The sequence below is a fragment of the Hemiscyllium ocellatum genome, unplaced genomic scaffold, assembly GCF_020745735.1.
Source record: "Hemiscyllium ocellatum isolate sHemOce1 unplaced genomic scaffold, sHemOce1.pat.X.cur. scaffold_1283_pat_ctg1, whole genome shotgun sequence".
In the NCBI taxonomy this organism is placed as follows: Eukaryota; Metazoa; Chordata; class Chondrichthyes; order Orectolobiformes; family Hemiscylliidae; genus Hemiscyllium; species Hemiscyllium ocellatum.
The window spans coordinates 1,576-73,664 of NW_026867728.1; the positions used below are offsets into that span (position 1 = coordinate 1,576).

Sequence of the window (72,089 nt, forward strand, 5' to 3'; positions counted from 1 at the left end):
TGATTCCATTGGAAGGTTTAAAGCTGTAGTGTGTCTTTGGGAGGATTCCCACAGCCATAGGAAGTGGGAGGGTCAGGAGAATGTGTATCAGGATGTTCTCCACTAAGGACAAGATGCTCCACCATTTAAGAGGATCATGTCTGAGCTTGTAGTTCAACACCACTTTCCTGCACCATCCCGTTACCCCTCAATGCTTTTAATGCCGGGAAATCTATCAATCTCATTCATGAACATACTCAATGGTTAAGCTTCCACAGCTCTCTGATGAGAGAATTCCCAAGATTAACTACTTCAAAACGATAAATTCCCCCTCATCTCAGTTCCAACCACCTATCCCTCATTCTGAGACTGTATTCCCTGGTTCACGACAGTGTATGACTCTCACTCTGTAACAAGGGAATCTTTTTGTTGATATGGAAATCCGATCCGTTCACCACATTCCAGATGGGATCTCACCAAAGATCGATATAATTGCAGTGAGATGTCAGGAATTAAGGGAGGGCCACACCAGGAGTGAAGGAAGGCCTGAACCAGGAGTGAGGGGAGGCCTGCAGCAGGAGTGAAGGAAGGACTGAACCAGGAGTGAGGGAAGGCCTGCAGCAGGAGTGAAAGAAGGACTGAACCAGGAGTGAGTAAGCTACCCTAGATCTCTTCAATGCTTCTAAGGGTTGTACCATTTACTGTATACTTCCCTCTTGCATTAGACCTTATGCATCACCACATGTCTCTCAAAATTAAATTACAGCAGCCATTTCTGTGCCCAAGTTGACAGCCTTTATATGTCCTGCTGTATCCTCTGGCAATCTTCCTCACTATCCAAAGCTCCTTCAATCTTTGTGTCATCTGCAAACTTACTAATCATCCCACCTACAATATTCTCCAAAATATTTATAAATGTTGTGAACTAACAGGGGCCCCAACACTGACTCCTGTGGATCACGAATGGTCACAGATTTCCAGTCAGAAAAACACTCTTCCACCACTACTCTCTGTCTTCTATGACTAAGCCAATTCTGCATCCATCTTACCACCTCTCCGCAGATCCATGTGACTTCAATTTCAGTATCAGCCTGTCATGAAAAACTTTGTCCAAGGCCTTACGAAAGTCCCTGTGGACAATATCTATCACCCTGTCGTTGTCAATCATGAAACTTGCTCAAAAGGCTGAATCAAGTTTCTGTGACATGACCTTCCTGCACAAAACCATGTTGCCTCGTGTTAATAAGAAGATATTTTTTCAAATTGTGGAAAGCCAATCATTAAGAATCTTCTCCAATATTTTCCCTACCACGGACGTAAGGCTCACCAGCCTGTAAGTTCCTGTATTATCCCTGTTGCCCTCAAACAAAGGAACAATGGTGGCTCTTCTCCAGTGCTCTGGGACCTGTCCTAGGACTAAACAGAATCCAAGGATTCTGTACAAGCTCCCAACAATTTGCTTCCTCACCTCAATGAGTCAGAGGAGGCAAATCTCTGTGTCTTTATATTAAAATATCTGTTTCCGTACCCTCCATTTACCAAAGTAAATGGAAAACCATCCTGTACAATGTTTCTAAATGCAGACTTGCTGCAGTGCAATCTTTGAGACTGGCTGCTGCTTTCCATCACTTCCTGATGACATTGGCTTCCTCTTTGAGCATGTGGCACCTTGTAGCCCTGTATAAATCTGCTCACTGACAGCCCCTCCCATTCTTCAACAATTACTGTACCTTACAGCAGTGTCCTTTTGTGGGACTGGAGTCACATGTAGGCCAGACCAGGTATGCAATGGGATGCATTGAAGAAGGAAATAAGGAGGGTACAGGGCTAAAGGGTGGGACCAACAAATCCAGTGAACCTTGAATACTGAGGAATACACAGCATTGGATGAAGGGAAAAGGGAGGCTTATGGCAGATTCTGAGAATTCAAAACAGTAGCAATTTCTGGAGGATTATAAAATGTGCAAGTGGGAAATTAAAGTGGAGATTCGGAGTGCTCAAAGGAAATATGAAAGTATACTGACAGGTAATATAAAGAAGCATCCAAAATATTTAAAGGAATATTCATGGTAAAAAGACAACAAGGACCATGGTTGTAATTGAAACTTGAACCCAGAGGATATATGAACCCAAGCTGTAATTGACAACTTTATGTTGGTGTTCAGACGTGAGAGGGATGATTTTGGTGTAGAAATCGGGGAGATAGTCTGTGATAAGATTAAAGAAATTAACAGAGAGAGGAACTGCTGAGTGGTATGGGCAGCAAAAAGTAGATAAATCTCCAGGGCAGGATGAAATGTATCTCAGGTTGTTGAGTGAGGCAGGGGAGAAAATAGCAGGGGCTTTGGAAATAACTTTCCATTCTTCTCCAGCTGCAGGAGAGGTGCTGGAGGACAGGAGGACAGCCAGTGTGGTACCTCAAGAAGTGAACAAGGGATAAACCAGGAAACGTCAGGCTAGTCAGTCTAAACTCTGTGTCAAAACATGTGGCAGATCAGGTTGGTGAACGGCTAGTGTCCAAAACATTGTCCCTCCTGCTCCTCAGTTGCTGCCTGAGCTGCTGTGCTTTTCCAGTGCCACACTGTTTAACTCTGACTCTCCAGCATGTGCAGATGTGTAGAATTTGATGCATCTTTTTAATGCAAAGGGAGATAGATTTTAAAAGAGATCTTACTGAATGATGGAGCAGGCTCGAGGGGCCAGATAGGTAGCATCTGCGGTGCAGGAGAATTGACGTTTCGAGTATAAGCCCTTCATCAGGAAGGATCTTTCTTCCTAATGGAAGGCTTCTCGAAATGACGACTCTCCTGCATCTCAGATGCTGCCTGACCAGCTGTGCTTTTCCAGCTCCACACTCTTCGACTCTAATCTCCAGCATCCGCAGTCCTCACATTCTCCTCAAGGGGTCAGATAGCCCTCTCCTGCTCCTATTTCTGATGTTCTTGTGTCTTCTTGGATTTCGGCAAAACTTTTGACCAGGTTCCACATGGGAGAACGATAGCAAAGGTGAGAGCTCATGGGATCCAAGGTAATTTGGGGTAAATTGGATGCATAATTTTCTGACTGGCAGGAAACAGAGGGTGATGGTCGAGGGGCATTTTTGTGACTGGAAGTGTGTGTCCTGGAGGATCCCACAGGGGTCACTGTTGGGGCCCTTGCTATTTGTGGTTTGTCATAAATGATTTAGACTTGAATGAAGAAGGGTTGATTAATATGGTCCCAGATGATAAACAAATAGTTGGGGTAATAAATATTGAGGAGGATAGCCTTAGACAACAAGAGGATCTATACGGGCTGGTCAGATAGACTGATCAGTAGCAAACAGTATTCAACATGGATAAGGGTGAGGTGATACACTTGGGCAGGACAGAAAAAAGCAAAGTAAGACATAATGAGCAATAGGACTTAATACAGAGCAGTGAGGTTATGCTGGAACTGTATGAAAAATTGGTTAGGTCACAGCTAGAGAATTATGTGAAGTTCAGGAATCCACATTATGGGAGGGATCTGGAGAGGGTAAAGAGCAGATTTGCCAGGATGTTCCCTGGGCTAGAGAGTTTCAATTCTGAAGAGAATTTGGATAGATTGTTTTCTCCAGAGAGGAGGAGATTGAGAGGAGATCAGTGACCATGGGGCATTAATTTAAGGTACGGGGCAGGGCGATTGTTTTTATTCAATCATGAAACATGCATGTCACTGGCTGGCCAGCATTCATTGCCCATCCCTTGTTGATCTCTTGAGAAGATGGCGATGAGATGCCTTCTTAAACCGTTACAGTCCACGTGCTGGAGGTTGACCCATAATGCCTTTAGGGAGTGAATTCCAGGATTGTGACCGAACACGAGTGAAAGAGTGATGATATATTTCCAAGCCAGGATGGTGAGTGCCTTGGAGGGAATTTGCAGGTGGTGGTGTTCCCATTGATCTGCTGCCACTGAATGTTTAGCTGGATGCGGTCGTGGGTTGGGAAGGTGATGTCTCAGGATCTTTGATGAATGTTAGAGGTTTATCGGAGATGTGAGGGAAACCTTTTCACTCAGAGGATGGCGGCAATCTGGAAGTCATTGCTTTTAAGGGTGACACAGACATGAAACCCTCATAATGTTTAAGACCTGTTTAGGTGTGCACTTGCAATTTCGATGTATAAGGCATTGGGCAACTGCTCGATAATAGAATTGGAAAGGGTAGATGGTTGGTTTTGACCAGCATGGACTCAATGGGCCAAAGAGCCTTTTACTGTGCTCTACATCTCTATTACTCTATGATTAAGACCATTAGGGGTCTTGTGGTACAGTGGTAATGTCCCTCCTTCAAAGCCAGGAGGTCTCCGTGAAGTCCCACTTGATCCAGAGGTGTGTAATAATATCTCTAATCAAGGTGTTTGAAAAATATCTCCAGGAAAGTATTATTCACTTGAAATACCTGGCAATAGGCATCAAAGTGCCACATCTTAGCATGGTGAGGGGATGGTAAGTGGGTTGTGGAAGGGGGAGCATAAAAGGTATGCCTTAGCAAGAGGCACACTTTGAATTTAACTCCCAATAAGTTCCCTCATGTAAACTGTGATCCCCAATATCTCTGAGACACTGTGAACCGTGATTCTTTAAAATCATGGACCGACTGGATGTACATTGTGGAGGAGCAGGATGTGTTTCCCTCTGCAATGGAGGGGATTGGCTCAGAGTGCTGGGTGCAGGGTTTGTAACCTGACCCATGGGACTGTGGGAAAATTGGAAACCCTAGGATAGGGTTGGGAATCATGGAGCTGAAATGATTGAATGAAACGCCCGAAACGTTGATTCTCCTGCTCCTTGGATGCTGCCTGACCTGCTGCGCTTTTCCAGCAACACATTTTCAGCTCTGATCTCCAGCATCTGCAGTCCTCACTTTCTCCTTGGGAATCATGGAATCAGGAAACCCATGGGAAGGCATCTGAGACTTCCCGAGATGGAGAAAGTGGAAAGATCGTTTATGCTCTTCTTTTCTTGAGAACTTCAATCAAATCATCCCACACCTTCCAGTGTAACAGGATACAAACATAATTTGTGATCCCACACCTTGTAATTTAACTCTGTGAGACCTGATGTCATCATTCTGCACCACACTCTTTCTCAGGTCAGAATATCCTTCCCAAGGTGTGGTGCCCAGAACTGCTCATGAATTGAAAAAGAAATAAAATTAAAGATTATCCTTCTCACGTTCAAATTCTTCCACGGCATTGGGTCTGTCATCCTCATAAACTCACAGTATTTCCAAATCTGGCTCCTCCATATCCCTTCCTGTAAATGTAAACTCACCATAGTCCCAGAGGGCATCAGGCTTTTCTCTCATTAGAGAGGAAAAGCTGGGCAAACGTGAGGACTGCAGGTTCTGGAGATCAGAGTCTAGATTAGAGTGATGAAGGGCTTTTGCCTGAAATGTCGATTTTCCTGATCCTCGGATGCTGCCTGACCTGCTGTGCTTTTCCAGCACCATTCTATACTACACTCATTAGAGAGAGATGTGTGGTGGTGGTTTCACCGGACTGGAATAGTAACATCACTGGGGTCTAATTTTCAATCTCCAAGACTGTGAGAATTCCTGTCTAAACCTCTCCAACTCTCCTTCCCCCTCTTAAGTCACTCCTTAAGACATGCGTGTTGGAACACCACCTGTCCAAATAACTCGGAATATGGTTTGATGTCTGATTCTCCTGCAGTTCATTGAACATTTTCCAATGGTAAAGCTGTGATGTGAATCCATGATTCTGTATGATTCTTTGATTCTCGAGTCAGAAAGCGAATGCAGTAAGGCAGTTTCAGAGTGAATCCTGTTTGTATTACAGCTCAGCCTGACTCCTGTACCTATGCCAGCATCGTGTTTGACAGCAACAGAAAAGGTAACCAGCTACATACTTTTTTTCCCACATCGTGGTATTTCTAAACATTTAAAATACATCCTCCTCACTAACAGACTATTCTCTTTCATTTCAAGGTGGCAAGACTCTCCGGGTTGCTGATTCAGAAGAGAGTGAGTCAGGTTTGTCCTTTCCGAATCCTAATCCTAATTCTTTCTCCTATCCCAATCCCTGAAGCCCATTCTCCGATGTGTGGGACAGTGCTAGTTGGGCCTGGGTGATCCATTTCCTTGTTATTTGAGACCCCAACTTTGGGTGGCGCTATTATGGAGATTTGATCACATGACCTTAAAGCCCCATTCCCTCACCAGGATGCTGTTGTCATTGGCCCGTCGGTCTGTTCATCTTCATTAGGATGTTCCTTTACTCCACCAATCAGAAAGCAAACAGTCTCTCCACGATCCCATTGGATGACACTTGACTGTCTCTCAAAAAGCTTGTCTCTCCCAATGTATTTGTGAACGTCATAAAGAGAATGAGGGGGAAATGTACAACTGATGGAGTAAATATTTCCCTTTCCTGTAACTACTCTGATAGTGATGGGACTGATATTTGGGTAAATATGCCCCTTTCCTGTATTTACTTTTAAACTGAATTTATAATTATCATCAGCTCTGATTTCTGTCTCTTTCTAGCGGATGTAACCTATGCAGCTGTGGTGAAGACTCATTAGGAGCGAATAAGAACTGAACCTGTGTAACTGAGGTTGCATTGTTTCTCAGATCAAATTCAAGGAATGTCATGGAACTTACCAGCTCAGAAACTTGGCATTATTATTCTTCAAAAGTGTTTTTTAATTTTAAAAAAAAAATTGTACCTTTTTTTCTTAGTGTATTTTTAAGTGTTTATGGGATACTGCACACTTTTGAAAGCAAGTAACCTGACACTCATTGTAAGTGTTGTTTACACAGCTGCTGGGTCAGACAGCAGCAGAAGAAGGTGCAGACGAACTGGAGACATGGACAAGTGGCGATTCAGCCAGAAACAACTATGTGATTGGTTCCCAGATAATTGAACAATTTGTGGATATGAACATGACAGGGAGAAGCCATCCGACCTCCACTTTCTGAGGAACTGTTCATCATCTGTAGCACAGTGGCACAGTAGGCGGCACGGTGGCACAGTGGTTAGCACTGCTGCCTCACAGCGCCAGAGACTCGGGTTCAATTCCCGACTCAGGCGACAGACTGTGTGGAGTTTGCACGTTCTCCCCGTGTCTGCGTGGGTTTCCTTCGGGTACTCCGGTTTCCTCCCACAGTCCAAAAGATGTGCGGGTCAGGTGAATTGGCCATGCTAAATTGCCCGTAGTGTTAGATAAGGGGTAAATGTAGGGGAATGGGTGGGTTGCGCTTCGGCGGGTCGGTGTGGACTTGTTGGGCCGAAGGGCCTGTTTCCACACTGTAAGTAATCTAATCTAATCTAATCAGCTCTGTTCCCGGCAGGAAAAGCTACTTTAAATCTGAGGATAACCAGCTGATTGTCTTTTCCTTCAGCAGTTGCAGTAAGTTCTGACCTTTAATGAGTAAGTCAGACCTTTTATAAGCCACACACTGTATCTCTAGTAAACCAGTGACAGCATCTGGAGAAGCAGCATTCTGATCAGCACAAGAATCATCTCAGCGGATCCTGCAAACAGGGATTGGCGAAACTGTTTTCTGTGTGTTCCTTCCACTTTAGTTTCTGTCTGTGTGTCTGTGTCTGTGTGTGCACACACACGCGTGTGTGTGTGTGCACGCGCGTGTGTGTGTTTCTGTGTGTGTACAATATGTGCTTGCTTTTAAGGGGACTTGGTTCATGAGCATCTTAGAGTTTTAACTCATGTTGTTATAGCTCAATGGTCCATCATTTTTCTGTGGAATTAGAGTCTATTTATGTGTGATAAATAGTAATCCTTGTGAAATCCAGAAACCTAGTCTGTGCCTTCTGTCATCTTTAGTCTAAAACTCAGGAGAATGTTATGGACTTCTATAAAAACTAACTTTTGTGACAACTCAGGGAATAATGCAACTTGATTTTAAACATGCTACCTCAGTGAGGCAGAACAGTATCCATCCATATGTAATAGACCTCACTTGGAATATTGTGTCCAGTTCTGGTCGCCCTGCTATAGTAAAGATACAGAGAGTTGGGAGAGGGTGCAAAGGAGGTTTACCAGGATGCTGCCTGGACTGGAGAGCTGGCCTTATGAAGAAAGATTGAATAAATTCGGACTTTTCTCTCTGGAGAGGAGGAAGAAGATGAGACCTGATCAAGGTGTACAGAATAATGAGAGGAATAGATAGAGGCAATAGCCAGAGAATTTTCCCCTGGGCAGGATTGACTGGTACGAGGGGTCATAGTTTGAAGATATTAGGAGGAAGGTATAAAGGAGACGTCAGAGGCAGGTTCTTTATGCAGAGAGTTGTGAATGTATGGAATGCATTGCCAGCTGTGATGGTGGAAGCAGAGTCATTGGGGACTTGCCTTAAAGGGTCAGTTTCAAGTACCCTACCACACAGAGTGCACAACAGGGGGGTAACCACAGGATGTCTACACTGGTCTAAACTACTTAACTGAACAAAGAATTCTCAAGTGCTTGTATTAATAGGTGAGCTTAAATATTTTACAAATAAAAACAAACAAACTATCCCAACCACTGAAAGCGGCAATGAATTGATAAGTGCATCCTGGATTATTTGATGTGATGAAATAGCTCTTGCTTGTGGTCCGTGGTTACCCTGGGGAGAGATCTGTTGTTATCCTTGTTTAATAGCTGAACTGTTTTGACACAATACAATGGATATGCTCAGGATGTAGATGACCTCCCCCTCCTCCACTTTTTTTTTAAACAAAAACAGAACATGGTAATGTGAATCCCAGGTGGAATGTTAGATTGGGGTTAGAGGCCTATTAGGCTCCAACCTTGGTTTCTAGCGGTAGAGGTTAGGACTGTTTAAATGACCTGACCATGATGTGGTTAGGAGAAAAACAAAATCTGAGACAAGGTGGTCATGAAGACCAATGTTTCAAAGACGAGTGAATGTGTCGGGGCTTGCAAGAGATCAATCATTGAAATATAAACGAAAGTGAAGCTGGCCTGACTGACAGAGACCAGTTTAAATGTGGGTCATAGAGATGAAGGTGAGGGTACCATGAAGAATCTGACTTGGAGATTCTATCCAATGAGCAGAAAATTGAAGAATTATAACTTGGTTAAATTCCTCAGCGTGCAGAGGAATAAAGCTGGAAGAGGTGTGAGCTGCATGAGAGTTTTGATCACCAGAAACAGTTGCACCTTCCCTTGAGTGGCTATCAGGAGTTGTTTCATCACTTGGATCATTGAATCAGTGCATTTGTCAAAGAGACACCAAACAGAGAGTCTGAATCCTCTGTCTCTGGGGTGTCTGTATCAAATCCTCCCTGTTCTCCTGTTGGTGTGCTATCCGTCCCCCTATTGGAGAAAGATGGAATTGCCACCTGGAAGTTTGCATTAGTTTTGTTTAATCTGTAATTCTCTGGGTTCCCAGACATGGGCCTTGCCATGCCCCCTATTGGAGACATCTGGAATTACCGTCTGGGAGTCTGAGCTCGCCTGCTCTGGGTGTCCCTGTTGGTATACTGTCACTCCCCCTTTTGGAGTCATCAGGAACTGCTGCCTGACAGTCTGAGTGAGTCTGTTCTGAGTGAGTCTTCTGTCCATGGTGTGGGGATACCGTTAAGTATCTGAGTTGGGTGGTATCTCCTCACCATGAGGACAAATGGAAGCACTGTCTCCTAGGTTTTGTTATTCTGTTGCACATTCAGTCTGCGGTTCATTCTGCCTGTGATCCCACTGGATTGGGGGTGGTAAGTGATGTGGAATTCCTGTTTGATACCAAACATGGTCATCACATTTTGCATTACTTGGCTGGTGAAATGGGGTTCCCTGATCTGACTCGATACTGCAGGGTAAACCCCACCTCGTGAACACCTGTTGTGTGAGGATCTGGCCTGTTGTTCTCACTGTGTTTGCCCCAATGGGAAATGCATCGATCCGTTTTGTAAAAGTGTCGATGATGTCATGGATGTAGGTGTATCTGTTTTCACATGGAGGCAGGGCACCTATAGAGTCAACTTGGAGGTTTGTCCAGGGCCCTTCCACTGGACGTGTGTGCCAACACAGTTCTTCAAGTGTTCTGTCACAGCCTCGATTCCCTGGTGCCCATGCCATCATGGAATTAGTAAATAATGTGGTTCCTGTCCTGAGTCAGGACTACATATACTCCTGCCTTTTCGACTAACCCATCATGTACTTGCAGGGAATCTTTCCACATAGCTTAGGCATCTGGATAAATCCCTGCCACAATCTGTTTTAACGGGTCATCACGATGTTGCTCTTGTCGAAGGTCTTCTACGTTAGTCTGACTTACAGTAACTGCATTGGCCTGCTCACCTATAGGTAACTGCCACAATTTTCCAACATGAGCAACATTTTATGGAGAATTCACCTGCTCTGTAGTTACCTTCTGGGATGTCTTGTGGTGGTGTTTAACTTTAATTATACTGTATTGCCTTCCACGGGCAGACTGCAGTCCATACTGTAATAAAGGAGGCTGTTGGTAGTGATTTCCCATTGGGAGAAATTAAACCTTTGCTTCCCAGAGTGGTAAGAATTCAGTGAGGTTGTTGCACACACACATACTGTTGGAAAATATATCTGTGGGTGGAGGAACAGGTTGGAGTGGCTAACTACATAAGCCACAGCTGTTAGTTCCACAGCCTGGGCACTGAGTTGGCTAATTGAAACAATAGCTGTCCCTGAGTGTTGGTCATGTGTATCCCACAGCCGGTGATCCACATGCCATCCTGTCCAGTGGAGGCTCCACCTACATAAATTCCGATGGCTGTGTCTGCTTGGTTATTCTCTTGTCTCATCCCTAACCGTTTTCCCAGCTGTTTGGGTCAGAAAAGTGCCAGTGGGGTGTTTTGTGGCTATGATTTGGCAGTCATGTGGGTCTCCTCCATAATTCAGGCCATCAGCTAGGAAGCTAGGCACCTTGGTACGTTTGACCGTGATGTCCCGACTCTGAAGCAGTGGAGTTCATTGTGTGGCTCGAATCTGTCTCACTGAGCCATCTTTGATTGGGCTGTCCAGCAGGAGCTGGTTTGGTGTATGTTCAGTCAGTATGGTCAGTGGGTTTAAACCAATAATGTAGTCAAAGTATTGGCCTGCCCAAAAGACTGTGTGGTGGTGCCATTCCCACATGGAAAGCCCTTGCTCCACGGGCTGTAGGACCCTGGAGACATAAGCCCCTGGCCCTTGCCTACCGTGTCACTCTTGCAGTGGAACAGCAGCTATCGTCTGGTCTGTGGCTGCAGCTTCGAGGGCGTATGGTAAATCAGGGTTGGGAACTAGTCAGGCAGGAGCTGTTGTGAGGGCGTGTTGTAACTCAGTTACTCCTCTGTGTGTTGAGGTGTCCAATTCCAGGCAGCGTCCTTTATCAGTAACTCTGAGACTGGGGCTGCTTTGATGGTGAACCCATCAATGTGGTTTCTGCACTATCCCACTAACCCAAGGAAGGATCAAAGTGCACGACCATCTCGGGGGAGTGGGAGTCGTTCTATGGTCTCTAATCGCTTTTAGTCTATTTCCCTTTTCCTGTGGGTGATTATCATTCACAAGGATGTGACCCTAGGCTGTAGAATTTGTGTCTTTTTCAGATTAATTTTGCAATCCTAGCCTGTGTAACAGATCGAGTAATTCACCTCGGAGCTGAATGTGCTCCTCCTTTGTTTCTGTTTACACAAGTCGGTCGTGTACATATTGTATGAGGCAAAAGTGAGGCCTGCAGATGCTGGAAACTAGAGTTTAGATCAGAGTGGTGCTGGAAAAGCACAGCAGGTCAGGCAGCATCTGAGGAGTAGGAAAATCGACAATTTGGGCAAAAGCCCTTCATCAGGAATATCTCAGCCAGTAGCCTCCTCCAAATAAGGGTACTGGGCACCTCCATGTCGATTGAATTACTCCCTGCTCCCAATTGTCCCGAGGGTGACATTCCATTGTCCCATTCAAGTCCAGCTTCAGGTGTGTATTGCAGGGTCTGTAGCTGTCAGGTTTGTTTGTAAACCGTCTGTGAGCAGCTGTAGCCTGTCTGGATCCTGCAGCGTGTGGATTAGCACAGTCACTTTAGTCAAGGCTGGGTTTGATTTCCCAGCATGCTTTAATCATTGTCCATCTTTTGCAACGCCATGCTAAGTTTGTTATTTACACCATTTATCGCACCCCTCTTTGTTCTTCCTATCATGATGTGTCACTTCACTCTTCCCAGTGTTAACTTTCATTTGGCTGGCCATTTCACCAGCCTATATGCCCCAGAGCCTGTCAGCACTTTCCTCACTCTTCACTGGGTTTTTGAATTTTGTTTCATCTGCAAACATTGGAGTTTGTCCTGTATCCCTGAGTGCAGATCATTCACAAAGATCAAGAAGAGAATTATATCACCAGTGCTGCACACTTCCCTCCCGTCTGAAATAAAACCACAGACCACAGCGCTCTGCTTCCTGGCCCAAAGCCAATTCCCAAACCACACAGCCAGTAACTTTGAACCTCATCTGCTTCAATTTAAAGAAGATATGTACATCGTACTTCACAGCAGGGGCAAGCCCTATGGCCCATCGAGTTTTATCCACAATTCATTAAGACCATAACTGATCTGGTTCTGGCTCAGTTCTGCTCTCCTCCCTTGTCCCCACTACTCTCGATAAGGCCAAAGGCTGGTAGTCAGACAGCATGTGTTAGCACCGAGGCTACAGGGATGAGAGGGATTGGTGGGAGGGGATGGAGTCATTTGTTGACACAAATAGTGAATGAGTTTCATCCTTTGTGTTTTGAATCCACCCAGGATCACAGCTCTCTCCATGATGTCCATCACTCCTCAGGCAGCTGCTCTCACCACACCCTGAGACCCACACAGTGCTATGTGCCATCGTATACACACTCTTGACCTCTCTCTCCATCAGCATCCGTTCACACTGTCTCAAAGCTGTCCACAGCCCCAGGTTCGACATCATTCTCTGGCTCGTTCAACAGATAACATGAAACTTTTTCTCTTCCTTTCAGGCAATAACACAAGCTGCAACAATTCAGAGTTACCCCCACCCCTCTGGAACCTTCCTCCACCCACTGTCCCACTTGTCTCTCCCCATTGTCCTACCTCCACCTCTTGTTGGACATTTACTATCCCTTCTCCGATGCTGAATGTTCTGTACTCAGCAAAGGTCTCAGTTTTAATCACTTTGCACTCCCACCTCACCAGAGCTCCATCTTCTTCAATAACCTGCGATCGAGACAAGGTGGGTCAGTCACAGAAACCCGTCAAATAACAGTCAGGGAGCTGCAGGGACAGTGAAACGACACGGGGACACACCCAGAGAGTGATACCCTTCTCAAGGCTCATCATCTGAGTCGAATCCTGCAAAGCTAACTCCGTGTCTCTCTCCACAGATGCTGTTAGAGCTGCTGAGTTTCTCCAGCTTTGTCTGATTTTATTTTTTGATTTCCAGCATCCACAGGATGTGGTTTCTGGATTACTCAAACGACAGATGTTCTCTTCAGGTTTTTTGTCTCTTACTCATCCGTGCACAATCATGAGAAATGCCACCCCACAATCACTTCGCCAGCCTGGCTGCTGTGAGGAAGGGGGCAGAGTTGGTCAGGCGGTGGTGCCTGGACACACTGACCATTTCCTGCAGAGTGTCAGCTGTATCTCACCCAAGTGTAAACCAACAACATCCCCGGGGTAAAAGCTGAAGGAACTACAAACCCTGGAAATCCGAAACAAAAACAAATAGTTGGAAAAGCTCTGGCAGCATCTGTGGAGAGAAATCAGAGTGAAGGATTCAGGTCCAGTCAGGCCTTGCTCTGTGGTGGAATTGGCAGCACCGTCAGGCTTGTTCAGTCAGAGCAATGCACAGACTCCTTCCCACTGTGGGACCACTGAACTGATGCTTTGACCAAGCTGAAATTCCCGAGGTTAGGCAGTGAATGTGGAATCTCCATCTCCAAATCCAGAATGTGGCGCAATACTCCCCACTCCCACCTCACCGAAGTTCAGACACGACATGATGTGGGATACGAAGCACAAACAAATCAGCCAAGATCTTCCTGAATGTTGGAGCAGGCTTGAGGGGCTGAATGGTTTACCCCTGCCCCAATTTCTTCTGGTCATGTGTTTCATTCGGGGTAGGACCACACAGACTATCCAAAACATTCATGAGAAATGTGATTGGAGCAGGGAGGATATTGGAAGGTAGGAGAGAGTTGAGGTGAGGCAGGAGCAAATATTAGAGGGTGCAGGGAATGAGAAGATGGTGAGAACAGATTCAGTAGTTTTCATATCCTTGCGAGGCACGTGGGTCTCACAGGCAAGGCCAGCGTTTGTTGCCCATCCCTGAACACCCTTGAAGTGAGAGGCTTGCTTGGCCATTTCAGAGGGCAGCAGGTCAGAGTCAGACACATTGCATTCAATCGCTCCAAAAAGGACACACTGAGGTTTGAAATGAGGATTTGAAGTCACCTGTTGTGCCGATAGGGTAAAGGTGGTAGATTTGCTTCCCTGAAGGACATTAATGAAACAGGTTCTATCTTTAAACAACAATCGATGTTAATTCAGATGGTCACCATCACAGAGATGAGTTTATGCTTCCAGATTTAATAATTAAAAGTAAATTCTACAAGTTGCCATGGTGAAAATTGAACCCCTCTCCCCCGAGCATGAACCCGACCCTCAGGTTCCCCACTGGGAGTCATTTGAGATGTGTGACACCCAACTGGACTGTTTTCCTTGACCCATACCAAAGCAGCAGACAGACTGGCCGTGAACAGCTCGAGGCAGCAAGGACCGGGCTGAGCCAATTACTCAGCCAGATGATTCAGGGAATCGGAAATGGTTATTGTCCAAGAATCCATCCAGGGTCAGGGACTGAGGAGATTTCCATCTCCATCGCTCAGATAATAATTTAAAGAGCCTGGTCAGCTCCCTTCATGGAAACCCATTGGTTGTGGGATCGCTTAGGTCCGTCTACCACTTGCTGCTTGTACTGTTTGGTACACAAGTACACCTGTATGGTCACTTCTCCAGACGAACACCTCAGTTTTAGGTGTGGCTGTTGCTGCTTGTGACATGCCCTCCTATACTCTCCAGTGAACCTGAAGTAATCCCCTGGCTAAATGGTAATGGCTGAGTGAGGGAGATGCCGGACTATGAGGTTACAGGTGTGCTGGAGTACAATGTTGCTGCTGCTGATGGCCCACAGTGTCTCATGGATGTGCAGGCAGGAGTTGCTAGATCTGTTTAAAACCTGTCGCATTTAGCATGGTGATAGAGTCACACAACATGTAGGAGAGGACCTTTTGTCAGAAAACACACACAGACACACACACATAGACACACACACACAAACACACACACACACACACACAGACACACACATATACATACACACACACAGACACACACACCCACCCACACACACACACTCCCACACACACACACACACAGAATCACACACACCCACACACACAGACACACATACACACCCACAGACACACGCACACATACCCCCACACACAGACACACACACATACACAGACACACACACACACACCAACATACACACAGACACACGCACGAACCCACATGCAGACACACACACAGACACACACACACAAACTAAGCTCTGGTCTTTGGGGAGGGGGAAACCACTTGAAACAGTTTCAATGGTCCTCTGTTCACAAGACCTGCTGAGATGATCCTTGTGCTGATCAGAATGCTGATCGTTGTTCTTCCTTCTCCAGGTCAGCACCTGGAATAATTTGTTTTGAAAGTCTGTAATAAACAGAAATCAGAGCAGCTCAGAATTATAATTTCAGTTTGAGGGGAATTACCTGAAAGGGGAACATTTACCTCAACAATTGTACATTTATTTTATTAATTGATAGGATGGGTGTATCACGGGCCAGGCCAGCACTTATTGCCCATCCATAGTTGCCCAGAGAGCAACCAAAACCTAACCATACCGCGGTGGGTCTGGAGTTACATGTTGGCAGAAGTGGGTACTGCAGATGTTGGAGATTAGAGTCAAGATGAGAGTGGTGCTGGAAAAGCACAGCAGGTCAGGCAGCATCTGAAAAGCAGGCAAAAGCCTTTCATCAGGAACTCATCAGGAATCACATGGAGGCCGGTCCCTGTAAGGATGGCATTTACTGTCCATAAGGACATTACTGACCCAGACGGGTATTTCCTGACAAGTGGTAATGAGTTTGTAGTCACTATTAGACTCTTAATTCCAGATTGTTTTGTATATAAATTCCACCATTCCCTGTGGAATGATTCAATTCTAGTTCCCCAGAACATTACCTGGTTCTCTGGATTAACCATCCAGCCAATTTGCCATGATGCCCTCACATCCTCTTTTCCCTCATTCTCTTCCTGACCGGGATAAACATACTGGGAGAGACAAACTGTTGACCGACGGTCAAGTACCATCTAATAGGATAGGGGAGAATCTGTTTGCCTTCTGATTGGTGCAGAAAACCAACACCCCAATGAAGATGGGCAGGTTGGCAGACCAATGCTAGAGCACTGGGATGAGGAGGTGGGGCTTGGAAGTCATGGGATCAACCCCCAGTGATCTGACTGAACAGCATTAGAGATGCCAGGAACAAGGAACTATATCACACAGCCCCAACTGGTTCTATCCAATACATGGGAGAGTGGGATCCTGGAGCCTGGGAGCAGGTGGAGTGTCAGAGAAAAAGGGAGAGGAAATTAGAACTGGTGTTGAAATGAAAGACTGATTCACTCACGTCTGAATAAGCAACTCAGAGAGTCTTGCTGTTTGAACTGAAGGAGAATTGTTGTTATTGAGGAGGATTACTTTTAAACATTTAGATTCATCACAAAATGGAATAGTATATAAAATATGCTGAAGAACAATTATCGTCACTTACCATTTTCTGCTCCTGTGCCTTCCCTTTCCAGCCTGTTCAGTGTGAGGAGAAATACAGTTACCCCAACATCCTTCCCTTCAGTATGAGGGTAATTACTATGAGAGGAGCATTTACCCCAACATCCTTCCCTTCGGTGTGAGAGTAATTACTGGGAGGAGAGCATTTGCTCCAACATCCTTCCCTGCAGTGTGGTGGTGATTACTGTGAGGGGAGTATTTACCCCAACGTCCTTCCCTTCAGTGTGAGGGTAATTACTCTGAGGGGAGCATTTACCCCATCATCAACCCCTTTCACTCTGAGGGTAATTATAGAAAAGAGGAACATTAAATGCAATGTTCTGGGACAAAATTAACTGGTACTTAGGGTCACAGAGTCATACAGCACAGAAACAGACCCTTTAGCCTAACATGGAGAAAGTGAGGACTGCAGATGCTGGAGATCAGAGCTAAATAATGTGTTGCTGCGCTTTTCCAGCAACACATTTTTCAGCTTGAGCCTAACATGTCCATTCCAGTAAGTTTTCCCCAACTGAACCAGTCCCATTTTCCTGTGTTTGACCCATATCTCTCTCACCCTCTCCGAACCATGTACCGGTCCAAAATGTCTTTTAATTTGGTGGCTGTGAGGTGGGTCTTTCATCAGAGTGAACCCACTGGTGCGTCAATAGTGAGTGAATCCACTCCAACACTCTGAGCAAGTGAATGGTCTCTCCCCATTATGAACATGTTGGTGTGCAGTGAGGTGAGATGATTGCCTGAACCCTGTCCCACAGTGAGACCACCAGAGCAGTCTCTCCCCAGTGCGAACGTGGTGATGGATCATCCGATGGTGAATACATTTATTGCTTTTCCCACAGTCTGAACTTTTAAAAGCTTCTTAATGTAGTGAATGTGCTGGTGTCTCAGCAGCTGGGATGATTGAGTGTATCCCTTGCCATACTCTGTGTGGGTGAACGGCCTCTCCCCAGTGTGAACTCACTGATGTACAGTCAGCTGGGATGATCGCCTGAACCCAGTTCCACAGTGAGAACACTTGAATGGTCTCCTGAATCATCCCCATCAGTGAACACACATTAATGGGACATCAGTTCTCCAGGAGGTTTACAGCATTGCCTCCATCCTGAATATTTATAAGGTCTCTCCCCGTGTGAACTCTCCGGTGCCTCCAGACAGACATATACAAAATGTTGAATAAAGTCTTCAGTGCTTGATGTGATGTAGATTTAATGAGTGATTTGTGTGAATGAGAGGGTTTTTATATGGTGAAGCCGACAACAGATACTTTGAGTTTTATTTTATTTCATCTCAGCGTGGCTCTTGAAGGCCAGTTGTGATGGAGCTGAGTGAGTTGTTCAGGAAGAAGACCATACGACACAGGAACTGAAGTGGGCTATTCATCCCATCAGGGTCTCGCAGGTACAGTGCTGCTGTGACTGAGGGGTTGGGAGGATATGAAATGGGAACCATTCACAAACAGGAAACTCCGAACAGACATGTGGCTGTCACTCCTTTTACCAGGATACGAATATCGATGTCCTTCCCCTGTGGAAGCAAATGCTTTCCTTTTTGTCTGAGAGAAAAGATGTCAGATGTTGGTGTGACTGTGTGTGTTCCAAAGTATTCACTAACCAGATTAGACCATCCTGGAGCATGTGCTGACTCTGTGTCCCCCACCTGCAGAAGGTGCTGGGCTGGGTTTCACCAGCAATTTCTGTTTTTGTTTCTGATTTCCAGCATCCACCGCTCTTTGTCATTTTTCGATTCCCTGCGGCGAGTGTTTGTATTTCAGACTGGAGGGACGTGTGCTGAAACAAGGCTCTTTTTGAGCTGTGTGTATGACCTGGACTCAAGTGGACAGGACAGAATTTCAGTACTTGCAGGAAATATGAAGATCCAAAGTGTAGTGTAATGGACCAGATCAAACCACCTCAAAACATATCAAGGAGATAGCTTTGATCCTAACTTTTTTCTTGTTTAAATGCAAGTTCAAGGCATTGCACTCGAGATGTGATTCCATTGGTCAAACTATTCACCTTTAAACAAAACTCAATTTATTCTGACACCACAATTTAAATACAAATGAGAAAAAGAATTGGCATTACTTTACCTTTCATAAAATACTTAACAAAATAATATATTATTTAACAACTGCTCATCAACTGCTCCAATACAGCAGCATCACATAAGCACACACTTGGCAAAGGTAACGTCAACAAAGCAGACCTCCTACACTTGCAGAGATGAGATTGGAGCAGGTGGGATATTGGTTACGAGGGGAGGGTCAAAGGGAAATAAGGGTAGAGAGAGTGAAGTGAAGCAGGGCCAGGTGTTAGAGGGTGCAGGGACTGAGCAGAGAGTGAGAACAGATAAGGTAGATTTTTAAAATTCAATCAAGGCATGTGGGTCTCGCTGGCAAGGCCAGTATTTGTTCCCCATCCCTAACTGTCCTTGAACTGAGAGGCTTGCTTGGCCATTTCAGAGACAAGGACAGAGTCAGACACATTGCATTCAATCTGTCCTCAAAGGTCACACTGAAGTTTGAAGTGGGATCTGAAGTCACCTGGAGGGCAGATGAGGGAAAGATGGTGGATTTGTTTCCCTGAAGGACATTAGTGAAACAGGGTTTTTTTTGAGCAAGAAATGATGATAATTCAGATGGCCACCATCAGGAAGAACAAGGCTTCAATCCCAGATTTATTAATTAAATTCCACATCTTGCCATGGTGAGGATTGAACCCCATTTCCCCAGAGCATAAACCTGATCTTCAGGGTCCCCTCAACAGCCCAGCTATGGGAGTCATTTGGGATGTGTGACTGGACTCTTTTCCTTGATCCATACAGACCGGCCATAAACAGTTCGAAACAGCAAGGAACGGGCCTGACGATTCAGAAAATCAGAAATGGTTATTGTTCAAGAATCCATCTAGAGCCAGTGACTGAGGAAAGGAGTTTTAATCTTCATTGCTCAGATAATAATCTAAAGAAACCAATCAGATCCCTTTCTGGAATGTTATGAAACAGGGATAACAAGCCAAACCAAACCCACCTCACTATCACTGGATACACAACACAATGAAAAGAAAACAGTCAATGATCCTCAAAATTCCTGAATGATTCTGACTGAGACATAACAAAGAACACATCTTGGACACCAAGTCTACAATTTTAATGAAAATTAACAATTCATTCTGAAGAACAAAACTGAGCACAGATAAACTAAAAGGCAATAGCATGTTTTGAGTCAATTTGTAGTTCAGGTTGAGGTTCTGGATGTAGATTTGTTATCTGAGCAAACCAATACCCAAACTATAAGGTAATCTAATTAATATCTACCACCTAAGCCCAATCTTCATTGATTATAAACATCCAATCAGACATCTGTCACAAATATGTGTGCGCACATACACACACATGCGGAGTTAAGATAAATGAGAAAAATAAAAGAATTGTGATTTTCCAGTTTGATGACCATTTTACTGATAAACGTCAGGCCTTCATGAAATCCTTGGATGATGAGTTCTCTTACAGGAACATTGGTGTACGTCTTGCTTGAATTCCAGAGTCACTGGTCAATACAGACCGCTTCTGCAGATAGAGCTATAGATTCATGGAGTCCTAAAGCACGGGGACAGGACCTTTGCCCCAAAATGGTCCATGCCCACCAAAATGTCTGTCCACACTCACCCCATTTCCCCTCACTTGGCCCATATCCTTCTAACCCTTTCCTGGACACGTATTTACCCAAATGCCTTTTAAATGTTGATAATGTATCCAGCTCAACTACTTCCGCTGGCAATTCATTGCAGATAACACTAAGATTGGTGGAGTAGCAAATAGTGAAAGGGACTGTCAGAGAATTCAGCAGAATATAAATAAATTTGAGAGTTGAGCAGAGAAATGGCAGGTGGAGTTTAATCGACGCAAATGTGAGGTGATGCATTTTGGAAGATCCAATTCAAGAGCAAACATTATGGTAAATGGACAAGCCCTGCTGAAAATTAATGCACAGAGAGATCTGGGTGTTCAGATCCATTGATCCCTGAAGGTTACAATGCAGTTCGATAGAGTGCTCGAGAAGGTATACAGCATGGTTTCCTTTATCAGGCGGGGTATTGAGTACAGGAGTTGGTAGGTCATGTTATGGTTGTATAAGATTTTGGTTCCGCCATGTTTGAAATCTTATGTACCCATCTGGTCACCACGTAACCAAAAGGATGTGGATGCTTTGGAGAGGGTGCAAATGAGGTTCACCAGGATATTGTCTGGTATAATGGGATGCTGGCTATGAAAAGAGGTTGCGCCGATTAGGATTATTTTCGTTAGGAAGACAGAGGTTGAGGGGCACCTGATTGAGGTCTACAAAATCATGAGAGGTAAGACAGGGTGGATAGCAAGAAGCTTTTTCCCGGAGTGGGGTCTCAGTTACGAGGGGTCATGAGTTCAAAGTGACAGGGGAAAGGTTTTTTTGTTGGAAATTGATGAGACTCACAGTTGGTGTGTTCCTCCCAGATGCCAGGGTCCATGATGTCTTGGATCGTATCTTTGGGGTCCTGAAGGGAGAGGGTGACCAGCCGCAAGTCGTGGTCCATGTAGGTACCGACAACATAGGTAGAAAGAGAGATAGGGATGTAAGGCAGGATTTCAGGGAGCTAGGGTGGAAGCTGAGAGCTAGAACAAACAGAGTTGTTATCTCTGGTTTGTTTCCCGTGCCACATGATAGCGAGGCAAGGAATACAGAGAGATATCAGTTGAACATAGATGGTGTAGGAGGGAGGGTTTCAGGTACTTGGACAATTGGGGCTCATTCTGGGGAAGGTGCGACTTGCACAAACAGGATGGTCTTCACTTGAACCAGAGGGGTACTAATATCCCAGGTGGAAAATTTGCTGGTGCTAATCGGGTGGGTTTAAACAGAGGGATGGGAACCTGAGGTGTAGTTCCAGTAGACAGGAGGATGAGAGTAGGGAGGACAGGGACAGGATTTCATGGTCACAGGAGTGTGCTGGCAGACATCAAGCTGGTTTGAAGTGTGTCTACTTCAATGCCAGGAGTATGCGGAATACAGTAGGTGAGCTTGCAGCATTGATGAGTACCTGGGATTTCGATGTTGTGGCCCTTTTGGATACATGGATAGACCAGGGTGAGGAATGGATATTGCAGGTTTTCAGGATTCAGATCATTCATTAAGAACAGGCAAGGCGGTAAAAGAGGGGGAGGTGTAGCCTTGTTCATCAAGGAAAGTATAATGGTAGCTGAAAGAACTTTTGACACCATACTACTCCTGAGGTAGTTTGGGCTGAGGTTAGAAACAGGAGAGGAGAGGTCACACTGCTGGGAGTTTTTTTTATAGGCCTCTGCAGAGATCCAGGGAGGTGGAGGAGAGGATTGGCAAAATGATTCTGAGTAGGAGTGAAAGGAACAGGATGATCATTATGGGGACTTTAATTTCCCCAACATTGACTGGAAATGCTATAACTCTAGTACTTCGGTTGGATCAGCTTTTGTCCAATGTGTACAGCAGGGTTTCCTGACACAGTATGTCGAGGGGCCGACAAGAGGGGAGGCCACACTGGATCTGGTGCTTGGTAATGAACCAGGCCAGGTGTTTGATTTAGTTGTAAGTGAGCACTTTGGAGAGAGTGACCATAATTCAGTTATGCTTAGTTTAACGATGGAAAGGGATAGGTACATGCCACAAGTCAAGGGGCAAGGGCAATAAGAACACGATTAGTCAAGAATTAGGATGCAGAGAATGGGTTATCAAAATGCAGGGGATGGGGACAATGGAAATATGGAACTGGTTTAAGGATCAGATATTGCGTGTCCTTGATAGGTATGTCCCTGTCAGGCAGGGAGGAAGTTGTAAGGTAAGGGAACCGTGGTTTACTGCGGAAATTGCATCTCTTGTTAAGTGTAAAAAGGAAGTTTATATGTTGATGAGACAAGATGGTTCAGATGAAGCGATGGTGAGATTAGCTAGGAAGGATTCAAAGAGAATTAAGAAGAGCAAAGAGGGGACATGAGCAGTTTTTAGCAGGTAGAATAAAGGAAAACCCTAAATCTTTCTATAGATGTGTGAGGAATAAAAGGATGACTAGGGTAGGAATAGGACCAGTCAAAGACAGAAGTGGGAAGTTGAGTGTGGACACTGTGAAGATCAGAGATGTGCTAAATGAACATTTCTCATCGGTTTTCACTCAGGAAAAGGAGAACATTGTAGAGGAGATGAATGAGATACAAGATCAATTCTAGACAAGTCCCCCTGGGCTGGATGGAATTCTCTGGGAAGTTATGGAGGAGATAGCAGAAGCTTTGGCTTTGATATTCAAGTCATCATTGTCAACAGGTTTAGTACCAGAGGACTGGAGGATTGCAAATGTTGTGCCCTTGTTCAAGGAGGGCAAGAGGGATGACCAGGTAATTATGGACCAGTGAGTCTCACTTCTGTTGTAGGAAAGGTTTTGGAAAAGATTATAAAAGATAAGATTTATAATCATCTAGCTAGCAACAATTTGATTTCAGATCGTCAACATAGTTTTGTCAAGGGCAGGTCGTGTCTCACATTGAGTGTTTTGAGAAGGTGACCAAGCATGCAGGTGAGGGTAGGGCAGTTGACGTGGTATACATGGACTTCAGTAAATCCTTTGATAAGGGCTGTTGGAGAAAATGCAGAGGCATGGGATTGAGGGTGATTTAGCAGTTTGAATTAGAAACTAGCTTTCTGAAAGGAGGCAATGAGTGATGGTTGATGGAAAATATTTAGCCTGGCGTCCAGTTACTCGTAGTGTGCCCCAATGATCTGTTTTGGGACCACTGCTGTTTGTCATTTTTATAATTTGGAGATGCCGGTGTTGGACTGGGGTGTACAAAGTTAAAAATCACACAACACCAGGTTATAGTCCAACAGGTTTAATTGGAAGTCATTTTTATAAATGACTTGGATGCAGGCATAGGTGGATGGGTGAGTAAGTTTACAGATGAAGTTGGTGGAGTGGTGAACAGTGTGGAAGAATGCTACAGGTTGCAGGGGGACTTGGATAAACTGCAGAACTGGGCTGACAGGTGACAAATGGGGTTCAATGCAGCAAAATGTGAGGTGATTCACATAGGGAAGAATAACAAGAGGGCAGAGTACTGAGTCAATGGAAAGATTCTTGGTAGTGTGGATGTGCAGAGGGATCTTGGAGTCCATGTACATAGATCCCTGAAAGTTGCCACCCAGATTGATTGTGCTGTTAAGAAGGCATTCCGTGTGTTAGGTTTCATTGGTAGAGGGATTGAGTTCTGGAGCTGCAATGTCATGTTGCAACTATACAAAATGCTAGTGCAGCTGCACTTGGAATATTGTGTACAGTTCTGGTCGCCCCATTACAGGAAGGATGTGGAAGCATTGGAAAAGAAGCAGAGGAAATTTACCAGGATGTTGCCTGGTCTGGAGGGAAGGTCTTATGAGGAAAGGCTGAGAGACTTCAGTCTGTTCTCATTGGAAAGAAGAAGGCTAAGAGGGGATTTGATAGAGACATACAAGATGATCAGAGGATGAGATAGAGTAGAAAGTGAGCGCCTTTTTCCTCAGATAATGACATCAGCTTGTACGAGGGGGCATAACTACAAATTGAGGGGTGATATATTTAAGACAGATTTTAGAGGCAGGTTCTTTACTCAGAGTGATAAGGGTGTGGAATGCCCGACCTGCTAATGTAGTTAACTCAGCCACATTAGGGAGATTCAAACAATCCTTGGATAAGCACATGGATAATGATGTGATAGTGTAGGCAGATGGGCTTAGAATATTTTACAGGTCAGCACAACATTGAGGGCTGCAGGGCCTGTTCTGTGCTGTACTGTTCGATGCTCTATGTTCTAAGATTAAGGGAGATATGTGTGGAAGGTTGTTTACGCAGATTGGTGGTGAGTGCCTGGAACGGGTTGCCAGTGGAGGTGGTAGAGGTGGGCACGATACATTTAAGATGTATCCAGACAGAGACATGAATGGGCGAGAGCAGAGGGGTACAGATCCTTAGAAAATAGGTGACAGGTTTAGACAAAGGATCTGGAGCAGTACAGGCTTGGAGGGCTGAAGGGCCTGTTCCTGTGCTGTAATTTTCTTTGTTCTTTGTTCCACATCTGGGAAACACCCAACAAATATGTGGTTGGAGATGTGGCTCCAGGATTCACACAAGGACCCACAGAACCCATGAAAAGGGACACAAATTTCCTCAGTAGATGATAACACTCATGAGTGAGTTATCACCGATGATAATGACAATGACCTTGAATTAACCTGCGTTAGTTTTCCAGACCATATTCCAACAGCAAATGCTTCCCTTTTCTTCTCTCATCTTTCGTCAAACAACCTATTTTTCAAACTTTAATTCTCAACTTTAAAATCACAGTTCCAAACCAAAAGTGAGGAAACCAAAAGAAAAGTCGTGATGCTCTCACTGGGAAACATGCTGCTTTTCACTGGGTCACACGGAATGGGAAGAGAGTTAGTCCAAAGTGGTCAGGCTGTACAGTGAGGGTGGTACTCTGTCACTGCATGTCTGTCCACTGTGTTGATGCTTCACACACTCGATGTTACAGTGTCTGAAATGGATGGTGATTGGTCAGTTCGAGTACAGCCAGTACCTGAGGCCAACGGCTGCTGGGCCAGATTAGGGTCAGGAATGCTGGATAACCTTGAATCATTCCTGAAATACATACAAGGAACATTAATATTCAGAGGAAGTTAATGGCATAATCCCAGGACACAGTAACAAGAATCCTATCTTTTTGCTTATCCCCTCACAGGTCATGGGTCGGGCTGGCTGCTCCTAGCTGTCCATGAGAAGGTGGTGGGGAACTGTTGCTGGATCAAAATCCTGGAAATCCCTCCCTAAGGGCTCTGTGGCTCTTACCTCCAGAACACCGACTGGAGCAGTTCATGAAGGCAGCTCACCCCCACCTTCTCAAGGGCAACTGTGGACAGGTAGTCAATGCTGGCCCAATCAGAGATGCTCACGACCGGCAAATGAATAAACAAAATGTTCAGATTTAGACACAAATCACCCATGTCACCCTTGAAGAATTCACCACCAGAAACAGTTCTGCCTTGGTACCAGAATGTACCAAAGCACCCAAGGGTCAGCTTTGAGCAACTGGTTACAAGGCAGGGAGGGAGGGTGTTGGAGATGTGGGGAAAATTCCTGCAAGGGCTTCCCATCTGCTGTAACTTTGGAGGATGCTACAGAACATGGAAATCTTGGAAAGTGGGGGATGATCAGGAAATCACGTCCCCACCCAGTGGAAATTCAGCTGCTCGGAGGGCAAGGGAGAAAATAGTAGGATTCACAAAAAAGGTCCTTTTTATCCTCAGCACTCACTGCAAGTGATAACATTCCAATCTTTCCCTCCATAAAACAGCCATGACAACTCAAAGTGACCACTGTGAGAAAAATGGGGAACACTTTCGTTTTATACAAGGATGAATTGTAGATTGATTTGCAGAATAGAGCTCTCAGATTAACCTGGAGCTGAAAACTTACAAACAGCCAGAAATTGACCAATTCTGTTCAGAATTTATTTCTCTGTCATTTACCTCTCATTTTCCCAGTGAGTGTTTGAGCAACTTGTAAGCAGGAAAATAACACATTCGGAGATCATTAGCAGGAGGCTGCATTCTGTCTCTGAAAAGGAGATATTCAATACAACCCTGAACGAGAGCATTTCTACTCAGCAAAAGTGAGAGCTTCCTGATGAAGAGCTTTTGCCCGAAACATCGATTCTCCTGCTCCTCGGAAGCTGCCTGACCTGCTGTGCTTTTCCAACACCACACTCTCGACTCAGAGAATTTCTACCGCTACTCTCGTGTCAGTCACTGACTACCTTACCTTTTCAAAGGTGTCGTTCTCTTGATTTGCTGTGAACACCCTGAAGAGAAAAAAAGTTTCATAAATATTTTGTAAAATTATGAACAAATTTGTCACATTGTCTCCACAATTGGAAATGTTTTCCCCCCATACACTTTCATCCCTTTATCCTCAAGAACTCTAACGCCTTCTTAAAAACATTCTTTGCTTTGGCCTCAACTGCTTTCTGTGACAGAGAACTCCACAGGATCACAGTAACTCCAAAGGGACTACTCTCCATGTCAATCCTGAATGGTCTACCCCATATCCTTTGACAGTGACCATTGGTTCTTGTCTCCCTGGTCACTGGAAACATCTTTCCTACATTTACCTCGTCGAGTTTTACTGAAATTTCACACATTTCCCTGAGATCCCCCTCATTTTTCCAAACTCCAGTGAATACCATCCGAACCGATCCAATCTCTCTTCATACATCAGCCCTGAAATCCCAGGAGTCTGTCTGAGAAACCTTCATTGCACTCTGTCCAATGCCAGAACATCCTTCCTCCCATAAGGGGACCAGAACCTCACCCAGTCCTCCAGGTGTGGTTTCTCCAAGACCTTGTACAATTACAGCAAGACATTCCTGCTCCTGTATCAAAACTTCTCTCTATGAAGCCAAAATGCAACTGACAAAGAAACGGAGGGAGAGGCCATGAAGATAAGGATCAGAATTTAAACTTCTCAAGGTCTTCAGCACTGACATAACTGAGCTCAGGATTCTGAGGCCTTCAATATTCCTCAGACATCCTGCCTGTTCAATTTGTTCAGCCAGAGCAAAGACAAGTAATGAGGGCAGTCCCAAAACAGATCAGTGCCTGAACATTGCACTCACTGCACAGGCCAGAAGAGGAGTCCATGTTACCATTCCTCCCCAAATATAGCTCTGTTACTCAGACTATCTGAGCCACCGTGTCTATGCCTTTATCCAGCAAACTCTCAAAAGACACTTGAACAATAAAGCACACAAGAATATCGTGGTGAACTGCAACTTCCTTTCTGTTCTTTTTGAGAGTCTGTACAAAGTGGGAATGAATGCAAAAGATGTTGTGATTCTGTCAAATGGGAGTGAATGAAAAGATATTTTAGCGCATTGAGATTCAACAGTGATGGGAGGAGAATGGGGATTGATCCATCAGAGTTCAATGAAATGGGTTTGAATGGATCTCCTTGTGAAACAGCCTCAATGTTAAATCACTCACAACAAGGCTCCATCCCAGGCAACATCCTGGTGAATCTCCTGTGCACCCCTCCCTCTTGTTATGACAGAACCATACTGTTTTATCAAACCTCATTCTCCATGAACCCACCTCCTTTGTTGCTGAAGTTGATGAAGATTATGAAGCAGATGGGCAGGATGAGAAGTGTTGGAATGACTGGCAGATATACAGTGGTGGGCTCAGTCCTGTTCACTGTAAAACAGCAAGAACAGCATTATTCAGGAATCCCTCCATGTTGCTGCAGTGAAACTTGTAGCAGGGTTACAGAGCAAGAGGTGAAATGTACAAACAGGATGTTCTGTAATGGGGCAAACCAGTTCAACACTCTCACCTGCTGTTTCCCACAGACCAGGAATGTGCTCCCCTCCAAATACTTACCCAATTATCGCCTGAAAGATCACTCTATTAAATCTATTTCCATTGGCCTTTCAGGCAGTGCATTGCAGTTCAGAACAACTCCTGAAGGAGGCAACTGCTTAATTCTGTGATACAGAATATAAGGTTAGATGGATATTTTAAAACATTCTACAGGGTATTTCCTGGACCCAGTCTTGACTCACCAACACAAGGGCACCCATTACTGAGCACTGATCTACCATCCCACCCTGTCCTGTGTCCTACATGTAGGCCAGACCAAGTAAGGAAGGCAGATTTCATACTGTAAAGGACCTGACTGATTCAAATGAACTTTCCCAACTGTCAACAGTGGTCACATGTGACCATAAGGTTAGCTTTTTATTTAAATTCCAAATGTTTAAAATTTCATTCATCTTTCACCTTCTGCTGTGGTAGGATTTGAACTCATGGCCCCAGACATGAGTGTCTGGATTAGTTGCCCAGTGACAGCAGCAGTATACCACTATCTCCTTTTATAACCCATGTGTGAATGCAGGGCTAGGATAGGTCCCATGTGGCTGTGATGCCTCACACAGTCAGACAGAAACTGGGGAATGTACTTGCACTGATGGAACTATTCCCGATGAAGGTGTGAACACTTTCATTGTAACCAAGAGGGACACATTACTCTGCAGCACCTTCCTGCTCGAGGAGATGATCCCATTGTCAGTTTAACTTTGGATCGTTTGAAGATTGAACTGAATATTCTGAGTGTGTCAATGCCTTTCAATACTGACATCAGAATGTACCTAAAAGGATCAACACATCAAATTACATTAAATGTTTAAAAAGTCAAATTTCAAACACAAAAGCAAAATACTGCAGGTGTTGGAAATTTGAAATAAAAATCAAAATGCTGTAAATACTCAGCAGGCCAGACCCCACCTATGGAGAGAAACAGGGTTAATATTTTAGTTTCAATGACCAAATCATTAAAAATTCACAGAACCTGCTGCACTCTCACTGTACACCCTCTACAGACGGAATACTTCTTCATATTCATTAAATTACAGGATGAGAAGGACATTGGGTAGGGCAGCATTGATTACTCATCCCTATTAGTTAAGAATAAACCACATTGCTGTGTGTCTGGAGTCACAAGTAGGCCAGGCCAGGTTAGGATGACAGTTCCCTTCACGAAAGATCATTAGTGAACCAGATGGGTTTTTACAACAATAAACAGTGGTCACATAGTCAGCTTTTGACTCTTACTTTGAGAATTTTATTAATTTCAAATTCCACCATCTGCCATGGTAGGATTTGAATCCTACTCCCAGAACATTACCTGGGTGTTGGATTAACCATCCAACGATTATACGATCAATTGTTGTTTTCCATCTAGAATGATTTCTTACCATAAACCCACACCCGTGTCTCTTTCTAGATCAGATACTGAGAATCAGTTTCTGACCTGTATTCCACCAGACACAGGTAAGTGTGATTGTCCCTCACACTCAGCTGGTTTATCCTGGTCGAGGCGTTTCCCTCCTCTGGGTTCCCGATGAGCTCGTACCGATTTCCACCGTGTCCAGTTGTCCAAGTTCCCTGTGATTGGGCTGTAAATGTAATGAAGTGTTGGGAGGCCTTCTTCCTCATCCAGGTAACAGTGGTCAGGGGCGTGGGAGTCCCAGCTCCTGAAGATACAGGATAAAGTAACTGAATCTCCCTCTGTCCCACTCACTACTGAGACATTTCCTTGAGCAGCTGAGGAAGGACGAACATCAAAATGGTAAAAATTCTGGGAAGCATCAAGAGAGATAAGTGTCCAGGGCCGGATCAGATATATCCAAGGTTACTATGGGAAGCGAGGAATGAGATTGCTGCTCCTCTGGTGATGATCTCTGAATCCTCACTCTCCATGGGAGTAGTAATGGATGATTGGAGGGAGGCGAATGTTGTTCCTCTGTTCGAGAAAAGGAATAGAAAAATCTCTGGGAATTACAAACCTGTCAGTCTGATGTCTGTGGTAAGCAACTTCCTGGAAAGGATTTATGACTATTTGGAAGAACATAGTTTGATTAAAGATTGTCAGCGTGGCTTTGTGAGGGTCAGGTGATGCCTCACAAGCCTGATTGGGTTGTTTGAGGATGTGATGAGATAAATTGATGAAGGTCGAGCATTGGGTATGGTGATTATGGATTTCAATAAGGCATTTGATAGTCAATTAATTCAGACAGTTAGGAGGTATGAGACACAGGGAGATGTGGCTGTCTGGATACAAAATTGGCTCGCTGAATGAAGACAGCAAGTGATAGTGAATGGAAAGTAGGCGGATGGTGTTTTGGTTTTCATTAACGGGTGGAATTGAGTTTAAGAGCCGCGAGGTTTTGCTGCAGCTCTATAAAATCCTGGTTAGACCACACTTGGAATATTATGTCCAGTTCTGGGTTGTCCCATTACTGGAAGGATGTAGATGCTTTAGAGAGGGTTCAGAGGATATTTGCCAGGATACTCACAGGATTGGACGACTTGTCTTATGAAGAGAGGTTGAGTGAGTGAGGGCTTTTTGCACTGGAGAGAAGCAGGAAGAGAGGTGACTTGATAGAGGTATACAAGGTAATGAGAGGCATAGACAGAGTAGATAGCCAGAGACTCTTCCTAAGGCAGAAATGACTGTCACAAGGAGTCATCATTTTAAGGTGATTGGAGGAAGGTATTGGGGAGATGTCAGAGGTAGTTTATTTATGCAGAGACTGGTGGATATGTGGAAGGCAGTGGTAGTAAAGTCAGAAACATTAGGGATATTCAAACGACTGTTGGACAAACACAAAGATTGAGGGTGTGGAGGATATTTTGATCTAAGGTTAAGATAAATGGTCAGCACAACATCGTGGGCTGTAGGGTCTATACTGTGCTGTACTGTTCTGTGTTCTATGTAACATACAAGGCTATGGACCAAATGCTGGAAGGTTGGACAGGTGCAGACTGACAGTGATGTTTTTGTTGGTGTAGACTGTATGGCTCAAGGGCCTCTTCCATCCTGTCTAATTCTATAATTGTATGGATCAGCCTTCCTTATGGTTCCTTCCATAAGGAACAAAAACGGAAATAAGATATTGTGGGAGTAAACCATGGGTCCCATAGCAGTAGCTAAATGGTGGGTGTCATGGACCAGGCCACACCCCCTCAAAACATTTCAGGAAATTCTCCCAGACCCTAACTTATTGAGTTGTTTTATGCAAATGTCGATTGGATAATCCAGGAGAGATGCATATGGCCCAACCACTCACTTTTAACAAAACAGTATTTATTCACACATGAACAAAAGAAAAACACATTTGAATCCCAGAACTATTTAAAACCCAATCGCCTCGATTGCAACTTAATGATGCTGTTCCAAATGCTTGGAACGTCCCCATAAACACTCTCTTGGCAAAAAAGCTACAGTCAAACCCTGGTTCACACAGGAGAGATGTCAGAGAGAGGGAGGATCAACATGGAGCTGTTTCTTTGACCAGCAACCTCCAAAAACTGACTGCTTGCTGAACCAAACCAAACCAGAAAAAGTTAAGCTGGGTTAACTGGCCACTTCCCTTTCATTGCATAATTCTTTTCTGTTTTAATTTGAAAGCCTATTTCCTGAGGCAGTATCTGTTATCTATAATCAAATAGGCCCTAAAACTTCTCTGTTTACAACCCCTCTCAATAAACCAAGAACAGAATATCCTTGTCAAAGGAGCAATATTGTCACAGTGGGGAAGGGAATAAATCAGCAGATAGTAAAGGCATGTAACAGAGGCAGTTCATTAATCATGGGTGACTTGAATCTTCATGCATATTGGGATAGTCAGATTAGCAGAGGGAGCCATGAGGAAGAATTCAGAGACATATTGAAGGCAGTCTCTGAGAACAATGTGATGTGGATCCAACCAGGGATCAGGCTAGTTTGGGTTTGGTGATGTGTCATGATTCAGGCTTAATAACTGATGACAGAGTGAAAGATACCCTGGAATCTGTTACCATAACACGATAGCATTGAATATTCAGTTTGAGGGGGAGGAGCTTGGGTTGGCAGCTACTGTGCTTAGCTTACCAAAGGGAATGAGAGCAGAACTGGCTGGAGTGAGCTGCAGAAACAGTTTAGCAGCAAAAACAGATGAGGAACAATGGCAGACTTGTAACAAGATAGTTTATGGCTCCACAGCTCCAAACCAAAGGGGTTGCCATGGACACCCGCATGGGCCTCAGCTATGCCTGTCTCTTCGTAGGATATGTGGAACAGTCCATCTTCCGCAACTACACTGGCACCACCCACCACCTTTTCCTCCACAACATCGATGACTGTATTGGCGCTGCCTCATGCTCCCACGAGGAGGTTGAACAGTTCATCCACTTTACCAACACCTTCCACCCTGACCTCAAATTCACCTGGACCGTCTCAGACTCCTCCCTCCCCTTCCTAGACCTCTCCATTTCTATCTCGGGCGACCGAATCAACACGGACATCTACTATAAACCGACTGACTCCCACAGGTACCCAGATTACACCTCAGTTCTGTTGGTTACACAAACTGATAGAAAACAGAGAGTTGGGATAAGGTGGGAGTGATATCCAGCCAGCAAACTGTAATTAGTGGTGTATCACAGGATCTGAGATGGGGCCACATTTATTATAATATACATTAATGATTTGGATGAGGTCAGTGAATGCACTGTAGCTGGAGAGAGATGTCGACAGGTTAAATAAGTGAGAAAAACTTCGCAATTGGAATATAATGTGGAAAATGTAAGGTTATACATTTGGCACAAAGAATAGAGAGGCTGAATATTAGTGAAACAGAGAAAGCCTGCAGAAAGTTCCAGAACAGAGAACATGCAAATTTCACAAAAACATTCAGCAGAGAGTAGGGAAGGTCAATGAAATGCTCACCTTTATTTCAAATGGAATCGAATTTTAAAGTGGGGAGGTTTTACCAGACACTAGTTAGTTCACAGCTGGAATATTGTGGATAGGTTTGGTCCCTTATCAAAGGAAAGTGAAACTGGCATTGGAGGCAGTCCAGAGAAGATTCAATTAGTTGATGCCAGGTCGGGAGGGGCTGTCTTATGGGCAGCGTTTGACAAGATTGAGCCTGTGCTTGATGGATTACAGAAGAATGACAAGTGACCAAATTGAGACATTAAAGATGCTTCGAGTGCTTGATAAGGTGGATGCAGCGTGGTTGTCCCCCTTGTCAGGAACAGAGGGCATCAGCTCAGAATGAGGGGTTACACATTTCAGATGAGAGGAATGTTTTCTCTAAGAGGGTAGTGAATCTCTGGACTACTTTACCACAGAGAGCAGTTAATGTTGGGTCATTGAGAATAGTCAAGGCTGAGACAGACAAATTTTTAATCATTCACGGAATCAGGGATTGTGAAGATAAAGCAAGAATGGGGAATTGACGTTTATCATCGCAGTCATGATCTCACTGAATGTGGAACAGACTCAATGGGCTGAATGGCCTTCCTCTGTTCCTATATCTTATGGGCTACCTGCCTCAGTTCTCAACACCTCCATTTCTGAAACCTGTAAATCCCATTTCCTTTTCCAACCACATTCTTAACATGTCCTGACATCTTCAAAAACAAATTAGGGAGTTGATGGGATACCATTGGAAGTTTCAGACACGGTGATGGAATGGTCCATAAATCCCAGCCTCATCTCTCTCTCTCTCCTTCTCACTGCCTCCTGCCTGAGACCAACTGAAAGAGCCCAAGAGAAGGAGCCAACCCGAGAGCTCCCGGTCCAGGTGGATCCTGTTCTCATTGAGCTATCGGGACAGTGACACCATCCAAACATTGTTCCTTTCCTTCAACTTCCAGCGTTGTTGGAGACTTTGTTTGAAAATTCTCAATATTGAGCTCTACACAATAGGGATCAGCATCCTCCTGGCTCAGTCCTTTCATCATTATTGAGACATTGTGGTTGGTGAGACCCCCCACGAATCTGAATCGATTCCCACCCTCGTGCTGTATCACATTCTCACACAGCTCACCCTGGGAATGGTCTGGACCAGGATATGTACACTTAAAGATAAAAGCCCGTGTTTCCTCCTTGTACCATAAGATGGAGCCGGTGAGTGTGAGGTGAGTGTCAGGGTGGGTGAAGCTGCAGGGTAAGACAGCGGAGCCTCCTTCCTCAGCCCTCACTCCATCCGCGACTGTCATTGACCAACCATTAGCAGAATCCGCTGTGAGGGAAGAGGGAGAGAGAGAGAGGGAGGTAGAGTCTGAACACAGCACTGGGACAGACATCAGTGTGTGGAAGTGAAACTTGGAGACTCTATTCTGAGTATGTTATTTAGTGAGAACAGGTTAAACAGCTATAATGAGAGGGAGTGAACAAATAGTAATGTAAATTCATGAGCAATCCAATACACTGGGGACAGAGTTTCTGTTCCCACCATGGCAGCTGCTGGAAATTCAAATCAGTTATTACATCAGGAATTAAACACCAATCTAATGGGAACCATGAAACCATGATCAATTGTTGGAAAAAATCCATCTGGTTCACTGATGTTCTTTAGAGAAGGGAAATACCGTCCTTACCCAGTCTGACCTGCATGTGACTCCAGTCCCACAGCAACAGATTTGACTCTAAACATCCCACATCAATGACAAAGGGAGACACTGAGTTGGACAAAAACAGTATAAAATGTGAAAGGGAAGTTACAGAGATGTGCAGCACCGAAACAGACCCTTCAGTCCAACTTGCCCATGCCCATCAGATATCCTGAATAAATCTTGTCCCATTTGCCATATTTGGCCAATACCCCTCAGATCCCTTCCTATTAATATACCATCCTTTTAAATGTTATAATTATACCAGCCTCTACCACATCCCCTGGCAGTTCATTCCATTCTCACACCACACTCTGCATGAAAACGGTGTCCCTTCGGTCCCTTTTAAATCTTGCCCCTCCCACCTTAAACCTGTGCCCTCTAGTTTTGGACGCCCGTACCCTGGAGAAAAGACCTTGACTATTTATCATGTTTAAATTACGATTTGATGAACACCTTTAAGGTCACCCGTCAGCCACCAACACTCCAGGGAATCTTGCCCCAGCTTATTCAGCTTCGCCCACAACTCAAGCCTTTCAGGCCTGGTATCATTCTCCTCAATCTTTTCTGAACTCTTTTGAGTTTCACAGCATCTTTGCTATAGCAGGGAGGCCAGAAATGAATGCAGTATTCCAAAAGTGGGCCAACCAACATCCTGTACAGCCATGACAAGACCTCCTCATTCCTGTACTCAATGCATTGATCAATAAAGGTGAGTTTACCAAATGCTTCCTTCATTAACCAGTCTACCCTTTGACTCCACTTTCAAAGAACAATGAACCTGCACTCCAAGGTCTCTTTGTTTGGCAACACTCCCCAGTACCTTACCAGGAAGTGTATAAGTCCTGCCCTGATTTGCCTTAACAAAATGCAACACCTCAAAATTATCTAAGTTAAACTCCATCTGCCACTCCTCAGCCCATTGACCCATCTGATCAAAGTCCCATTGTTCTCTGTGATAACCTTCTTTGCTGTTCACTACACCTCCAATTTTGGTGTCATCTGGAAATTTACTGACCATTTCTCTGATATTCACATCTGAGCCATTTATATAAATGATAAGAAGCAGTGGATCCAGCACCGATCCTTGCAGCACACCGCTGGGTACAGGCCTCCAGTCTAAAAAGCAATCCTGCACCACCACACTCTGTGTCCTATCTTCAAGCCAGTTAGGTATCTATATGGCTAGTTTCCCCTGTATTCCATGTGATCTAACCTTGTTAACCAGTCTATCATGCAGAACCCTGTCAAATACCTTGCTGAAGTCCATTTAGGCCATGTCCACCACTCTCCATTCATCAATCATCTTCATCACTCCTTCATAAAACTCAATGGGTCATGTTATGTCTGAACATGTCCTACTGATCCACACATTATCAGGAACTACACAAATGTACAAGAATCCCAATACGATGCCCCCAACACCCAAAGTGCCTGACAGACTGTTACTCAGGACAGAAGTGAGCCACACCAGGATTCTTCAGTAACAGTTAAATAATTCCATTAATGAATAATTCCAGTAATAAGAGCAGTGAAAGAAATGGATACCTAATTAATGCTCCTAAACAGCATCCCTTCAAAGCCACGTACACACACACACACACACACACACACACACACACACACACACTTAAGACAGAGAAAAGATAGACGATTTATATGAGTGACAAAAGAATGTAGACAGGGTAACAGGGTAAACAAAACTCTGAAAATAAAAGTCCTGATCACAAGATGGAAGGATCGTTCTCTCTCACAGTTCTTGTGTTTTTTGTAGCAGGAATGAGATGCTGTGTTCCGGACAGTGATGGTTATGCTTCAAATTCAACGGCCATTCAGGAGAACTTAGAACTTTTCACATGTGACTTCTTTCTTTCCAGATTACTTGTGTTTTCTCTGCTTTTCTCTCCAGTGATGGGGGAGAGGCAGAGCTGGCTGCTTTCTCTCTGTAGGCCCCAGATACTTTCCACTTTCAGAGACTCCAGGAATATATAACTTTGTAACAGCACAGTTCAACCAATCAGACAGCAGTTGCTGAGCAGAATTTTCTGAACTCGAAACATTATCATGAAGTCCGATGACATCAGGTCAAACATGAGCAAGGGAATCTCCGGATGACTACCCACTGCCACATTCCCCCCACTCCCAGGCTTCTGATCATGTTTATCACCACTTGGAGGAAGCACTGAGGTCAACACTGGCACAGAATGTACTCTGGGTGGGAGACGTCACTGTCCAACACCAAGACAGACTCAGCAGCTTTACTACTGCCTGAGCTGGTGGAATCTGAAATGACATAGCTCTTGGACTGGGTCTGTGGCGGGTGGTGAGGGAACCAACAAGAGAGAAAAGCTTGACCTTGTCCTCAGTCGTCTATCTGCCTATTATAGAATTGGGAGGAGTAACTATCACACAGTCCCACGGAGACAAATTCCCATCTTCACACTGAGGTACATCCCCATCATGTATGGCACTAGGCCTGTGTTAAATGGGACAGACTTTGAACAGATCGAGCAAGTCAAGACTGGGATCCCTGAGACACTGTGGGCCATCAGTACAGCAGAGTGAGCTGTAACACAATCTGTAAGCTCATGGCATGTAATTCTCCCCCACTCAGCCATTACAATCAAGTCAGAACATCAATTCTGGTTCAATGAACAATGCAGGAGGTGATGCCAGGAACAGCACCAGCAAACCTGAAAATGAGATGTCAGCTCTAAAACTACTTCTGTGTCAAACAGCATAAACCACAATTGATGCTCTGGGGGAAGTGATTCCACTGTCAGTGCATCAGATATAAGCTCAGCAGACCTGTCACATGCAGTTATGAATGGGTGAGGACAATTAAGCAACTAACAGGAATATGAGTCTCCACAAATATCCCCATCCTCAATGAGGGGGGGGCCCTGCTCATCAGTGCAAATAAGAGGGCTGTGGCATTCACACCTAACTTGACCCAGAAGATGTCCCCAGCATCATAGAAGATTCCTTACCCAGCGGCAAATATAATTCAGTGGGTCAGCATTCACGTGTAGATAGGGCTAGGGACAGAAATCATGGGATCTAGTGCTGTTCCTCACACAGCCCCTGGCCCAACCTCCAGGACATACACTCACTTCCACTGACCTGACACAGTGAACACCCTTCTTCAATCCTGATGTACTGTCCACCCCTGTCCTGGAGAGACCTGACCAAGTAAGGATGGCAGAGACAAAAACAGAAATTGTGGGAAAAACTCAGCAGGTATGGTGACATCTGTGGAGAGAAAGTAAAGTTAATGTTTTGGGTCCAGTGACACTTCTTCAGAAATAAAATGATCAAAAACTGTGGACTGAGAGGAGTGTGAGTCTTGCAGCTGCTCCTGAGATTCAGATTTATTTTCAAATTTACTTCCAGCTTTCTTACATTTATTACATTTCAGTCAGAAAAGCTTTTTGTTTGATTCACTTTTAGTTATTTTATATTCAATAACACAAAAGAAATTCCCAAAATGGACAGGCACAATTTATTTTATCAAACAGAGTCCTATCAATGGACTTTTTGGATAGGCCCACATGTGGGCTGTGGGAAGTTTTGCTGATGGAAAATAATTGCTGAGGGAAGTTTTGTTTCAAACCAAGTTGTGGTCACAGAGCTCTTGGACAGGTTAACACGTGGTTGGCTCTGGAGTGGGATTTTATTTTTAATCAGAACATTGATAGCTGTCTGCTGACCACTTGTGCTTAATATTAGCTCTTTTGATAAAGAAATGTAGTTTATTTTAGAGTTAAAATGTCAGTGTAAGTTGCTTCTTTTTTGACTTAATGACATTGAGGACATACAAGAGACACAGAGTGAGATGGCCAGTAGATTTCGAGAGGTGATAACACAGCAGGATCAGTCAGATAGAAGGATGACTGTCAGGAAAGGTAAGAAGGTAGTTCAGAAATCTCTCGGACTGTTGAAAGGATAATCTCTCAGGGGAAATTAGAAGGGACAGTCAGATCTCGGGCGCTAAAAATGAACCTTATGTTCAAAGGGATTTGACAACATTTAAAAGAATAATTGTTGTAGGTGATTCTCCTGTCAAGGCGACAGACAGGAGGTTCTGCAGCAGTGAGCATGGATCTAGGATATTAGACTGTTTTCTTGGTGCTAGGATTAAGGACATTGCAAAATGTTTGAAGCATACTGTTAAAGGGAATAATGAGAAACTGGAAGTTTTTGTACACATTGATGGGAATGACATAGTTAGGGAAAGGATTAAGGCTTTACAAAGTAATATCAAAGGTTAGGTCGAAGATTAAAAAACAGACCCACAAAAGTAATAATCTCTGGTTTACTCCCAAAGCCAAGTTCAGATGAGGGAACAAAAGGATAAAGGAGACAAATCAATGGCTGAAGAGGGATTCAGATTCTTGGATCACTGTGTCCTCTTCTGAGACAGAAAAGACCATTCACAAAGGACGGTTTCAACTGTACTGCTTTCGGGAACAATGTGTGAATAAAGAGATTGAGGTTCCAGTCAGGGATAGGAGAGAATCGTACACTAAATATAAACAACTGGATCCAAATGGATCTCTTGCACCATATAATGAGTGTCGGGGCATTCATACGAGGGCGATCAGGAAGTCAAAGAAAGGACATGAGATAGCCTCAGCAAATAAGGTTAAGGATAATCCAAAGGGATTCTATAAATACATTAAGACCAAGACAGCAACAAGAGACAGAGTATAGGGCAAAGAGATTGCCTTTGTATTCAACCTCAAGAGCTGGAAGAGATCTTAAGTGAATATTTGTTGTCAGTTTTTACTGTGGAGAGAGAAGTGGAGGTGAGAGAACGCTGAGAAATAAATATTGATGTTTTGAAAACCGTTTGCATTACAGAAGAGGAAGGGCTGGAGGTCTTTGAAAATATAAATCTCTGAGCCCTGATCTCATGAATCCCAGGACTTTGTCAGAAGTTAAGATGAAATTGCTGGGCACCTTGCAGAAACATTTGTATCATCTATAAATACGAGTGAGACGCTGAGTGAGTGGAGAGTGACTAATGTTCAAGAAGGGATGTCAGGGGAAGCCTGGGAACTTCAGACCTGTGTGTCTGACTTCAGTGGTGGATAAGTTGTTGAAAATAATTCTGAAATTTGGGATTTATATGCATTTGGAGAGGCAAGGAATGAATAGGGATAGTCAACATGGGAGACTGATCAACAAGATTAGATCTCATGGAATACAGGGAGAACCAGTTATTTGGATACAGAACTGGCTCAAAGGGAGAGGACAGTGGGTGGTGGTGGAGGGATGTTTTTCAGACTGGAGGCCTGTGACCAGTGGAGTGCCACAAGGACTGGTGCTGGGTCCTCTACTTTTTGTCATATACATAAATGATTTGGATGTGAGCATAAGAGGTACAGTTAGTAAGTTTTCAGATGACACCAAAAGTGAAGGTGTAGTGGACAGCAAAGAAGGTTACCTCAGATTACAACAGGATCTTGACCAGATGGGGCAATGGGCTGAGAAGTGGCAGATGGAACTTAATTCAGATAAATGCGAGGTGCTGCATTTTGGGAAAGCAAATCTTAACAGGACTTATACACTTAATGGTAAGGTCCTAGGGAGTGTTGCTGAACAAAGAGACCTTGGAGTGCAGGTTCATAGCTCCTTGAAAGTGGAGTCGCAGTTAGATAGGATAGTGAAGTAGGCATTTGGTAGGCTTTCCTTTATTGATCAGAGTATTGAATACAGGAGCCGGGGGGGGGGGGGGGGGGGGGGGGCGGTCATGTTGCAGCTGTACAGGACATTGGTTAGGCCACTGTTGGAAGATTGTGTGCAATTCTGGTCTCCTTCCTACTGGAAAGAAGTTGTGAAACTTGAAAGGGTTCAGAAAGGATTTACAAGGATGTTGCCAGGATTGGATGATTTGAGCTAAATGGAGAGGCTGAACAGACTGGGGCTATTTTCCCTGGACCATCAGAGGCTGAGGGGTGACCTTACAGAGGCTTACAAAATTATGAAGGGTATGGATAGGATAAATAGGCAAAGTCTTTTCCCTGGGGTCGGGGAGTCCAGAACTAGAGGGCATAGGTTTAGGGTGAGGGGGAAAGATATAAAGCAGATCTAAGGAGCAAATGTTTCACACAGAGAGTGGTACATGTATGGAATGAGCTGCTGGAGGAAGTGGTGGAGGCTGGTACAATTGCAACATTTAAGAGGCATTTGGATGGGTACATGAATAGGAAGGGTTTGGCGGGATATGGGCCCAGTGCTGGCAGATGGGACTCGAGTGGGTTGGGATATCTGGTCAGCATGGATGGGTTGGACTGAAGGGTCTGTTTCCATGCTATACATCTCTATAGCTCTATGACTCTAGTGATAGTCAGCATGGTTTTGTGCAAGTGATATTGTGTCTCACAAACTTGATTGAGATTTTTGAAGAGGTAAACAAGAAAATTGATGAGGGCAGAGGGGTTAACATTGTTTACTTAGACTTTGGTAAATCCTTTGACAAGGTTCCACATGGTAGACTAATTAGTGAAGTTAGATCCCATGGGATTCCGGGTGAGCTTGGCAAGTGGATGCACAATTGGCTGAAAGGCAGAAGACAGAGAGTGACGGTGGAGGGAGGGTTTTGTTCTGGAGGCCTGTGACCAGCAGGGTTCCACGGGGATCGGGGCTGGGCCCACTTTTGTCAGTCATTTGTTTTAAAATTTTGATAAGAACACAGAAAGAATGTTTTACAAGTTTGCGGTTGACACCAACATTGATGGTACATTGAACAATGAAAGAAGGTTATCTTAGAATACAAAGAGATCGTCATCAAATGGGTTAATGGGCTGAAGAGCGACAGATGGAGTTTAAGATAAGTGTGAGGTATTGCACTTTGTGAAAACAAACAAAGGCAAGACTTATACAATTAAAATTAGGGCCTTGGGTAGTGCTGTAGAACAGAGACCTTGGGATTCAGGCATCATCTATATATACGGTGGTTCAGCAGCAGTTGGGATATTATGTTCAGGGTGGACAGGATGCTGGTAAGGCCTCTATTGTGTCCAGTTCTGGTCACCCTGTTATTGCAAGGATATCATTTAGCTGGAGAGGGTTCAGAAGAGATTTACCAGGAAGTTGCTGAGAAAGTAGGCCTTGAGTTACCGGAAGAGGCTGGAGCGACTGGGACTTTTCTCACTGGAGTGTGCAAGGTTGAGAGGTGACCTTATCAAGATCGATAAAAGCCTGAGGAATATAGATAAGGTGAATGGCAGGTGTCTTTTTGCTCAGGTGGGAGATTTCAAGACTGGGGCATATCTTTAAGGTGAGAGGAGAAAGGTTTTAAAAAGACAAAAGGGGCAGTTTTTATTTTACACAGAGAGTGGTTCATGTGGAATGAGCTTCCAGAGGAAATGGTGGATGTGGGTACAGTTACAATGCTTAAAAGACATTTAGATAATTTCATGAAAAAGAAATGTTTGGAGGGATACAGGCCATGTGCAGGCAGGTGGGAGTACTTTAGTTTGGGATTATGGTCAGTGTGGACTCGTTGAACTGAAAGGTCTGCTCCTGTGCTGTATGACTCTATAACTGATTATAGCTGGGAAAAGGTTGGTATAGATGCTGAAGATGGGGAGGTGGGTGAGGGGGCAGGAGTAAAAACTCAGTGGGAAGGGACCCCAGACAGAGAGAAAAACAATTGGACAGACAAAGAAAAGGGGAAAGGTCGGCCTGGGAGAATGAACAGCTGCTGATGGGGACCATGCGTCACTGACAATGGATTGTTTTGGTCGTAGCCCATGTGATGACAAGGCCTGGTGTGTGGGGGTTGGGGGAAGGAGATAGGAGAAGGTGCTGAGGCACTAAAATTATTGACCTCAATATTGAGTCCAGAAGGTCACTGGGTCCCCAAAAGCTGGTGTGTCAATCTGGCAGGCAACTGGATGTTCAGCCTCATTTTTGTGAACGAACATTTCTGTTCTGCAAAGTAATCACCCAGTCTGTGTTTTGTTTACCCAATACAGAGTTTGAAGTGGACTGTGCAGAGTTGGTGGATTATGAGCAGCCCTGAGCCTGCGTGAGGTGGTGCTGATGGAGAGAGAGGGCTCAATATTGTGCGTATGGCAACAAATGACACTGAGTATGAATGGCAGATTTCATTCTCTAAATCAAGTCACCGTATTCCTACCAGACCATGGGCTGCTTTCTCTTGAGAGAGAGAGAGAAATGTTGGTGGTTTAACCTGAGGGCCACCGCACCTCAGTGAGGGGAGAGTTGAGAAGGAGGGTCCTTCATGGTCACCTGAGCCAATGTGGGGATTGAACCCACACTATTGGCATCACACTGCTTAGCAAGCCGACCGCCCAGCTAACTGAACCAAACTCCAGATTCCCTGAAGTGTACAACTGAATCAGATCAGATTTTCCAAATCTCAGCCATGAGGTTAGCTTTACTTTCAAATTCCAGATTTTAAAAAACATTTATTCACAGTTCACCTTCTGTTGTGATGGGATTTGAACCCATAGCCACAGACTTGCGTGTCTGGATTGGTCAACCAGCAACAGTAACAAATGTGTTGCTGGTCAAAGCACAGCAGGCCAGGCAGCATCTCAGGAATAGAGAATTCGACGTTTCGAGCATAAGCCCTTCATCAGGAATCCCCTGCTCCTGCCCCACCGAACTCATCTCCCAATACCTCGACACGGTCCTGTCCCCTTTAGTCCAAGAACTCCCCACCTACGTTCGGGACACCACCCACGCCCTCCACCTCCTCCAGGACTTTCGCTTCCCCGGTCCCCAACGCCTTATTTTCACTATGGACATCCAGTCCCTGTACACCTCCATCCCCCATCACGAAGGACTCAAAGCCCTCCGCTTCTTCCTTTCCCGCCGCACCAACCAGTACCCTTCCACTGACACCCTCCTTCGACTGACTGAACTGGTCCTCACCCTGAATAACTTCTCTTTTCAATCCTCCCACTTCCTCCAAACCAAAGGAGTTGCCATGGGCACCCGCATGGGCCCCAGCTATGCCTGCCTCTTCGTAGGATATGTGGAACAGTCCATCTTCCGCAACTACACTGGCACCACCCCCCACCTTTTCCTCCGCTACATCGATGACTGTATCGGCGCTGCCTCGTGCTCCCACGAGGAGGTTGAACAGTTCATCAACTTTACTAACACCTTCCATCCCGACCTGAAATTCACCTGGACCATCTCAGACTCCTCCCTCCCCTTCCTAGACCTCTCCATTTCTATCTCGGGCGACCGACTCAACACAGACATCTATTATAAACCGACTGACTCCCACAAGCTTATTCCTGATGAAGGGCTTATGCTCGAAATGTCGAATTCTCTATTCCTGAGATGCTGCCTGGCCTGCTGTGCTTTGACCAGCAACACATTTGCAGCTGTGATCTCCAGCATCTGCAGACCTCATTTTTTACTACAGCAACAGTAACAGTATACCACCACCTTCCTTTATAACCCATGGGTGAATGCAGGGCGCGGATAAGTCCCACATGGCTGTGATGCCTCACACAGTCAGATGGACACTGTGGGAACGTAGTTGCACTGATGGAACTATTCCTGATGAAGGTTGTAACCAAGAGGGACACATCAGACAGTTGCACCTTCCTGTTCAAGGAGATGATCTCAATGTCAGTATAACTTTGGGGCTTTTGGAGATATAACTGAATGTTCTGAGTCTGTCAATGTCTTTCAATACTGACATCAGAATGCACCTAAAAATGTCAGGACAGCATAGTACATTAAATATGGACTAAAATTAAATTTGAAACCCAAAGCTAAAACTCTACAGATGGTAGAAATTTTTAATAAACATCAAAATGCTGCAAATACTCAGCAGGGCAGAGAATACCTGTGGAAAGAAACAGGGTTAATGTTTTAGTTCCATGTCCTTTCACCAGAAAATCAAATCGCAAAACATTCACAGAATCTGTTCCACTCTCACTGTGCACCTTCTACAGGCTGAAGAATGTGGGAACGGTTTCTTACCATGTACCTGCAGCCGAGTCTCTTTCTGGATCAGATACTGAGAATCAGGTTCGAAACTGTATTCCACCAGACACAGGTAAGTGTGATTGTCCCTCACACTCAGCTGGTGTATCCTGGTCGAGGCGTTTCCCTCCTCTGGGTTCCCGATGAGCTCGTACCGATTTCCACCGTGTCCAGTTGTCCAAGTTCCCTGTGATTGGGCTGTAAATGTAACAATGTGTTGGCAGGGCTCCTTCCTCATCCAGGTAACAGTGGACAGGGGAGGGTAGTACCAGCGACTGAAGATACAGGGTAAAGTAAGTGAATCTCCCTCTGTCCCATTCACCACTGAGACATTTCCTTGAGCAGCTGAGGAAAGGACAAACATCAGAATGGATGAGGTCAGTGTGCAGAAGTTCTTATTTCAATATGTTACATTCCTTTCAACTTCACAATAAAATGAACAATTAAAGACTCCACTCACATCTCTAACAGGTCTGTCCTAGACATTCCCCAACAAGAGTCACCCTGATCAAAATGTCTCCTCGTCACTCAATTTGAAAACCTTGATTACAAGATACTTCCATGATGTGGGGGTGCCAGTGTTGCATTGCGGTGGACAAAGTCAGAAGTCACACTGCACCAGGACTTCACCTGATTCAGGAGTAGTGCTCTGAACCTTGTTATTTCAAATAAACCTGTTGGCCTATAACCTGGTGCCGTGTGACCGCTGAAGGTACTTACAGATCGGATCCATTGAACCCTCCTGAATTCATTCATGCAGAACCCTCCGCCCGATGCTCAATACTAATATTCTTTAAACAAGGTCAAGGATTTTACAGCCTCCCCCTCACTCTGTTGCTCAAACACATTCAAAGTATTGACCACACTCTGTGTGAAGGAGAGCCCCCTGGTGTCATTCCTAATGTAACCATTCCCCAGCTCCAACCTGTGACCTTTGAAGTGAGCACAGGCTAATTTAAACTCAGAGTCCAGATTACATTTTCCTACACTGAGTAAAATATTTGGGTGCAGGAGGAGGGGGATAACCAGCCATGTGCCTCTTTGCTGCATGAACTTAAAAGAGGAGCTATGAGATTAAATGTTCTCTCATTCTTATTTAAATCAGTAATCTGTTATTTTGTAATTGTTCCCCTGTTTGACTTCTGTTCACAAGAGCAAATATCCTCTCAGAATCTGCATTGTCAAGCTCCTCAGGATCTTGAGGAAGGGTCACTCAGCCTGAAACATTAAGTCTGATTTCTCTCCACAGGTGCTGCCAGACTTGCTTTTCCAACAGTTTCCATTTTTGTTTCTGATTTGCAGCATCTGCAGTTTTTTGTTTGTATTTTCCTCAGGATGTTCGCTGTTTCATTAATTTCTACTTTTGTTTTATTTGGTCATGGGTGTCACTGGCCCAGATTATGTGCATTTATTGTCCCATCCTGATTGCCCAGGAGAAGCTGCTTTCTTCAACTGCTGCAGCCTGAGGTGTCGGGTTTGTCCAGATTAATTGAAGGGATTGAGTTTCAGGACTTTGACCCAGCAACAGTGAAGGAATGCCAATAGACTACAAGTAGACTCAGACTACACTGCATTGACCAAGGCCCCAATAACAGTGAGAACAGTCCCAGCCCTGTCAACCCTGCAAAGGCCTCCTCAGTAACATCTAGGAGCTAGTGCACAGACGGGTCGACTAACAGCCTCACATGGTCAAACTCACAGAACCATAACTTACAATATTACAGACACCACGATGACTGTCCCTGGACACAGCCTGACCCACCACCAGGACTAACCCAGCAGAGGTGGAGGCACAGTGGTATACCATCAGGTGGGAGTTGCCCAGGGACTCCCCAGTATGAAGTTCCCAAGTTAAAGACTACATTGTAAGCCCATTGAACTTCAATCTGTAACCTCACAATCCACATTAACACCCCCCACACCAACATTCCCGTCAGGCTGGGAGATCAATGAAGAGACACATGATTTTGCTGCATGCAATACCAGGTAAAAGTGAGGGCTGCAGATCCTGGAGATCAGAGTCAGGATTAGAGTGGTGCTGGAAAAGCACAGTAGGTCAGGCAGTATCCAAGAGCAGGAAAATCACCTTTTCGGGCCGGAGCCCTTCATCAGCTACATTCCTGATGAAGGGCTTCTGCCCGAAACATTGATTTTCCTGCTCCTCAGATGCTGCCTGACCTGCTGTGCTTTTCCAGCACCACTCTAACCTTGACTGTGTACAACACCAGGCAAACTGAAATGTGCGAGGCCAACACACTGAATCTACAACATCCCCAGGACTACTTGCTCATCAAACAACAGAAACAGCACACAACAGAGCCACCCCATAACCAATGGATCAGATGGCTCTGCAGTCCTGCTATAGACAGACTTCAGTCAAGCCTTTGACAAGATCCCTCACTGCAGACTGGTAAAAATGTGAAGTCACATGGTATCGGGGTGAGCTGGCAATGTGGACACCGAACTGACTTAGTCATAGGAGACAGAGGGTAACAATGGAATGGAGGGTTGTAACAAGTGATGTTCCACAGGGATCAGTGCTGGGACGTCTGCTGTTCATGGCCTATCCAATGATTTGGAGGAAAATGTGTCTGATCTAATTTGTAATTTTGCAGGCGATGTAAAGATTGGTGGAATTAAGGATAATGAGAAGGATTATCAGAAGATTCAGCAGGATACAGATCAGTTCGATAGCAGATGGAATTTAATCCAGACAAATGTGACTGATGTATTTTGGAATGTCAAGTGCAGGTGGAAATTAAACACTGAATGGCAGAACCCTGAGGAGGATTAATATGCAGAGGGATCTGGGTGTGCAGGTCTACAGCTCACTGGAGGTGACAACGCAGACAGATAAGGGAGTGAAAAAGGCCCACAGCATCATTGCCTTCATTGGAAGGAGCATTGAGTATAACGACAGACAAAGTTATGCTGCAGCTTTAAAGAACTTTAATTCGGCCACACTTGGAATATTAGGTGCAGTTTTAGTCACCACACTACCAGAAGGATATGGATGCTTTGGAGAGAGTACAGAAATGGTTTACCAGGATATTGTCTTGAATGGGGGATTTTAGCTGTGAAGAACGGGTGGATAGACTGGTTTTTTTTTCACTGGAACTCAGGAGGTTGAGGGGTGACCTCATCGAAGTTTATAAGATTGTGAATGGCAGGGATAAAGTGGAATATATGAGGCTTTTTCCCCCTAGTAGAGGGGTCAATTACTAGAGGACATGGGTTTAAGATATGGGGCTGGGGTTTGGAGAGGGTGGGGGGGAGGGTGGTGGTGGTGGTATTAAGAGATGTACAAGGCAGGTTTCTCACACAAAGGGTGGGTGAGTGGCTGCAACGCACTGCCAGTGGAGGTGGTGGAAGCAGACACTATAGCAGCATTCCAGAAGCACCTGGATGAATACATGAATAGGAAAGGATGCTGATCCTGTAAGTGAAGACAATTTTAGTATGGAAAGTCAAAATGTGTCAGCGCTGGTTTGGGGGATGGAAGGGCATGTTCCTGTGCTGTATTGTTATTTGTTCTTCTTCTAATTATGACACTGGCATCTACCCAACAATACCCAGGTATACCCTGTCCACAAAAAGCAAGGTGGGTCTGACCAGACCAATTAAACTGATTGAAGGTATCAGTGACTGCCTTTAACATCAAGGCTGTATTTGAGCGAGTGTAGCATCAAGGAACCTGAGCCAGTGGGAAGCCGAGGGGAGAAACCTCCATGGGTTTCAGTCAGACCTGGCACAGAGGAAGATGGTTCATAGAATCCTTTCATTGTGGAAGCAGGCCATTTGGCCCTACAAGTCCACACCAACCATCTGAAGAGAGTGATCCACCCAGGCCCATTCCCAACCCGAACCTATTACTCTACATTTACCCTGAACTGATACACCTAACCTGTATATCCATGAACACTATGAGCAATTTAGCATGGCTAACTCACCTGACCTGTACATCTTTGGATTGTGAGAGAAAACCAGAGTACCCAGAGGAAACCCACACAGACACAGGGAGAATGTGTAAACTCCACACAGACTGTTACCTCAGACTGGAATCAAACCCAGATTGTTGTGGTTGTTGGAGGAGAAAGTGGGGACTGCAGATGCTGGAGATCAGAGCTGAAAATGTGTTGCTGGAAAAGCGTAGCAGGTCAGGCAGCATCCAAGGAGCAGGAGAATCGATGTTTCGGGCATGAGCCCTTCTTCAGGAATGAGGAAAGTGTGTCCAGCAGGCTAAGATAAAAGGTAGGGAGGAGGGACTTGGGGGAGGGGCGTTGGAAGTGCGATAGGTGGAAGGAAGTCAAGGTGAGGGTGATAGGCCGGAGTTGGGGTGAGGGCCGAGAGGTCAGGAAGAAGTTTGCAGGTTATGAAGGCGGTGCTGAGTTCGAGGGATTTGACTGAGACAAGGTGGAGGGACGGGAAATGAGGAAATTGGAGAAATCTGCGTTCATCCCTTGTGGTTGGAGGGTTCCTAGGCGGAAGATGAGGTGCTCTTCCTCCAGCCGTCGTGTTGCTATGGTTTGGCGATGTAGGAGTCCTAGGACCTGCATGTCCTTGGTGGAGTGGGAAGAAGAGTTGAAGTTTTGAGCCACGGGGTGGTTGGGTTGGTTGGTCCGGGTGCCCCAGAGGTGTTCTCTGAAACGTTCTGCAAGTAGGCGGCCTGTCTCCCCAATATAGAGGAGGCCACATCGGGTGCAGCAGATGCAGTAAATGATGTGTGTGGAGGTGCAGGTGAATTTGTGGCAGATATGGAAGGATCCCTTGGGGCCTTGGAGAAAAGTAAGGGGGGAGGTGTGGGCGCAAGTTTTGCATTTCTTGCAGTTGCAGGGGAAGGTGCCGGGAGTGGAGGTTGGGTTGGTGGGGGGTGTGGATCTGATGAGGGAGTGGTCTTTTTGGAATGCTGATAGGGGAGGGGAGGGAAATATATCCCTAGTGGTGGGGTAAGTTTGGAAGTGGCGGAAATGACGACGGATGATACGATGTATATGGAGGTTGGTGGGGTGGTAGGTGAGGACCAGTGGGGTTCTGTCCTGGTGGCGATTGGAGGGGCAGGGCTCAAGGGCAGAGGAGCGGGAAGTGGAGGAGATGCAGAGGAGGGCATCGTCGATTATGTCTGGGGGAAATTGCGGACTTTGAAGAAGGAGACTATCTAGCTTGTACGGTATTGGAACTGGTCCTCCTGGGAGAAGATGCGGCGGAGACAAAGAAATTGGGAGTATGGGATGGCGTTTTTACAGGGGGCAGAGTGGGAGGAGGTGTAGGCTAGGTAGCTGTGGGAATCGGTCAGTTTATAGTAAATGTACGTGTTCATTCGGTCGCCCGAGATAGAAATGGAAAGGTCTAGGAAGGGGAGGGAGGAGTCTGAGATGGTCCAGATAAATTTGAGGTCGGGCTGGAAGGTGTTAGTAAAGTTAATGAACTGTTCAACCTCCTCATGGGAGCACGAGGCAGCACCGATACAGTCATCGATGTAATGGAGGAAAAGGTGGGGGTGATGCCAGTGCAGCTGCAGAAGATGGACTGTTCCACATATCCTACGAAGAGGCAGGCATAGCTGGGGCCCATGCGGGTGCCCATGGCTACTCCTTTGGTTTGGAGGAAGTGGGAGGATTGGAACGAGACGTTGTTCAGGGTGAGGACCAGTTCAGTCAGTCAAAGGAGGGTGTCAGTGGAAGGGTACTGGTTGGTATGGAGGGAAACGAAGAAGCAGAGGGCTTTGAGTCCTTCGTGATGGGGGATGGAGGTGTACAGGGACTGGATGTCCATTGTGAAGATAAGGCGTTGGGGACCAGGGAAGTAAAAATCATGGAGGAGGTGGAGGGCGTGGGTGGTGTTCCAAACATAGGTGGGGAGATCTTGGACTAAGGGGGACAGGATCATGTCGAGGTAAGGAGAGATGAGTTCTGTGTAAGCAGGAGCAGGCTCAGACAATGGGTCGGCCGGGGCAATCAGGTTTGTGGATTTTGGGCAGGAGGAAGAAACGGGCGGTGTGGGGTTGTGGGATTATGCGGTTGGAGGCGGTGGATGGGTGATCCTCTGAGGTGATGAGGTTGTGGATGGTTGGGGAAATGATAGTTTGGTGGTGGGAAGTTTTTTCTGTGGGGCAGGAGCAGGCTGAGACAATGGGTCGGCCAGAGCAGTCAGGTTTGTGGATTTTGGACAGGAGGTAGAAACGGGCGGTGTGGGGTTGTGGGACTATGATTGTGGTTGTTGGTCAGTCATCTCTGCTCCAGAACATCCCTGCAGGAGTTCCTCAGGGTAGTGTTCTTGGCCTAACCATCTCCTGCTGTATCATCAATGACTTTCCCTCCACTATATACATGAGAACATCACCACCTACAAGCTTCACTCCAATACACTCACCATCTTGATTTGGGAATATTTCATCATTACTTCAGTCTGACTGGGACAAACCCCTTGGAATCCTTAACCAGCCTTATCGGGAATGTCCCTGCAGCTGAGGGAATGCAGCAGATCAAGAAGGCAGCTCACCATTCCCTTCTCCAGGGCAATTAGGGATGGCCAATATAGGCTGACCGAGCATGTGACACCCACGTCCCCTTGAACAATGAAAAGATAACTATACTTCCCAGTCAGGATGGTCTGTATCTGATGCCATTTTTTACACTGAGGTCATAGAGGTCACTACTTTGGAAGGTGCTGGTGGAGGAAGTGTTGCTGTCTTGCTGCAGTGTATTTTATTGTTATTTTTATTGTTACAATACTGTTGGGGTGGGGGAGTTCCAGGATTTTGACCCAGTGATAGTGACAGGGCAGCAATATATTTTCCTACACTCTTCCAGACAAGTGGGGAGTATTCCATCACACTTCTAACTGGTCAATATGCTTTGGAGTCAGGAGGTGTGTTAATTTACAGGATCTCCAGCCTGTGACCTACTCTTGGAGTCACAATTCCATTTACACTCCTGGGTTCACTCCTTGTCCACAACAGAATGAGTCATTCGGGGGCAGTTAAGAGTCAACCTCATTACAGTGGGTATGGGGTCGCATGTAGGTCAGACCAATAAGGATACAGATTTCCCTCCCTAAAGGACATGAGTGAACCAGGTTTTTTTTTGTCAGAGGTGTCTACATGGTCTTTATTAAACTGGCTTTTCAGTCTAGATTCCTTTCAAATTCAAATTTCATAATCTGCCATGGATTGGAAAGTATTCCCCAGGACATTAGCCTCTGCAGAGTCCTTCTCCCCCCATCCACCTATTTTCTGCTCAGCCAATAGAAAGTGAAGATAGAAACAGTGAGGTTTTCAGCCAATGTGAGCTGAGGGTTCCCTCACTCTGAGACGTGCTCATCCAATGAGGGCTCAGAATTTATGGATCTCTTTTTCTCACCCAATGCCGATAGAGCAGGACTGTCATTGGGAAAGGGGTCTTGGAGATTGAATCCTTGATGATGTTGTGTCTGTTCCCTGTCCCAAAAAACTGAAGCTGGTCTGACCACAGCAAATGAGTGACTGTGGGAGGTTTCAGAGTCGGAAATGGATCGGTCTGTAAATCCCAGCCAGGTCTCTCCCTCTCTCTCCTTCTCACTGCCTCCTGCCTGAGACCAACTGGAAGAGCCCAGGAGAAGAACCCAACCCGAGAGCTCCCGGACCTGGTGGAGCCTGTCCCCATTGAGCTGTCAGGGCAGTGACACATCCGAACATTGTTCCTCACCTTCCACTTCCAGGCGTGTTCGATACCATGTTTCAAAGTTGCCGATATTGAGCTCCACACGACACCGATAGTAACCAACATCCTCCCGGCTCAGTCCCTCCATCATTACTGAGACATCTTTGTTGGTGAGACTCCCCACGAATCTGAATCGATTCCCACCGTCCCGCTGTCTCACATTCTCACACAGCTCACCCTGGGAATGGTCTGGACCAGGATATGTCCAGTTAAAGACGAAAGCCCGTGTTTCCTCCTTGTACCAAATGATGGAGCCGGTGAGTGTGAGTTTAGTTTCAGGGTGGGTGAAGCTGCAGGGTAAGACAGCGGAGCCTCCTTCCTCAGCCCACACTCCATCCGCGACTGTCATTGACCAACCATTACGAGAATCCGCTGTGAGGGGGGAGAGAGAGAGAGGATATGAACACAGCACAGACACCAAACAGTGAGGTAAAACACTGAATCTGTTGTATGATGAGAAAATATATAACATTGTTCAGTCGTGGTTTATAAACTAACCTGGGACAGTGTGGAATGAGCTACAGGCTGGAGCACAACAGGAGGCCTCAGGGGGTTTGTGTTCGACTGTGGATGTTTGTTGCTGTTGGTTGATGAGAGTTTTTGGTGCCTGAGAGTTTCCAGGAGACCCAGAGTGATCTGAAGAGCAGGACTCAGGGCCCTCCCTGCAGAACCTTTTCTATTTCCCATCACCGCTGCAAATGTGTTGCTGGTCAAAGCACAGCAGGCCAGGCAGCATCTCAGGAATAGAGAATTCGACGTTTCGAGCATAAGCCCTTCATCAGGAATAAGAGAGAGAGAGCCAAGCCGGCTGAGATAAAAGGTAGGGAGGAGGGACTAGGGGGAGGGGCGATGGAGGTGGGATAGGTGGAAGGAGGTCAAGGTGAGGGTGATAGGCCGGAGTGGGGTGGGGGCGGAGAGGTCAGGAAGAGGATTGCAGGTTAGGAGGGCGGTGCTGAGTTGAGGGAACCGACTGAGACAAGGTGGGGGGAGGGGAAATGAGGAAGCTGGAGAAATCTGAATTCATACCTTGTGGTTGGAGGGTTCCCAGGCGGAAGATGAGGCGCTCCTCCTCCAGCCGTCGTGTAGTTGTGTTCTGCCGGTGGAGGAGTCCAAGGACCTGCATGTCCTCGGTGGAGTGGGAGGGGGAGTTAAAGTGTTGAGCCACGGGGTGATTGGGTTGGTTGGTTCGGGCGGCCCAGAGGTGTTCTCTGAAGCGTTCCGCAAGTAAGCGGCCTGTCTCACCAATATTTCCCATCACCTTCTACTCTATTACCGAGCCAGCCTTCAGCAACCTGGCTCATTCATCAGGCGTAGCAGAGGGATGGGGTACACAGTGAAAGTATTGCAGAGGGTGAAGGTGATACACAGAGACATGAAGAAGGAGAACTGAAGTAAAAAAATAAATCAGTCATAATCCCAGAGAACGGCTGTCTCTTTAGAGAGAGGTGACTGATGGTGATTTAACCTGAGGGCCACTCTGCCTCAGACAAGAGGCACGGTTGAGAACCTGAGACCCTTCATGGTCCCCACAGACAGTATGGGAATTAAACCCGCATTGTTGGCATTACTCCACATCGCAAACCAACTGTCCAGCCAACCAAGCTAACTGATCCAACAAGACAATCCAAGGAAATCCAGAAGGCAGTGTGAATATCATCAAGGGAGATCATAAGGGAGTGTGGCATGGCTGGATGGCATTTACTTGTGAGTAAGGCAGATGAACTGAGGGTGTAGATTAACACATTGGTATATGCTTTAGTTGTTATTGCAGGGATGTAGTTGAGGGAGGGTATAAACAGGTAAAAACAAGGACTGCAGATGCTGGAAACCTGAGTCGAGATTAGAGTGGTGCTGGAAAAGCACAGCAGGTCAGGCAGCATCCGAGGAGCAGGAAAATTGATGTTTCGGGCAAAAGCCCTTCATCAGGAATAGAGGCAGGGTGCCTGCAGAGTGGAGAGATAAATGAGAGGGAGGTGGGGGTGGGGGTGGGGATAAGCTAGCATCGAGTACAATAGGTGAATGGGAGTGGGGATGAAGGTGATAGGTCAGAGAGGAGGGTGGGGGAAGGTAGAAAAGAGTACAATGCGTGAATGGGGGTGGGGAAGAAGGTGATAGGTCAGAGAGGAGAGTGGAGTGGATAGATGGAAAGGAAGATAGGCAAGTAGGAAAATTCATGAGGGCGGTGCTGAGCTGGAAGATTGGAGCTGGGGTGAGGTGGGGAAGGGGAAATGAGGAAACTGGTGAAGTCCACATCGATGCCATGGGGTTGAAGTGTTCCGAGGCAGAAGATGAGGTGCTCTTCCTCCAGGCGTCGGGTAGTGAAGATCCGGCAGTGGAGGAGGTCCAGGACCTTCACGTCCTCGGCAGAGTGGGAGGGGGAGTTGAAATGTTGGACCACAGGGTGGTCGGGTTGATTGGTGCGGGTGTCCCGGAGATGTTCCCTAAAGTGCTCTGCTAGGACCCTTCCAGTCTCCTCAATGTAGAGGAGACCGCATTGGGAGCAACGGATACAATAAATGATATTGGTGAATGTGCAGGTAAAACTCTGATGGATGTGGAAGGCTCCTTTGAGGGTGGGGCAAGATTGACAGCACAATGTCCCGGGTATAGAACCATCAGATGAGACATGTGGGGAAGGGGAATGTAAAAGGGGAGGGGATGTTGTAACATTGATCAAGGAGTCAATTGCTGAAATACAATGGATGATATCTTAGAATATTCTTCAAATGAGGCCACATGGTACAATGTAAAAACAAAACCCCAACACCACCCTCTGTCTCCTACAATCACGTCAGTTTTGTTTCCAATTCATATTCTTCCCCTGAATCCCATGTGATCTGACTTTACTAACTGGTCTACCATGCGGAACCTTGTCAAAGGCTTTGTAAAATGACCAAGTCAATAACATCTCCCATCTTGCCATCATCAATCTTTCTGGTTACATCATCAAAAAATTTAATCAAGTTTGTGAGACATGATTTCCCCTGCACACAGCAGTGCTGACTATCCCTTATCCCTGGTGTTGGGTGAGGTTTTTAAACTTTGTCCACCCCAGTCCAACACCGGCACCTCCACATTATATTCCTTAACAGTCCTAACTTCTTCACATGCCTGTAAATCCTATTTCTCAGAACCTCCTCCAAGAACCTACCCACCAGTGATGTCAGACTCACAGGGTTATAGTTCCCAGGCATCTCCTTGCAGCCTTTCTACAATAAAGGCATAATGTTAGACAACCTCCAGTCCTCCAGCACCTTACCTTTGGATGCAGATGATGCAAATATCTCTGCTTGAGGCCCCATAATTTCTTCCCTAACGTCCCATGATGCCCTGGGATACACATGACCATGTCCTGATGATTTATTCACCTTTACGTTTTCAGGAACTCCAGCATTTCCTCTTCTGAAATGCAGACTGTTTTCAAGCCATCAATATTTATTTTCCCAAGTTCCTTCGTCTTCATTTCTTTCTCCACAATAAACACAAATGCAAAGTGTTCATTTAGTATCCCTCCCATCTCTTGTGGTTACACACAGTGATGACCTCATTGATCTTTAAGGGGCCCTGTTCTCTCTCCAATTGCTCTTTGGATTATCTGTATTTAACAGTTTCTGCCATGGCTATCTCATATGCGCTTTCCTCCCTCCTGATATCCCTCTTTAGAATTCCCCTACACTCCGCAATAACTCCACAGAGACCAGTATCCCATCATCAAGTCGCCCCTTATTTACACAGGGAGAGTCCTGACCCTGATCCAGCTCCCTCGCAGCAAGCTCTCAGAGTGAACAGAATCTCTGACATTCCTGTTCTAAAACGAACAACCCCAGTCAGGGAACTCATATCCTATGAGGTCCACCCGGCTGACATCTTCATTTTGGAAACCCCTGGATGACCTTGACTCGGGGCAGACACTCTTGCTCCACATAATAATCTGCCATCCTCTCCTGTGGTTGAGAAAGGTTTCACCTCTGGTTGTGATGACCCTTTGGTTTCCCCCAGCACACCAGCTATTTCAGGTTGGCCAAGTTTGGATCTGTCTCCATCCAAAGTCTGATATTGTCAGCTGTGACTGGAAGTGTGTCCAGAAAATTTAAAACCTTTACGGACTTTTCCAGTGGTGGTACCATCGGTGGTGTATCTGCCAGTGGGAGGTGGCTCAATGTTTCAACATTTGTTACTTGGGGTCCCGGACAGTGTCCAAATTGTAATTAAACCCACTTCATATTCAAGCCTATTGCTGAATCTGGCCTGAAGGTATGGGCAGCACTGCCTTATCCTCTTTAAGAAGATGTAACAGGGATTTGTGGTCTGTGATTATTAGAATTTTGCTTTCATATAGGTGGGAATTAGGGTCACCTCTGCCTGCCCTCTTCCAATGGGTGTTACCCAGTCTTATTGACTCTGTCCTTTAAGTAGGACACTCAGTGTGCCTGGATTCTACATTTACCCCTAACTAATTCACCTAACCTGCACATCTTTTGGATTGTGGGTGGAAACTGGAGCACTCAGAGGAAACCAACGCAGACACAGTGAGAATGTGCAAACATTGCATAGACAGTCACCCAAGGCTGGAATTGAATGCAGGCCCCTGGTGCAGTGAAGCAGCAGTGCGAAACACTGAGCCAAAGTGTCGCTCTAAACCTTTCTGATTCAAGTCCCTATACAAATTTCTTATAAGTGTTGTAACTGTACCTACATCTAGCATTTTATTTCTGGCAGTCAATTTCACATACAAACCCCCCTCTGTGTGAATACTTGCCCATCATGTCCCTCTTCATTCTTTCTCCACTCACCTTAAAAATATGCCCCTTGCTTTGAATTCCCCCAACCCTGAGACAAAGACCTTTGTTATTCACTGTCTGTAGGCTCCTCATGATGTTATTAACCTCGGGGATGATCACCTTGATGGGATTGCTCTATCTGCCCTCAATAGACAGATGGAAATTGAGGAGCAAAAATGTCAAGAGATCTCAGCTCTATGTAAGAATAATAGTGTTGTAATAAAAGGCAATTTTAACTTTCCAGATAGCGACTGGGACTGCCATAGTGTTCGGTGCTTGGACAAGTGAGGAAATTGTTAAATGTGTTCAAAAAACTTTTCTGTCTCAATCTGTAGCTGTCCCTATCAGAGAAGGAACAAAATGTGCCATTGTCATGGAAAGTAAGGCAAGCGACTGAAACGTTTGGGAGCAGTGATCATCATTTTGTTAGTTTTAGATTAGTTATAAAAAAGTATAGGCATTGTAAAGTAGTATATAATTAGAGTCAGGCAAAGTTTGATGGCATGGGACAGGAACTTTCAAACTTGATTGGAGTAAACTGTTCACAGGTAAAGGGACGACAGGCAATAGAGTTTGCAAAACTGAGATAATGAGAGTTCAGAGACATGATGTTCCTGTTACAGTGAAGAGTAAGGCAGGTCGGAGTCTGGGATAATGGATGAACAAAGATATTGAGGCTATGCTCAAGAATAATAAGGAGTCTTTTATTAGGTATAGAAAACTGGGATGAAGCGAATCTCTTGAAGAATATCATGCGTGTGTAGTGATTGTAACAAGGTCAGCAAGGTGGGCCTCACAGAATTTGAATACCCTAATTGGTGCAGGTAATCTGGTCCAATCAGGGAGTCCTGGCTGACAGAGAAGAACAGGAGTGTTAGATATCCTGTTCGCTCTGAGGGAGCTGGATCAATGCCAAGGACTCTCCACATGTAAATAAGGGTTGACCTGGTGATTAAATACCAGCTTTTGTGGAATTATTTCAGTGACAACAGGGGTGAGATTAATAATGTAACCATGCAAAAGTGCCAACTAGCTTCAAACAAGCAGTACAACTGGCTTTACCAATGGAAAATGCAGCAAGTGGAGCCGATGAGTAGTAGGATATTCCCCTGGAAGTGGGCACCCGCACCAGACCGCCTGAGCTGAGGGAACCACCACCTGAGTGAAGGCAATTGCACAGCCTCACTCAGGACATATCCTGAACAGAGGGACTCCAGGTCAGCCCAGAGCAAAACCCCAAAACAAAGCCAAGCTTCAACCAAATAGTGACAACTTTCTTCAGGATCCAGGCCGGCACAGCATTGTCATTGCTGCAGGAATCAGGACTCGAGACAGTAAAAGAGTCTCACTCGACCTAAACTGAGTAAGAGAACTCATCAGTCAGTGTTTAGGAAACTCCATCTACATCTGATGTAGAATAATTAATTTGTTTAACAACACCTAAATCAGAACCAATCAAAATTGGAGTCCGGTTAAATGAGGACCTATTCTAGTTGAGGTCAATACCAGAATGGCTGTTGCAGTGATCGTACAACCAGTCTTTAACAAAATTTGCCCTGGACTCCAACCCTTAGGTTTGTACAAGATCTCAGCAAGGTTGAGAACCTCATACCGGGAAACCTTTCCAAATTAAGGATACAACTTCGGTTCCAGTCTCTTATGAGAAGCAGCTGGTTCAGTGATCACTGATTGTAGTAAAGGGTTTGGACCCGAGCTTGATCAGGTGAGGTTGGTTGAGAAAGAGTCACCTTGCTTCATCAACGTTTTTGAATAGAAAATGGCTGCCTGAATGAATACTCAATGAGTATTTATATGTTTAACCATTTGCTTAAAATCTCCACAAAGGTGAATCAACTGATTGGGTTTCATAACTGGTACGATAGGATCAAAAAACAGGAAATGTGGAGGACCCTGAAACTATGAACCATAAATACAATAGTCAGCACCAAATCACCAAGGGATTCAGAAAAAGCTTCTCTGCAGGGAGTGGTTAGAATGTGGAACCTGCTCATACACCAAGTGGTTGACACAGTGACCATTGTTGTACTGAAGGGGAAGCTTGATTGACACTTGAGGGAGGAAGCAACAGAGGGAAGTGCTGTCAAAGTGAGAGAAAGAAGGGTGGGGGGAGAACTTGAGCCTGGCTGTTGAAGTAACAACATGAAGATCTGAAAGCCCCTTTCCTAACTGTCCATTGACAGCCAGTGAAATGAGAGAGATAATGAGGTCCTTTGGCATTGGATTTAATATTAGGAAAGCAGCCACATCCTTAACTAACTTGGTCGAAAAATAAATGAAAATGGAGTGGGCTACAGAATGTTGCCAGGCCGTCATTGCAAAACTGAAAGTAATTTTAACAAATAAATGTGTATTAACTACACCGAACTTTAATAAACCATTTCAATTAGTAGTTTGTGATTTGGGGATTGGAGCAGTTCTCCTACAGGACAACGAGGCTGGAATGGAGAAACTTGTGGCTTATTTTTCAAAAAAGCTGGAACGAACATCAGAAAACCGACTTGACGATAGAACAGGAAGTTAGCAGCTTTTCAACACTTTGGATTATATACTCAACATGGAGACAATGAGACTGTCTCTTTTACTGATGGTAATCCACTGACGTTTGGAGATGGAGTTTAGATCTACAGCTGGTGAAGTGTGAGTGGACTGGAGGAAAGCTCATGTGACACCTTGATTTAAAAATTGAGCAAGGGATAAACCAGGTAGCTCCAGGCCAGTGAGTCTGAGCTCAGTGGTGGGGAATCCATTGGAAGCAATTTAAAGGGACAGAATTAATCTACACTTGAGGAGGCAGGGATTAATCAGAAACAGACAGCATGACTCTGTTAAGGAGAGGGAGGCAGAAGATGGGAAATTATCTACTGTTAGTCTGACCTCGGTTGTTTGTAAGATTTTAGAGAACATTACTAAGAATGAGATTGCAGAGAACTTGGAAGTGCAGGATAAAATACAGCTGAGTCAGTATGGCTTCATCAAAGGCAGGTCATGCCTGAAATAAATCTGTTAGAAATCTTTGAGGAGGAAACAGGCAAGTTAGATAAAAGAGAACAAGGTTGGTCATTAATGAGAACATGACCGACTTGGATTTCCAGATGGTCTTTGACAAGGTGTTTCAGTGGAAGCTGCTAAATAAGATAAAAGCCCATGGTGTTAGGGATTGGAGTGGTGTGATAATACACAGGCTTTCAGAGGTATATTTTATCCTGGTATTTATTTTCCATGAAAAGAGGTTGAGATAGAGGTGAAAAAAAGTCTTTTTCAAAACATTAAAGTGAACAGCTTGTGAGGCCTTGGGTGTTTTTTTCACAAGTTGAAACAATAGAAGCACCCTGAACGAGTGGGGTTAAGCTCCTACATAACCAGGATTTCAGTTTAACTTTGATAAGCTGCTGGGGTTTGGAAGCTGCTATACATTGTTTCCTGAAGGCAAATGGAATATTATCCTTCATTGTAAGAGGGATGGAGTTTAAAAAGATGGAGGTTATGCTGCAGCTGTATAGGGGGCTGGTGAGACCACACCTGCAGTATTGTCTCCTTAATTCCGAAAGGATGCACTGGGACTGGAGATAGTGCAGGGGAGGTTCACTTGGTTAATTCCAGAATTGAGGGGCTTGGCTTATGAGGGAAGATTGAGTCGGCTGAGACTACATTCATTGGAATTTGGAAGAATGATGGGGGACTATGATAAAAATATGTAAAATTATGAAGGAAATGGATAAGGTAGAAGCAGGGAGGTTGTTTCCACTGGTGGGTGAAACTAGAACTAGGGGGCATCAGCCTTTTGTTATAAAGCCTCAAATTATCTTGAGAATGTGACTTAAATAAAGTTCTGGTATTTACACATTAATGAATCAAAACCAGCAAATCCATTCTAAAAGATGAAAGACTGAATAATCAAGGTTTGTTCAATGTATCATTGTATCACTGTAATCTATTGCCAGAAATTCTGTGTCTTATGGTCCTGTTTCACACCACCTGATGAAGGAGCAGCGCTCCGAAAGCTAGTGCTTCCAAATAAACCTATAACCTGGTGTTGTGTGATTTTTAACTTTGTCCACCCCAGTCCACCACCAGCTCCTCCACATCTTGTAAATGAATTCTGTTTTGTTTAAAACTAAGTGGTTTGACCAGCCAATTCTCTCCTGCAATATCCACTTTACACCTGTTTAAAACAACGAGCAAAGTCCAGAATGGGGACTCTTTACAGGATTTGTTGTTTAGTTGCAAACTGGGATTCGAGTTGTTGGACTTGAAGGCAGCGAATGGTAAGTGTTAGTGTCTGTTGTTCTGGATGTTGGTTTTGGTTGGTGTTGCTTGGTGTAGTCAGGGCTCTTTCAGTCAGCAAAAGTTTTCTGGGGATGGAGGAAGTGACCTTGGGGGTTTTACAAAAAGGTGGTTAAAGCCAAGCTGTGGGAATGAGCAAACAAGCTGGAGTTGGAGCTGCCTCCTTCCGCGAGGAAAGGACAGATACTTACAGCAGGAGCTCAACATTTAAATTTGTTGGAAACACCATCAGAATCTATAGAGATGGCTAAAGTTCAGTTGAAAATGAAGCAGCTTGGGTTAGAGGCAAAAGAAAAAAACCCAAGGACAACCGAACCTTGTTAAAGGAGCAGCTTCTTCACAAAAGGAATTTCAGGTTATGGTCAGCAAGTGGGTAAGGACAGCGGAGTCCATGGAAAGGTCACCCATGGTCTTATTGGATGGTGGGGCAGGCTCAATGGGAGAACAGGCTCAAGGTAAGAAATAAAGGGTGAGAGGAGAGTTGAGGAGAGATACGTTTTCATACAGAGGGATTTAAGAGTTTGGCACTCACTGTCTGAAAGAGTGTTAGGGTTAGAAATGCGAGTAACTTTTAAGCATATTTTGGGATTTAGTAGACTTCCCATTTGCCTCTTCAGTAGCCTGCATCTCTGCTGTCTTACTTCTTTTTAATATTTTAAACTTCTGTCCAATTGACTTCCACCTCCCACCTCTACCCATCCCCCATTAATTAGTTTAAAACCCTCAAAACAGTTGGTAAAAAAGGCACAAAGATCAAGAGCTGTATTCTGGGGGAAGTATAGTCAGATTTTTGTTAACTCACACACAAACGATGGTCCAAATGACCTCTTTCTATGCAGTAAATGTCTAAGAGTCCATGAATCGATAATGAAACCTGAAAGCAATGAATCTTCACATGAGGATTAGTTAATTGTCTCTGACCGACAGTAATTAACACTCGTCATATTGACAGAAGAGCTTTGAGGCTGAAACAGACAAGTTGGAACTTTCTACATTGAGTTTAGTTTGTATCTACCAGAGAAAGGTTGTCACTGCACATCATTCAGGAAATCTCAATGGTCAACCAACTGCATGGTTTAGTGACAGCAAGTGGAACATTTTGACTTTCTGGGTTCTGTATTTGTAGTATTATTTGTAAGAAATTAAGGCAAACACTTTTGTCTCATCATTGTCACTTCTCAATCAGTTCTGTCCCAGGATCTCTCTGAAACCTGGGTGTGCCTGCAGTGTTCTGTACCTCCCCTCACTCTCTGGAAGGTCACATGAGTTTCTATGGGCTGTGTCCCACATGGAGCTCTGATGGGAATATTTTGGCAGCTTCAGGTAAGCGATGTTATCCTGGCTTCATTTTTTCCTGAAGGTAATGATTTCTCCCTGATGAAGAAATCATGGTGAAGGAAAAGGCACATTGTGCTGAACAGCAACAGGTTTGGGAACTAAATGCCAGACAGCAGACGGGTCTTCAGCTGGAATTATCAGCAATTGTATTATGAACAAATTCGGATTTGAAACGTCAGTGTTAGAAAGTACTTACTGTAAGCCTGCACTGAGACTGACAGGAGGACTGCAGAAAGACAAACATAGAGGGACATCATCATCAATTCTTCACTCGCTCGCTGTCCTCCTTCTCCAGAAAAATATGAAGTTACTTGACGTCCTGTGCACCAATGAAGAAATGTTGATCAGTGTAAACGATCTGAAGCAGGAGGAGGAAGTCTGTATGTGGTCAGTAAGAGCCGAGAGGATGACAAAACTGTTGTAAAACTGAAGGCACCAACCACAGCAACTGTTGAGAAAACAGGATGTTGCATCAGCTTCCAATACATTCCACAAAATCCTTAACGTCAACGTCAAAAACTCTGAGAGCTCGGGCTGCACAGTGTTAACGACAAACTAAAGCTCACATCTCCATGAAAAAACAAACTCCCAGGACAGGGACAGTTAGAGAGAGAGTGAATTTTTCTCAACTCTTTTAAACCGAAATTAATATTCCCTCAACAGCGTCTCCACCAAACCCTCATCAGGCACAAACAGCACAAGGTAGGACACTCAGGACACTCAGTAAAGACCCCTCTCTGCTGTCTCCATCAAATACTGTCAGGACACAAACAGTTCAATTTTAACTGCAGAGTAAAGCTCTCTCGACACCGTCCCTATCAATCACTCCCAGTACAGTGACAGTCTGGGGTTGAATATGGAGTAAACATTCCTCTCAAAGACATCCAGGGCAGGGAGACCACACGGCCAGATTCAGAGTAAAGCTGTTCCCATCAAACACTCTGAGTCAGTAACAGTACAGGATCAGAAAAAGAGTTTAGCTCCTTCTCTCTGGTAACCCACATCCCCCTGTATCACTGAAGGGAGAGGGACTGGAGCCACAGATTCAGGCTGCTATTCTGGACCTTCCGTCCTGAACACACACCCTGGGGATACGGGGTGAGCCAGGATCACAGATCACTGACTAGTTAAACACTAATCCATGTGTAGACAGATGCAGATTCAATGAGACTGGTTTGAATCGACATAGCAGACTCACACAGACAATTATTTTTAGTGCCATTAAAACCAACCACAGGGTTTCACAGGACACCAAATTCTGTTGTGGTTGCTGAAGCCAGAGCATGGTTTGAATGTTATTTCTGCAGTTCCCACAATTTCTTTCTCTGAGCCCTGACACATTGGGCTGGACTTTCATTTGTTTTTGTCCAAGATGCACTAATGTTTTTTTGAGCATTTTTACCTTACTCATTCTGACTCCATTACAAAAAGGCAAGGCTCACTGGGAGCACCCAGGGATATTGTTAGGGTGAGAATTGCAGGGGTTTGACCAAGTTACACTAAAGGAATGACAGTATGTTTCCAAGCCAGAACAGTGGGTGGCTTGGAGGGTAACGGTAATTCAATGTATGTCCTACCCTTATCCTTCCAGATGGTCATGGGTTTGGAAGGTTCTGTGTCAGAGTCTCTGGTAACTTTCTGCAGTGCATCTTGTAGACAATACACACTGCCACATTTGAGTGTCGGTGGTGGTTGGAGTGGATGTTTGTGGATGTGGTGACATATAAGTGGGCTGGTCTCTCCTAGACGGCGTCCTGTATCTTGAGTGCTGGTAAAGCTGCACCCATCCAGGCAAGTGGGCAGTATTCCAACACACTCCTGACTTCTGTCTTGTAGATGGTGGACAGGCTTTTGGGAGTCAGGAAATGAGTTACCCATTGCAGTTTTCCGAGACTCAGATCTGCTCTTGTAGCCATTGTGTTTATGTGGCAAGTTCAGCTGAATCTTTGGTCAATGCTAATCCTAAGGGTGTTGACAGTGGGAGATTCAGTGATGGTAACACCATGAAATGTCAAGTGGCAGACTCTTATTGGAGATACTCATTGCCTGATATTTGTGTGGCACAACTATTACTTGTCAACACAAACCTGATATTGACACATTCTTGTTGCATTTAAAGTATCAGAGAAGTTGCGAATGGTGCTGAAAATTATGCAATCATTGGCAAACATCCTCACTTCTGACCTTCTGATGGAGGGAAGGTCATTGATGAAGCAGCTGAAGATGGTTAGGCCAAGGAGACTACACCACACTAATGTCCTGAAGCTCAGATGATGGGCCTCCAAAAACCAGAAACATTTTTTTGTGCGGGGATGACTCCGAACAGTGGAAGGTGGCCCCAATCCTCAAACACTCTCATTTTGCTCGGGCTCCTTGATGACACACTCAAAACAATGTGGGCTTGATATCAAGGGCAGTCATTCCCACCCCCCTCATGGAAGTCAGATCTTTTGTCCATATTGTCCAGGAGATGCCAGTGTTTTAACTGGGTGGGCTTGACTCAGGAAGTGGAAAACAGAGGGGCACAAGCTTTTAGCACGATTACTAGAAAGTTCTCAGGCCTTAGCACTGTCCAGTGCCTCCAGCCATTTCTTGTGGAGTTTTCATGTGGAATAAATCCAATTGGCTGAAGTCTAGTATCAGTATTGCTGTGAATCACTGGAGGAGGCCAGGATGGGTCACTCACTTGGCACTTTGAAGGTTGCTGCAAATGCTTCAGCCTTATCTTTTGCACTGATATATTGGGCTCTTCCATCATTGAAGACAGGGATAGTTCTGGAGTCACCTCTTCCATGACTGAGTGTGGCAGGACTGCAGAAATTAGATCTGACTGTTGGGTGTGGAATCACTGAGCTATCATTTGCTCCTCGTGCTCTTTGGCACGCAAGTCCGCCTGTCTGGTTGCTTCTCCAGACCGACACCTCAGTTATAGGTGTGCCTGTTGTTGCTCCTTGCATGCCGTCCTGCACACTCTATTGAACCTGGAGTAATCCCCTGGCTGAATGGTAATCCTTGAGTGAGGGAGCTGTCACACTCTAAGGTTATAGATGTGCTGGAGTGCAATTTTGCTGCTGATGATGGCCCACAGTGTCTCATGGATGTGCAGGCAGGAGTTGCTAGATCTGTTCAAACTCTATCCCATTTGACATGGTGATAGTGCCCCACAACATGGTGGAGGAGACCTTTTGTCAGGAAACACACACACACGTACACTCATAAACTAAACATTGATCTTTGGGTGGGGGGGATGCCCCATAAAACAGTTTCAATGGTCCCCTGTACACAAGACCTGCTGAGATGCTTTTTGTGCTGATCAGAATGGTGCTCCTTGGTCTTCCTGCTCCTCGTCAGTTATATCTGCAATAAAAAAAATAAAAATGTCTGCAATAAACAGAAATCAGAGCAGCTCAGAATTATAATTTTTGTTTGAGGGGAATTACATGAAAGGGGAACATTTCCCCCAACAATTGTACATTTATTTTATTCATTGATAGGATGGGTGTATTACTGGGAGAAAGTGAGGACTGCAGATGCCCAGAGAGCAACCAAAACCCAACCATACTGTGGTGGGTCTGGGGTCAGGTATAGGCCGGTCCCTGTAATGATGGCATTTTCTGTCCATAAGGACATGACTGACCCAGATGGATATTTCCTGACAAGCAGTGATGGGTTTGTAGTCACAATTAGACACTTAATTACAAAATGTTTTGTATTTAAATTCTACCATCCCTTGTGGTATAATTCAAATCCAGACCCCCAGAACATTACCTGGTTCACTGCATTAACTGTCCAGCAATTTACCATGATGCTCTCACATCCCCTTTTCCCTCATTCTCTTCCTGACCGGGATAAATTCACTGGGAAAGACAAACTGTTGACTGACGGTCAGGTCCCACCCAATAGGAACGTGGAGAATCTGTTTGTTTTCTGGTTGGTGCATAAAAGCAACACCCCAATGAAGCTGGGCAGGTTGGCAGACCAATGGCAGAACATTGGAGGGAGGAGGTGGGGTTTGAAAGTCGTGGGATCAAACCCCCATGATCTGACTGGACAGCATTAGAGATACCAGGAACAAGGAAATGGGTTACAACCTCTGTTTTCTTATTCCGTGGGGCCAACAGTCCATGTCCGATGACATGGCCCCGGAACTTGACTTGAGCTTTTCCGAATTCACTCTTAGCCAGGTTAATTACAGGGTCAGTCTCCAAATGTCAGTCAAATAATTCCAATCAATAAATGTTCCTTCCATGTGTAATTAAATATCACAAGGTCATCAATGTATACCGCAAAATTCGGTTATTCAGAAATGACTTATTGGTTAGTCTTTGAAATGTGGCAGGAGCATTTTTCATCACAATTGCCATGCCTTTAAATTGGTATTGTCCAATTGGTCAGGGAAAGTCAGGACTGCAGATGCTGGAGATCAGTGTCAAAAACTGTGGTACTGGAAAAGGACAGCGGTCAGACAGCATCTAAGGAGCAGGAGAGTCGGAGATTCGAGCATAAGCTGAATACTTCCCAGTTTATTCTCAAATATCTCTCCATGCGATAGTAATAACTCTTTCAGGTCATTTAAATTTTCCTCTGGAAGTTAACTCAATAGTTTATCCCAAGTTTTGAGATCTTCCTCATTGTCCAAATTAATTTGAGAGATGTCCAATTCAGAATCCTCTGAACTTGCTTCTTCACTCTGTGTTGTAACCAGTAACACCTTCTCCTTTTGCTTTCATTGCATATTGAAATACCTTGTGCGCATAATCACCTGATACATTCTGTGAAATTTCTTTTCTAACTGGAACCCTTATCAAATAATTCACCTCACTCAATCTCCTTTTGATTTGTTAAGATCCACTAAACCTTGCTTTTAAAGTTTCACCTCTCACTGGAAAAACACTGACACTATCTCTTTGAGTAAAATTGCAACTTTTTGGTTTTCTTGTCTCCTTCCTGTTTCATCACATGCTGTGCTATTTTAACTGCTGTTGAGCCTACTCTCTTGCTTTATTTAACTGTTCACTAAAACTTTGACACATAGATACAGTCTGCAGTTAAGTGAGAATTGGGCAACATGATCTCTGATAAGGCATGACAAGAGATGGCAAAGAAAACTGAAGATGGATATGGGTTCAAGATTGAGACATGGAGCAACATGTGAGGGCCTTTGGATCAGCGGGCGGGAGTATGTGAGGGATGGCACACAGGCACAGCATCAGAAACAAATTCTGATGAAACTGACTCACTCCCAAATAAGGTTAACATTGAAGACCATAGAGTAAAAAATGAGGTCTGCAGATGCTGGAGATCACAGCTGCAAATGTGTTGCTGGTCAAAGCACAGCAGGTTAGGCAGCATCTCAGGAATAGAGAATTCGACGTTTCGAGCATAAGCCCTTCATCAGGAATAAGAGAGAGAGAGCCAAGCCGGCTGAGATAAAAGGTAGGGAGGAGGGACTAGGGGGAGGGGCGATGGAGGTGGGATAGGTGGAAGGAGGTCAAGGTGAGGGTGATAGGCCGGAGTGGGGTGGGGGCGGAGAGGTCAGGAAGAGGATTGCAGGTTAGGAGGGCGGTGCTGAGTTGAGGGAACCGACTGAGACAAGGTGGGGGTTATCTCAGCCGGCTTGGCTCTCTCTCTCTTATTCCTGATGAAGGGCTTATGCTCGAAACGTCGAATTCTCTATTCCTGAGATGCTGCCTAACCTGCTGTGCATTGAAGACCATAGGACACAGGAAGCGAAGTGGGCCATTCATCCCATCAGGGTCTCGCAGGTACAGTGCTGCTGTGACAGAGGGGTTGGGAGCATATGAAATGGGAACCATTCACAAACAGGAAACTCCAAACAGAGATGTGACTGTCACTCCTTTTACCAGGATATGAATATCATTGTCCTTTCTCTGTGGAAATAAATGCTTTTCTTTCTGTCTGAGAGAAAAGATGTCAGATGCTGGTGTGACTGTATGTGTTCCAAGATATTCACAATCCTGAGTAGACCATCCTGGAGTATGTGGTCATTCTGTGTACCCCACCTGCAGAAGGATGACCTGTACTGGGCTGAGTCGGAGTACAGAGCAGGTTTATTGAAGTGATAGTTTGTCTCCATGCGTTGAAAAATCAGAACGGGTTAAAGAGAGAAAAAGAGCTTCATTGTGGCACAGAAAAAGACCATTCAGCCCATCAAGTCCAAGCTAACTATCTGCCACATAATCCCGTGTGTCCCATTCACTGCTCTATCCCCAAAGCCCTGCAAATTTATTTCCCTCAGTTTCTGGTCTCATTTTTTTCATCAATAATTGATCATCTTCAACCAACCGAATAGGCAGCATGTTCTGCACATTTCCAGTCAATGCATCAACAGAACCACTTGCCCATTTACATTTTCTCAAACTTTTAAACCTGATCCGAATTCTTGTGCCATCACCTACTGGACAGAGTTCCTTTTTTTTTGTCTGCCTTATCTTGATCTGTTATAATCTTGTACATCTCTATCGAAATGATTCTCAACCTGTATTCTTCAAGGAAAATAGCCATTTCTCTAAAACAATCCTCTGACTATATTTTCTGCGTCTCTGAGCCATTCTGGTACAAGTGCGCTCCACCCCTCAAGAGCTCTCACATCCTTCCTGACCAGAACTCTGGTGACTAGAATTGGATGCAACACTTGACTGCCTCATAACCAGAGCTGAATCAAAGGTTAGCATCTTCTCCATGAGATTGTTCTCATTAACAATAATAATAAAGCCCAAGATCCCATATATGGTGCTTTCTGATTATGTCCTGTCATCTTTAAAGATAGGTGCACATTAACCTCCTGCTCCCTCTGTCCTTGCATACTCTCGACATCTGTGTCATTCAAATATACACTCCCTCTCTGCATCGTTTCTCTCAAAATGCATCAACTCACTGTGTTTGAAAGAAGAGATATATTCAATTCAAAATGCTAACTCTGGCTGTACAATTTCCTTTCCACTCAGGTTTCCTGGGTTATTTATAAGAAATAAAACTCCATGGGCTCACCACTTCCTGGGTGAAGAAATCCCCAGGGGCATCTGTAGAGTGAATGCAGAGTTAATGCTGTGTGTCTAATCCAGTTATGTCTTCTGAAGAACGGTCACTGGACTCCAAACATGAAGTCTGCTTTCTCTCCACTGATGTTGCCAGACCCGTTGAGTTTCACCAGCAGTTTCCGTTTTTGTTTCTGATTTCCAGAATCCACAGTTCTTTGCCATTATTTGGATTCGCTGTGGTGAGTGATTGTCTTTCAGATTGGAGGGAAGTGTGCTGTCCTGTTAAAACAATTCTCTTTTTGAACGATGTGTATGACCTGGACTTAGGTATACAGGACAGAATTTTAATACTTGCAGAGACACAATGAAAAGAAAACATTCAATGATCCTCAAAATTACTGAATCATTCCTAATGAGACATGACAAAAACAGATCTTGATCAACAAGAGTATAATTTTACGAAAAATGAATAATTCCTTATGAAGAACAGAACTTAGCAAAGCACAGATAAACTATAAGACAATATAACTGATATATACTATTGTTATGAAGTTGAAGGTCTGTACTGTACCTTTAAGAGAGAGAGTCTGCTGTTCTCAACAGATAGTTTACAAACACCTGTGTATATAACTAGACAGCAGTCCCAGAGTTTACTGGAAAATTGAAAATATGTAACATTTGGCTGTGAAATGGATACCTAAGTTTTGGTTGCTGTTTTGACAACAAAATTCCAATTTAACCCATCAGTTTAAATTATGCCCCAACGTACTAAAACCCAGTCATGTTTGAATTTATTGTTTTGCCAACATTGAGCCAGTGAGACAATCTGATATTAGGGTATAAAAATGCAGGCATTTTGAAAATTGGAGGGAGAGCAACTACTATCGAGATAGATTTAACTAACTAGGAAACACTCTCTATCAAAGGTAGCTTTCCATGTGAAACATACTCCCAATGAAAGAAATTAGATGACCCAGGGAATTCAGCAGCTGGAAGTGTAATGGCACAGAAGTAGACAGCGGCTGTATGGTTTTGAAATTAAATTGATGTAACTTTCATAAATGTCTTATTGGAACAGTATATTGTTATGGAGTTGGAGGCAGGGAATAAGCAGTTGAGAGATGGGGGTCTTAGCGTTGTGAATAGTTGTTGTTTAATGTTCACTTCATAGTTAAACAATAAATTGATGTTATTTTTTTCAAATAGTTGAATTTGGGAGTTCTCTGTCATATATATTTGAACAGATTAAGAGGCGAGGTGAGCTTTTTTGGGTGTTTGGTTTCATTAACAGAGTGGTTCACCACCGTGTCATAACACAATCTAAGTCAAATCTTCTCTGGTCATAAACATCCAATCAGACATCTCTCTCACAAATGCCTGCGCACGCATTCACACACACACACACACACACACACACACACACACACACACACACACACACACACACACACACACACGAGGGATAAATTGAGAAAGGAAATGCAAGAATTGTATTGTTCAGCTGGATGCCAGGCTTTCATGAGACCTTTGGATAATGGGTTGTATGACAGGCGCATAGGACTGTCCATCTGGCTTGAATTCCAAAGTCCCTGGGCAATGTCAGCAGCTTCTGCAGACCTCGAGACACTTTTATTTATTTCTCACAGACTGGGATTCTTTTCTCAGAACAAGACAGTAACTGGAGAATCACAAGAGAGACAGAGAGACAGAGAGAGAGAAAGACAGAGAAAGCGAGAGAAAAACACAGAGAGAGAGAGACAGAGAGACAGAGAGACAGAGAGACAGAGAGAGACAGAGATGGAGAGAGACAGAAAGAGGGAGAAAGAGAGAGAGAGAGCAAAATAAAAACAAATTAGCCCCAGTGGGAGGCTTAGAAAACAAATTGCTAACCCCCACCCCATCCTGCCACCCCCAATACAACTCCCAACCCGTTCCTGACTCACACCATACCCCACCCCTAATGCATCCACCCCAATGTGTCCACTCAACCAGATTCCACCCCAGCCACCCCATTCTGCAACCTGTCCCCTCTAAATGGCCCCTCCAACCCAGCCCCCAACCCATCCCTACCCCACCCACCCCATCCCCCAACCC

The 72,089-nt window shown here is 44.9% G+C and overlaps 2 long non-coding RNA genes across 2 annotated transcripts; one reads left to right on the forward strand and one right to left on the reverse strand.

Annotated features, from left to right (window-relative positions):
- Positions 1-5,799: 5,799 nt before the first annotated feature.
- Positions 5,800-7,726, forward strand: LOC132809485 (uncharacterized). Its single transcript, XR_009642353.1, has 3 exons — positions 5,800-5,857; positions 5,953-5,997; positions 6,511-7,726. It is a non-coding gene; the product is annotated as an uncharacterized LOC132809485 (long non-coding RNA).
- An 18,988-nt stretch (positions 7,727-26,714) lies between these two features.
- Positions 26,715-44,936, reverse strand: LOC132809484 (uncharacterized). The gene is made up of 3 exons (XR_009642352.1): positions 44,871-44,936; positions 28,044-28,145; positions 26,715-26,755 (listed from the first exon to the last, which is right to left on the reverse strand). It is a non-coding gene; the product is annotated as an uncharacterized LOC132809484 (long non-coding RNA).
- Between the last annotated feature and the right edge of the window lie 27,153 nt (positions 44,937-72,089).